Genomic DNA, 72089 nt, shown 5'->3' on the forward strand with positions numbered 1-72089 from the left:
GAAAGTGCCATGTATGTTGCCGTGGTAATTTGGAGCAGCAAAGTGCGTGCGTTGGCGTGCGTGTGATGTGGTGTGGACTATGGATGGGGACGGGTAGTCACGGCTGAGTTCTTCGGCGCACCCGATCCTTCGGTAGTGACTTGAGTTCTACACGGGACCCCGATTTGGTTTATTAAGCGAAGTCCGGCAGAGTTCTTGGCACGCACAGTTGGAATTAAGAGAGTCAGATAGGATCAGCTCCAATATATTATGATTGATATTACTGGGTGTGTGAGTGTTCCAAATTACCTTTTTGCTATTATGATGTGAATTTATTGCTGATTTTGCATTTCACTCTACAGGGTGCATTAGTTTTAGATAGTTATAGAGATTATAGTTAAAATTAATATTTTACTCTCTGAGTCGAACGCTCACTCCTGTTCAATATTTTTTCAGGCTACAGGAGGATTTTATTGTGGTTAACCTGCTTTTCTCTTTTGCAGGATGTTTATCAATATTTGTGTAATTTTATTTACTCCTAGAATTTCCGCATGTGATAGAAATATTATTTGAATTGGGTCTGTAAACTAAATTGTTATTTTGGGCCTGTAAACATAATATTCTATGCATGATTGATGGATTGGATGAGGGAGCTGAGCTCCCATTTATTTTTATGATGATGAGTATGTGGAGGGTGAGCTGAGCTCCCCAATTGATGTTATATTTTGTTTACAGGTCGGGTGAGTCAAAAACTCCCCGTTGAAAGGTCCACTTTATGGCCGGACTCTGTCCGGTTGATTTCTTGATATTGGGCCCAAATGGGCCTTAGAGTTGGGTTAAGGAACAGTTAGGCTTACTACGGGCCTCAGGGGCTTTAGGCTGGCCCAGTTCCTAGTGCCGGTCCGGCCCATAGGTTGGGTCGTGACACTAGGGGTTACGAACCAATAACTTATAAACCCAGCATCTCTCCCGTGTTTTGCCGATGTGGGATTTGCTTAGGGTGTTACAGATGTCAAAATAGCTTTTCTCAATGGATACATTGAAGAAAACATTTTCATGGAACAACCTAGGGGTTTTTGAATCCCAAGATGGTTCTAAAGTGCGCAAGCTAAAGCAATCCATTTATGGGTTAAAACAAGCTTCGAGGAGTTGGAACATCCATTTTGATGAAGCCACTAAGTCATTTGGTTTTGTCAAAAATGAGGATGACCCATGTCTATATAAGAAGGTTAGTGATAGTCTTTCCTTGTTTTATATGTGGATAATATTCTGTTGATAGGTAATGACGCAGGTATGTTGACAACTATGAAGGTATGGTTGTCAAATACATTCTCCATGAAAGACTTAGGGGAGGCAACCTATAATCTTGGGATTGGCTTCTATAGAGATAGAGCGAAAAGAATAATTGATTTATTCCAAAGTCTATACTTGGAAAAGGTGTTAAAGAGGTTTAACATGTTTGATTACAAGAGAGGATTGTTACCAGTGAGACATGGTATCCACCTTTCTAAAGAGATGTCTCCAAAGACACCTGAAGAAAGAGATAAAATGGCCAAGATTCCATATGCTTCGGCTGTTGAAAGTTTGATGTATGCAATGTTGTGTACTAGGCCGGATATCGCATTTGATGTTATCGAATCCAGGTTTGGAATACTAGATAACTGTCAAGAACATCTTTAAGTACTTGAGAAGAACTAAAGATTTATTCTTGATTTATGGAGATGGTGACTTGCAATTGGATGGCTATATTGATTCTGATTTCCAATCAGATATTGATGATAGAAAGCCTACCTCTGGGTATGTGTTCATTTGTAATGGAGGTGCAGTCAGTTGGAAGAGTTCCAAACAGAGTACGACTGCAGATTCTACTACAGAGGCTAAGTATATTACTGCATCAGATGCTGCAAAGGAAGTTGTTTGGATATAAAAAATCCCGATCTCACTAGAAATCCAAACATATAAAAAGGCACTACCACATTATCAGAGAAATAGTTGGGCAAAGCGATATAACCGTGCAGAAAATAGCATCAGCTGAAAAATCTAGCTGATCCATTCACTAAGCCTTTGTCACAAGCTCAGTTAGACTAACATCTTCAGAAGATGGGTCTAAGGTATTGTAATGAATGGCTCTAGTGCTAGTGGGAGATTGTTAGTAGTATATCCTAGAGCATATCATTTAGTATATATCTTGTATATATTTTATTAATAAAAGGCATTTTCACTTTTCCGTTTACATAATATATTTATGTGTAATAGAAAAGGTCCATTGATATTTTATTAGAAATATTATTCTTAAGTTGTTAAAAATATGAGTGACAGTATTTCTAGCACAAAGTGTCATAAATAGGTTCACAATCCAGGATACTTCAAAATAAGGACATGACTTATCTAGAAAGATTGTAATCATGTTTGTTCCCAAGTTATTTATATGAGATGTAAATAAGATGGAATGGTGAGTCTCATGCCATATAACAAACATGATAGGCACTTATACATGATAAGTAGGTCGAACCAGTGACATTTATGACAAGCACATGGAGTTTACTCTTGTTAATGCATTGTCATAAATCATATCAGTGCATATAATCTTTATACCAGAGATAACATAATTATCTTGTATACAGGTGGTTTGAGTTTGATACTGCTTTCATACTTGTACTGTGTATGGGTATATGGGCATGTGTTGGCTCCTACAAGTTATATATGGAGGTAGGTGTTGATCAAGATGAAATCTGTTCCTTTAAGTAAATAGGGATAAAATCCTATGTTCATTTAATTGTTCTTGATGTTTCAAGTTCCTAGCCAGGACAAATAAATTTAATCAGAAAAGAGTTTCTGATGAGAAAATCTTTTAATCAAAAACTGAAATTAAAAGAGAACATAATATTCATAGCAAATGGGGTTTGACATAAACCATGACTCCAGCTCGAATTGGGATTTTGTAACAGAGAGATTCTAGTGCATGGTAACATATGATTATAGGTTCATTTAAGGTAAACCTTATTACTGATTGGGTGGCCATGGCATGCTATGCTAGGTGTTAACCATGGTATATGAGGTGCATAAAATAGTTTAGAGAAATCATTTATGGTAAGAAAGAGTTCTGATGATATTAAGAGTTGATATCATGTCTCATTGCCAATTAGTGATGAGCCTAGTAAGTCACACACATACATAAGTAATCACCAAATTAAATATGATTTAATTAATTAATTAAAGAGTTTAATTGATTAATTAAATAGGTTTGGTTTGCAATTAGATTGCAAAGTCCCTAGCATGGCTTGAAACCAAATCTAGGTTATTGGATGTATAATATAAATTAAATTTATATTTAAAGTGTTTAAATATGAATTTAATTAATGAGAAATATCAATGGACCTTTTCTATCACACATAAATATATTATGTAAATGGAAAAGTGGAAATGCCTTTTATTAATAAAAACATGTACAAGATACATACTAAATGATATGCTCTAGAGCATATTACTAACAATCTCCCACTAGCACTAGAGTCATTCATTATAATATCTTAGACCCATCTTCTCAAGATGTCGATCTAGCTGAGTCTGTGACATACGCTTAGTTTGATCAGCTGGATTTTCAGTTGATGCTATTTTTTGCATGGCTACATCGCCTCGTCCAACTATTTCTCTGATAATGTGGTAGCGCCTTTCTATGTGTTTGGATTTTTGGTGAGACCGGGGTTTCTTAGCCTGTATGACTGCTCCATTGTTGTCACAGTGAAATGGAACTGCTGACTCAATGGAAGGAACTACTAAAAGTTCTGTCATGAACTACTACAAGTTCCTTTGCAGCATCTGATGCAGCAATATACTCAGCCTCAGTAGTGGAATCTACAGTCATGCTCTGTTTGGAACTCTTCCAACTGACTGCACCTCCATTACAAATGAATACATACCTAGAGGTAGACTTTCTATCATCAATATCTGATTGGAAATCAGAATCAGTATAACCATCCAATTGCAAGTTTCCACCTCCATAGATCAAGAATAAATCCTTAGTTCTTCTTAAGTACTTAAGGATATTCTTGACAGCTATCCAGTGTTCCAAACCTGGATTAGATTGATACCTGCTAGTCAAACTAACAGCATATGTGATATCCAGTCTAGTACACAAAATTGCATACATTAAACTTTCAATAGCCAAAGCATATGGAATCTTGGCCATTTTATCTCTTTCTTCAGGTGTCTTTGGAGACATCTCTTTAGAAAGGTGGATAACATGTCTCACTGGCAACAATCCTCTCTTGGAATTAAGCATGTTAAACCTCTTTAACACCTTTTCCAAGTATAGACTTTGGGATAAACCAATTATTCTTTTCGCTCTATCTCTATAGATGTGAATCCCAAGAATATAGGTTGCCTCCCCTAAGTCTTTCATGGAGAATGTATTTGACAACCATACCTTTACAATTGTCAACATACCTGTGTCATTACCCATCAACAGTATGTCATCCACATATAAGACAAGAAAAGTGATAGCATTGTCACTAACCTTCTTATATACACATGGCTCATCCTCATTTTTGATAAAACCAAATGATTTAATGGCTTCATCAAAACAGATGTTCCAACTCCTCGAAGCTTGTTTCAACCCATAAATGGATCGCTTTAGCTTGCATACCTTGGAACCATCTTGGGATTCAAAACCCTTAGGTTGTTCCATGAAAATGTTTTCTTCAATGTATCCATTGAGAAAAGCTATTTTGACATCCAACTGTCAAATCTCATAATCATAGTATATAGCTATTACTAATAGAATCCTAATTGATTTAAGTATGGCAACAAGCGAGAAAGGCTCCTCATAGTCGATTCCTTGCCTTTGGCGAAACTCTTTCGCTACTAGCCTTGCCTTATAGGTCTCTACCTTTCCATCAGAACTAATTTTCTTCTTGAAAACTCATTTGTTTCCTATAGGTACAATACCTTCAGGTGGGTCAACAAGATCCCAAACTTGATTCTTATACATGGAATCAATCTCGAATTTCATAGCATCAATCCATTTTGAAGAGTCTATATCTAATATAGCTTCTTCATCGGTAAGTGGATCATCTCCATGATCTACTTCTTTATGATTAGACAACTCTTGTTCTTCTTCATGAAAGAAACCATATCTCACTGGTGGGTGAGATACCCTGGTTGTTCTACGAGGAATAGTTGTAGATGTTTCATCAATGGGTGTACGTTGACTAGATTGATCTATATCCATCTGATCTGTTGGTTGGTCAAAATTCTCCAAATCTAACTCTATTTGCCTTCCTTTACCTCCTTCTTGATCAAATTATTATTCAAGAAATGTGGCATCTCTACTTACCACAACCATTTGTGAAGTAGGCAAATAAAAATAATATCCAAAACTATCTTTTGGATATCCAACAAATCGACCCTTTTCTGATCTGGTTTCCAATTTATTAGTGTTCAGCTTTTTTATATAAGCTAGACAACCTCAAATCTTAACATGCTTAAGACTTGATTTTCTTCCATGCCATATCTCATAAGGTGTGGAAGAAACTGATTTTGATGGAATCCTATTCAGAATATACAAAGCTGATTCTAATGCAAATCTCTAAAAGGAGATTGACATATTAGTATAGCTCATCATATTACGTACCATATCCAATAGGGTACGATTTTTCCTTTCAGATACACCATTCAGTTGTGGTGTTCCTAGAGGAGTCAGCTGGGAAACAATATCGTGCTCTTTCAAGTATTCATCAAATTCAGTACTCAAATATTCACCTCCACGATCTGATCGAAGAGCTTTAATACTCTTTCTTGTTTGATTTTCACATTCTCTATGAAAGACTTAGAGGAGGCAACCTATATTCTTGGGATTCGCATTTATAGAGATAGAGCAAAAAGAATATTTGGTTTATCCCAAAGTCTATACTTGGAAAAGGTGTTAAAGAGGTTTAACATACTTGATTCCAAGAGAGGATTGTTACCGGTGAGACATAGTATCCACCTTTCTAAAGAGATGTCTCCAAAGACACCTAAAGAAAGAGATAAAATGGCCAAGATTCCATATGCTTCGGCTTTTGAAAGTTTAATGTATGCAATGTTGTGTACTAGGCCAGATATCGCATATACTGTTAGTTTAACTAACCGGTATCAATCCAATCAAGGTTTGGAACACTGGATAGCTGTCAAGAATATCCTTAAGTACTTGAGAAGAACTAAAGATTTATTCTTGATTTATGGAGGTAAAGACTTACAATTAGATGGTTATACTGATTCTGATTTCCAATCAGATATCGATGATAGAAAGTCTACCTCTGGATATGTGTTCATTTGTAATGGAGGTGCAGTCAATTGGAAGAGTTCCAAATAGAGTACGATTGCAGATTCCACTACTGAGGCTGAGTATATTGCTGCATCAGATGCTGCAAAGGAAGTTGTTTGGATAAAGAAGTTCGTGACAGAACTTGCAGTAGTTCCTTCCATTGAGTCAGCAGTTTCACTTCACTATGACAACAATGGAGCAGTCATACAAGCTAAGGAACCCCGGTCTCACAAAAAATCCAAACACATAGAAAAGCGCTACCACATTATCAGAGAAATAGTTGGACGAGGCGATGTAGCCATGCAGAAAATTGCATCAGCTGAAAATCCAGCTGATTCATTCACTAAGCCCATGTCACAGACTCAGCTAGACCGACATCTTGAGAAGATGGGTCTAAGATATTGTAATGAATGGCTCTAGTGCAAGTGGGAGATTGTCAGTAGTATGCCCTAGAGCATATCATTTAGTACGTATCTTGTACATGTTTTATTAATAAAAGGTATTTTCACTTTTCCGTTTACATATTATATTTATGTGTAATAGAAAAAGTCCATTGATATTTTGTTAGAAATTCTATTCTTAAGTTGTTAAGAATATGAGTGACAGTATTTCTAGCACAAAGTATCATAAATAGGTTCACAATCGAGGATACTTCACAATAAGGACATGACTTATCCAAAAAGATTTTATTCATGTTTGTTCCCAAGTTATTTATATGAGATATAAATAAGATGGAATGGTGAGTCTCATGCTATATAACAAATATGATAGGCAATTATACATGATAAATAGGCCGAACCAGTGACATTTATGATAAGCACATGGAGTTTACTCTTGTCAATGCATTGTCATAAATCATATCAGTGCATATAATCATTAGACCTGAGATAGCACAGTTATCTTGTATATAAGTGGTTTGAGTTTAATACTACTTTCATACTTGTACTATGTATGGGTATATGGGCATGTGTTAGCTCCTACTAGTTATATATGGAGGTAGGTGTTGATCAAGATGGAATCTGTTCCTCTAAGTAAATAGAGATAAAATCCTATGTTCATTTAATTATTCTTGATGTTTCAAGTTCCTAGCCAGGACAGATAGATTTAATCAGAAAAGAGTTTCTGATGAGAAAAATCTTTTAATCAAGAACTGAAATTAAAAGAGAACATAATATTCATAGCAAATGGGGTTTGACATAAATCATGACTCCAGCTCAAATTGGGATTTTGTAACAGAGAGATTCTAGTGCATGGTAACATATAATTGTAGGTTCATTTAAGGTAAACCTTATTACTGATTGGGTGGCGATGGCATGCTATGCTAGGTGTTAACCATGGTCTATGAGGTGCATAAAATGATTTAGAGAAATCATTTATGGTAAGAAAGAGTTCTTATGATATTAAGAGTTGATATCATGTCTCATTGCCAATTAGTGATGAGCCTAGTAAGTCACACACATACACAAGTAATCACCAAATTAAATATTACTTAATTAATTAATTAGAGAGTTTAGTTGATTAATTAAATAGGTTTGGTTTGCAATTAGATTGCAAAATCCCTAGCATGACTTGAAACCAAATCTAGATTATTGGATGTATAGTATAAGTTAAATTTATATTTAAAGTGTTTAAATATGAATTTAATTAATGAGAAATTAATTAATAAAGATTAATTAATTAATCTATATTTGATATAAATTAATTAGAAGAAGAGAAATAATTATTTTAGATTGAGAACTCAAAATTAAGACACAGGGGCATTTTGGTCATTTCACAGGGTGACATGTGGCACCATAAGCTTGCCAAATGTCTTTTAATCATGTAAGATGATCAAAGTCAAGATTAAATATAGGTTTGACACTTGACACAATGTGATTGTGTCAATTAAACCTAGAGCCAATCAGAAGGTGACATGTGGCAAGGGTTTTAAGTGATGACCTAGCTATATAAGTTTTGTTATGAAAAGAAAAACATAACAAGCTACTGCCTTTCTCTTTGTGCCGCCACCTTAGAGACCTCTCCCTTCTCTTTCTTCATCTCTCATCAATTCAAAGAGATTAGCAAACAATCTCTTGAATTAAAAATACTAGAAATTATTTATAGTGTTTTGTTTATATCTCTAATCTCTCAAAATGCAAAAGTTAATTTTTTAATTCATAAAAAAAGCTTTAGAAGCTGGTCAAGGGCTGCCACAGGTGATCTTGGTATGGACAAGCTAGAGGGACAACATCTGGTGTCCTAAAGACGCATCCCAAAGGTGCCAAACACACTGCAGTGTATCAAGAGGTTAGTGCACTTGTTTTGATATAATCTAGGATTCTTAAAATTAATCTGATTAATTCTAAAATCTTAAATGGCAAATGTAGATCCAAAAATATATTAAAAGAGTTTTAATATGTTGTTTATCATTGAAATCAAATAGATAAAAATGAATCTTGCATGATGCATGTGACCCTAGATGAAAAATTTTGAATTTCAATGATTTAAACTTGTATTTTTCATGCTTCCGCTCCTTTCAATTGGTATCAGAGCCTGAACCTTGAACCCTGAACCCTAAACCCTAAATTCTTAAACCCTAAACCCTAAATCCTAAAATCCTAAAACCCTAAACCCTAAAATCCTAAAACCCTAAACCCTAAATCCTAAATCCTAAAACCCTAAACCCTAAATGCTAAAACCCTAAACCTAAAATCCTAAAACCCTAAAATCCTAAAACCCTAAAATCCTAAAACCCTAAACCCTAAAACCCTAAACCCTAAACCCTAAACCCTAAAACCCTAAAACCCTAAAACCCTAAACCCTAAACCCTAAAACCCTAAAACCCTAAACCCTAAAACCCTAAACCCTAAACCCTAAAACCCTAAAACCCTAAACCCTAAAACCCTAAACCCTAAAACCCTAAAACCCTAAACCCTAAAACCCTAAACCCTAAACCCTAAAACCCTAAACCCTAAAACCCTAAACCCTAAACCCTAAACCCTAAAACCCTCCTAAAACCCTAAACCCTAAACCCTAAACCCTAAAAGCGGACAATATCACTAGTGGGCCGGGCCATTACATTTGTGGTATCAGAGCTGCTCCGCGTGCAACCTTGAACGATGGTGGGGCAAACCTCAGCGAGGACGCTGAGTCCCATAAGGGGGGTGGATTGTAACACCCTAGGCATATCCCACATCGACACAACACGGGAGAGATGCTGGGTTTATAAGTTGATGGTTCGTAACCCCTAGTGACGCGTTTTAAAACCGTGAGGGCTTCGGCCTAGAGCGGACAATATCACTAGTGGGCCGGGCCATTACATTAATAGAATTAGGGACTACAGATTGCAGTACTGCCCACATGAATAATCATTGATAGACAATATATGTCTGCGATAGTTGTTCTACTGGCTTTATGCCTACCCATTGGCCAGAGTGCCTATTATCATTACTAGCTTTATGCCTGCCTGCTGGCCTAGTGCCTGACATGACCGTGGTATACTTGATAGATATACGGATATCTAACTAGTATACTTCGGTGTATTCAGTCTTTATAGTCTGTCATAGGTTACTTGGGTAATACACTTTAAATTTAAATAAGTACATAAAGAGAGTACTAATATGAGTATAATAAGATTGAATATGTAATATATGAATAAAAAGATCCCGATAAATTGTTTACTCCCAAAGTTTCATAAATATGTAATTACTTAAAAAATTTAGTAAAATTTTATATTGAATAATTATTTCAATTATTAGTTTTGTTTTCAATTATTGCACCACTAAACAGAAATATTTAGCGCGATGGAGTGTTTCCTCGTATAGGTACAGGAGACCACCACCAGCAGCAGCAATAGCAGTAGAGCGCAGATATAGAGTGATCCGACCTGCTAGAGTGTCTGTCACCTCATCAGTCATTTCAGTAGAGCTCATGTATATATATATATATGTTAGATGTTGCATTTTGATTATTGTACATAAGTAAATATTGTAAATTATTTTGGGACATGTAATTAAATTTTTAGATTGTATTTAATTTGTACATTATTGTATGTAAATATTATATCGATGAAGTGAAATTTATTTCTTGAAATTTGATGTAAGCAATGGAAAATGATATGATGAATGGATATATGAAATGGATATAAATTATTTTTAACAGGTAAATAAGGAAACCCGCCATACACCAATAAAACAGAGTAAACTCTGTCTGGGTCTCTATGAAAATGAAATGGGATAAAAAAAATTTCTACACGTAAGATAATATAATTAAATAGATATTAAATTAATATTGTACATGATAAGACATGATAGGGTACTCCGATACCGAATGTAGCACACTTTACTTGACTATATTGTAGATGGGTGAGGGATGTTATATTAACCCACTAATTAATCAATCAATTAACAATAATTAAGACAAAGAAAAACTAAACACACCAAACTTTAAGGCAAAAAGAAGCATTCAAACACCACCATCTTTATCTACTCCCTTTTCCTTCTCAACCTGACAAACCCCACTTTCAATTTTTATGTGAAAGGTGGAAAACATAGTTACGGGGGAGTTCAATCACCATGGATAGATTGGTGAAGCTAGACATGAAGGAAGTGGAAATAGCGTTCAAGAGAGGCCAAAAAGGCAAAACTTTTAGGCTAACCAACCTCATGCACACCATGTTTGTTGTAGGTTTCTTGATCACTACAAATTCATTTATTTTCTCTTTTATTCAGGCCTTCCCTATAATTCCACCCTTTTCCTCTTCACTTACACTCTTCTCCTCTCTTAATCTCCTAATCGACCGACTGTCTGTGCTCCTCCTAACATCATCATCGTTAAATCAGCCAAGCTGCCCATCGATAAGGCCATGTGGAAAATCTCTGCCGCTTGTTTTCAAGACCCACACCGCATATTTTTACAGATGCCAACATACCCATCTCAATTGTAGGTCCCCAAGTTGCTGAATATCTAATCTCTAATCACGCCCAATACAGCAATAAACAGGGAAAATGATATGAAAGAAAATAATATCAAAATATTTATAACATACACAAAAATAATTTTAATATAATTAAATGATAAAAAATAATTTATATAATTAATTTTAATTATTTTTAGAGATTTAATTATTATTGTTATTTATTATTATTATTATATATATTTTAATTAATTATATATAATTTTTATAATAAATATTTTAAAAAATTTTATTTTTTAATCGTTAAATTATACTAAAGGTGATAACATGTAAAGTATCTGATGATTTTTTTTATGGTAAGATAAAATTTATAAAAATTAAAAAACTTGATGGTTAATTGATTAGTATGATAAGATTCATGGTAAGAAATCTTGGATACTAGCCTGATACGCGGGCAGCGTATCTAGCATTTTCCTTGCCAAAAATCTGACATATTTGGCTGGAGAATTTTTATGATCCCAAACCCAATCCAAAACTTCCAACGCCAACAGCGGGTCTTCCTAAATATGCTTCTAACAAATCCTCGCGGACCCACAAGCTTTATTTCATTTTTTGCCAACAACTTTATTTCTTTTAATTATAAATTTACCACTAACAATTTCTTTTTCTTTTGTGAAAATATTAGGGAGTTTAAAAATAAATTTATTTTGTTAATAACAAATAAAAGGATAATTTTTAATTAAAAAATAATTTAGTAAATTAAAAATAAAATAATTATAAAATATACCAAAATATTTGTCCAAACTCAGCTTGAGCCAAAGGATGCTATTGTCGGTTCACGCTCCCCTGGAAAATTAAATGAAAGCAAAATGGAAAGCGAACACAATGGATCACTGCAAGATAGAAAAAGAAACGGATTGAAAGAGAGAGAGAGAGAGAGAGAGAGAGAGAGACAGACAGACAGACAGACAGCAATGGTAGAATACTCAACCTTTTAGGATTTGTCTTCGTTTCCTCTTAGAGATTGATAAAAGTATTAATCTCCGTGTACCTGTTCTTATGTTAGCTTTCTGGGTATTCTCCATTTCCCTTCAAAATCACCTAGTTTCATTGTCCATTTCAACAAATACCATTTCACTCTTTAGTTGTTGACATGTGAAAGTCTTAGTTTTGTGTGGGATTTCGAGGTACATTGAAGTTCTTTTTTCTTCTTTTTCTGGATTTTAGTTCTTCCAAGTTATGGCTATGGGGGACGACAACATCAAGCTTTGCACTATCTTCTTCTTGTTTTTTGTCAAATTGTCTTACAGTGTTACAGATCCCAATGACCTTAAGGTACTGATGGCTTTCAAGAATGGATTGGATAATCCTGAGCTTCTTAAATGGCCGGCTAACGGTAATGATCCATGTGGTCCTCCTTCATGGCCTCATGTGTTCTGTTCTAATGGTCGAATCACTCAGATTCAGGTGCAAAAATTGGATCTTAAGGGATCACTCCCTCAAAACTTCAACCAGCTTTCAAAGCTCTATAATATAGGCCTCCAAAACAACCACTTCAATGGCCATCTGCCCACCTTTAAAGGATTATCTGAATTGCAATTTGCATTTTTGGATTTCAATGAATTTGATACAATCCCATCAGATTTCTTTGATGGGCTCAGTAGTATACGTGTTTTGGCGTTGGATGAAAATCCTTTCAATCAGAGTACCGGATGGTCTCTTCCGAGTGAGTTGGCGAATTCTGTTCAATTGACAAATCTTTCTTGTTCAGGATGCAATTTAGTTGGTCCACTGCCGGATTTTCTGGGCAATTTGTTGTCTCTAAATGCTTTAAGACTTTCATATAATAGACTATCAGGTCAAATTCCAGCGAGTTTTGGGCAATCTTTGATGACGGTTTTGTGGTTGAATAATCAAGAAAGAAATGGCATGAGTGGTTCAATCGATGTGATTGCAAAAATGACATCGTTGAGGCAGCTATGGCTTCAAGGAAATTCGTTCACTGGAACAATCCCGGAGAATATTGGAGGTCTTTCATTGTTGAAAGACCTTAATCTTAATGGAAATCAACTTGTTGGTTTTGTTCCTCAGGGCTTGGCTGATATGGTGCTGGATAATTTGGACTTGAACAATAATCATCTAATGGGTCCAATACCAACGTTTAAGGCTGGTAAGATTTCCTATGATTCCAACTCTTTTTGCCACTCCAAACCTGGTGTTTTATGTGCCCCTCAAGTTAATGCACTTCTGGATTTTCTTGGTGGGTTGGATTATCCATTAAGTCTGGTTTCTCAATGGTCTGGTAATGATCCCTGTCAAGGGCCATGGTTGGGATTGAATTGTGATTTAAAGTCAAAGGTCTATGTTATAAATTTGCCTAGACATAATCTTACTGGTACTCTTAGTCCTTCCATTGCAAAATTAGATTCACTGGTTCAAATTAATCTCGGAAAAAACCATATCAATGGTACAATTCCTAGCAACTGGACCAAGTTGAACTCTTTGAAATTGTTAGATGTTAGTGGAAACAATCTTATTCCTCCTTTACCCAAATTTCAGAAAAGTGTGAAGCTCATTATCGTTGGAAATCCACTTTTAGTTAGTAATCAGAGTCAGCAAACCCCTTCCCCTACTAGTAGTCCACCCTTTGGGATTTCACTTCCTCCATCAAACAACCGATCTGGTAGCGCACAACCATCAGCATCCACTACTCCACCTCCTCCAACCAAGAGCTCAAACACTAATTCATCTGGTTTCATCCTGTCTTCATACCAATCCAACAATTCCAAAAGAACAAAACTACTAATTGCAGGTGGAATTACAGCTGGTTCATTATTGGTTCTTGTGGTGATAGCTTTGTCCATATATTACCTCTTCAAGAAGAGAAAAGAAACCTCAGAGCTTCCTAGTTCCATTGTGGTTCACCCTAGAGATCCATCTGATCCAGAAAATATAATTAAGATTGCAGTTTCAAACAACACCATTGAGAGCCTATCCACGCAAACTGCCACTAGTTCTGGAAGTAATGCTACCAGTGTGGTGGAGAATTCTCGTGTACTTGAGGCTGGAAACCTGATCATATCTGTTCAAGTTCTTCGCAAGGTGACCAAAGGCTTTGCACCAGAAAATAAGCTTGGGCATGGTGGGTTTGGCACTGTCTACAAGGGTGAATTGGAAGACGGAACAAAAATAGCTGTTAAGAGAATGGAAGCTGGGGTTATAGGCAGTAAAGCTTTGGATGAATTTCAGGCTGAAATTGCTGTTCTTTCAAAGGTCCGGCACCGACATCTGGTTTCTCTGTTGGGGTACTCTATTGAAGGCAATGAAAGGCTTCTTGTCTATGAGTATATGTCTCAGGGTGCCCTAAGCAGACATCTTTTCCAATGGAAAATCCTGAATTTGGAGCCTCTGTCTTGGACAAGAAGGCTGAGCATTGCACTTGATGTAGCCAGAGGGGTGGAGTATCTTCATAGTATGACTCGGGAAACCTTTATTCACCGAGATCTCAAATCTTCCAACATTCTTCTAGATGATGATTTTCATGCCAAGGTTTCAGATTTTGGATTGGTGAAACTTGCTCCGAATGGAGAGAAGTCAGTAGTGACTAGGCTTGCCGGAACATTTGGATACCTTGCACCTGAATATGCTGGTATGAGTTCCTCTCCCCTTTGCATCAGATATAATAATTTTTACTAAGAATTAGAAAAATGGCAATAACTGCAAGGGATATTGTTTTAGTGTTATTTTTATTATCTCTCAATTGTATCAGATTTGGCTGAGCAGATATAAATTTTTATTTAATATCTGTAACAAATTGCACAAAACTGCTTCCTTTGTTTCCCTTTTTCTTTTTCTTTATTTTTTCCCCATTTGGCTGAAAACCTTGATTTGTGAACTGCTAATTTTGGATTGCTGTCTTCAATCCAACATCTTCAAGTCAGAATCATTGTTAAAATGACACAAGGAAGAGGAATATCATTTGCAGAATAATGCTTGTTAAGAATTTGCATTTGAAGATCCTTCATGGAACACATTAATTTGTATGGCATGGTTAACCCTTTTCTCAGTTCTGCAATTGCTAAAGTATTGTTTGTTGTCTGAAAATCATTCTTATTACAATCTTTTTTCTTTTGAATAATTGAAAATTTTGATAATTATGTGTTCATTTATGATGAAGAATTGGTTATATGTTAAAAATTGGGTTGAGTGGGGGTGGTGGCGCTTGGGGTGTGGGGATTGTTGCAGGCTTCAACATGATTCCAATGTTTTAAATTGTTAACATGTGTAATCCTGTTACTTTCATGCATCTAAAATCCCTTATTTTTTGTGGTTTGCAGTAATGGGGAAGATTACAACTAAATCTGATGTGTTCAGCTACGGAGTGGTCTTGATGGAACTTCTGACTGGGTTAATGGCCCTTGATGAGGAACGCTCTGAGGAAAGTCGATACTTGGCAGAATGGTTTTGGCGAATCAAGTCAAGCCAAGAGAAGCTTATGGCTTCCATTGACCCATCAATTGAACCAAATGAAGAGACTCATGAAAGCATCTCCATTGTTGCTGAACTGGCTGGACATTGCACTGCAAGAGAACCAAGCCATCGGCCTGATATGGGACATGCGGTGAGTTTGCTGGCACCCCTCGTTGAGAAGTGGAAACCAATTAAAGATGAATCAGAGGATTTTAGTGGCATTGACTACAGTCTACCACTTCCTCAAATGCTAAAGTTTTGGCAGGATGCAGAAAGCACCGGAGTGAGCTATACTAGTTTCGGTGATAGCAAGGGAAGTATTCCAGCTAGACCGACTGGGTTTGCTGAGTCCTTCACATCTTCTGATGGTCGATAGTGAAGGTAAGATCCAAGCATCGAATGATGGCAATAAGTTTTTCAACTAGTTGGTGTCAGTAGCCCTGTTTTCCACACAGCATCAAGCATCTCCTTTATTTATTGCATCCAGTGAATACAAGGTCATCGAAATCAAGCACTCAGAAATTTTTGGGATTGTTTATTAAGCAGTGACAACTCTATTCGAGATGTACATGAACTGTTGATTTCCATTTTCCATGCATTATTCCTGGATAGCTGGTTGTCTATGTCTTTCTTTTTTTTTTTTTCATATCCTGCTGCTTGTAAAGAAATATTGTTATATTGAACTAAGTTGACTCATTTGGTGTGTTGTTATCTCTCCTGGTTATTTCTGATTATTGACAACAATAATAATATGTTTAGGGAATTATAGGACTCGTAGAAGATGTGATATGTTTGCAATTTGCAGAACCGTCTTGGGCCACCTGCATAATGACAGCATATTTGTTTATCAGGATATTGGAGGATCTCAAGTTGTGAATTACCAATTTTTGTGCAGTAATTGAGGTTGTCAGGGGCTGAGCTGAAATAAAAATATAATTTTTTTCTTCTATTAGGCGTTGAAGAGTTCGTCTGGTGGACGTGTCGTCTGGCCACAGCCTCTCCACTGTAGTACGAGTGCTTTTCTGCTTTATTTTTCAACAGGCATGTATTATCAGTAATTATTGCATCACATGGTAGGACTCCTACTGCAAAAGATGTTTAGGTGGAGCATTTGTCTTTATGCTTGTATTCAAATTTTAGATCAAAAAAGAAATGGTGAGATTACATTTTTTTAAGCGGGAGTGGAATAACTTCTTACCTTTTTTTTTTTTAACCTTTTCTAGGCTGGACGACAGAAAGGATTAAAATAATAAGTGATTGTTTTTTTGCGTACCTACTAAAGTTTAAGACACAGTGCGAAGAATAATTTGTATATAAAATAAAATATTTTTATTATTTAATTATAATATTTATTTTGTTAAGTAATAGAATTATTAAATTTTATATTAATAATATATATTTTTTCGACATTTCAATCACAATTTTAAACCAAATTTAATGTCAAAGTTAATCATATAACATATTCAATAAAATATTTCTATCCTAAAAATTAATGGAGTTTCATTTTTAAAGTAAATGAGTGATTTTACTTGAGAGTTATACCCATTATTTATTATTTTATTTTAAGTAATATAATTTAATATTTTTATATTTATATTTTTTTCAAGCTGGACGAGAGAAAAAAAAATAAAATAATAGCTAATTGTTTTTTCCATCTAAGTGCAGCATACCGACCAAAGTTTGAGAATAATAGTGCGAAAAATAATTTGTATATAAAATAAAATATTTTTATTATTTAATTATAATATATATTTATACTATACATGTATAATAATAAAATTATTAAAACCTATATTAACAATATATATTTTTTTACATTTCAATCACAATTTTAAACCAAATCCAATGTCAAAGTTAATCATATACATATTAAATAAAATATTTCGGTCCTAAAAATTAATGGAGTTTCATTTTTAAAGTAAATGGGTGATTTACTTGTGAGTTACACGAATGATTTAGTATTTTATTTTAAGTAATATAATTTATTTTTTTTATATTTATATTTTTAATATTGTATTATAAAATTCTGTTAATGATATTTTTTTTATAACAACCGTGAAAGAAATATATATGTAATGATCCGAATTAAAAAAATATATATACATATATATATATTAAAAATGTTATTAATGTTAATATAATTTTAATATTATTTTATTAGTTTACAATTTTATACTACATTTTTATTTACATATAATTTTTGTAAAGATTTATTTAAATATAGTGTTTTCTTAATTAAATTAAGGTAAAGTTATTATTATTATTATTATTACATAAAATTTAATTTAAATGAGTTAAAATAGAATTGGATCTAATTGAAAAGAAATGATTAGATTTAATTGAAGAATCTAAGAAAGTTGAGGTCTTAAAATGAAATTAAAAGAAAAAAAAATCCGAAAATTTTAAACACCCAGCTACCTTACCTCCCTCCTCCTGCCCCCCCACCCTTCATCTCTCCCCCTCCCTTGCGTTTCTTTAGTCTGGCCAGCAAACCATCCGTGTCAACAAGACTCCAGGCGATCCTAGCAATGTCTGACGTCCTCTAGCAACCCTGAGCAACGGCCAACACCGCAAAAAGAGAGGAGGGAGAGGGAAGAAAGAGCGCGCAAGCAACATTTTTCCCGACACGATTTCAACTTCATCCGGACTCCAGTCCAAACGATTCTAATGGCGTTAGAAACCTCATCCCATGGACTTTCTTTGGGGGACAAACCTCACTCAAAATGATGGCTGGACGAGGGAGAAATTTGAAAAAGAAGTTTTGGATTTTCATGGCTTTTCGACTATATTTCAGCCACGCGGCGCTAGTTTGGACGATCTTACCTAGAAATTGTGATCTACACTCCACTATTTTTCATTTGACACTAACCACGCCTTGATCAAAGGTCAAATAGAGAAGACGTTCTAAACTAAATCAGCCGATATTGGATAATCGGGAAGGATTTTGGACGAACCGTCTTTGAATCTATGGCCAATGGTCTTCAAGCATTCTGGAAGTATACTCGGATCGGCAATAGCTCACCGACGCTCGAAATCAAGTTTTCGCTCAATCTGATTATCCAACTATCTAATTTGAAACTAGTCATGATTACAGTCAATTTCAGCATTTTCAAATATGCGTTCTAAATAACATAATTTGTAAAGATAAACTCGAACTTAACTTGTATAACTTTTATCTAACTTTAGGCTAGCTAATTAATTAATTAAATATTTCTAACTTTGTAAAATTAAGTAAAAAATTTAATTAATACAATGACGATGAAAATGACCTCCAAGAATATTTTTATAATTTTTAGAGCAATGTAAATAATTAATTGGACAGTAAAAAAGTTAAGAATTTAAACTAAAAATTGAACAATTGGATATATTTTAGGGTTCTTGTAACCCTCGGATGGGCATGTGAATATGAATTGTGGACCTAAGGCCATTTGTGTTACTATTGTTTCATTATTTCTATGTTTTCTTGCAAAGGGTTAGGGCTAGTTATAAAAGAAATTCTACTGAAATTTGGGTACAACCCTAGGCTTGATTTTTATTTTTGTAATTTAAATAAATTATTTTAGTCAATCAATTAATAGAGGTCAGCGTATTTATATTGATGATCGAAGCCGACCATCTTCTCCTTTCAGTCTGACCAGCTGCAATCAGGTCATCATCTTTGTGAGTTGGATATTGATTTTTTTTAATTTCAATGTTATTTGTATTTTAAAATTGCTTATGCATTTTATAAATATATTTGCATAATTAGTTAAAAAAATAGGAATATTCATTTTTATTGTGTAATTGATTCTTATTAATTATTTTTATTTGTCACTGTGAGGATAATTTGAAGCTATATGGGAACACTCCGAATGAATCATGTCGGAATGTGTTTTGCAGTTGCGAGACAATTCACATCGAAGTGGAAAGGTGAGGAGTCGCTACTCTAATGTTTGCGGAAAAAATAAAGAAAACCTTTTATTTTATTTTCAAAATTTTAGTTTAAAGAAAATTATCCACTTTTGTTCCAAAGATTCAAGGTTCGGGGTCCTTATATATGTGGAAAATGTGTTATGCACCCCATATAGTCTCAAAATAGTAGACAGATTTAAGGATGTGCTCAAATAAATTAATATCAATGATTTGAAATGGAGATTAATTTACAATGTTTGTTCTTTATTTTGATCGAAAAGGTAGGAACTCTTGAATGTCTCACTCTTAGGGTAAGTCAAATATACAAGTAAGTGAAAATATCCTAAAAATGAATTGTGACTATATTTTTATTTTTGAAAATTTTTATTTTAAAGGAAGCTTCTAAATTTGACAGATAATTTGATTTTTTTTAAAAAAATAAAATTTATTTGAAAATTAAATTTGGCTTGAAAATAAAATTCTAATTGAAAATTAAATTGTACTTTTGAAAATTAAATTTGTTAAAATAAAATCTTGTTTGGGATGAAATTAACTTGAAAAATTAAAATTTGACTTGTAAATGTTTGAAATGGACAATGAAATTTAAAATAGATTTTTATTTTTAAGAGTTTTTTTTATTATTTTTATTTTTATTTTCATATATTTTTTAAATCACACTATTAAAAATAGAAGCTAACTGAATTTTTATTTTTATTTTAAAATGTATCAGTCATTTCATTAAATACAAATCTTGTTAAAAGGAATCAAGTATATATGTGATGTAAATGATACCTATTTAACATTTTATTAATTTCCTCCATTTCCATGATTAAAACTTTAATACCGAGAAAGGTATCATTTCCTAGGGATTCCAATATATCGTGAAAACTTTCAACTCTCCATTATTAATCACATGTGTTACGTGTGTAGCGCGCCTAATTATATATGAATGCAACTTATGAATTGAACACATATATTACTTACAAGTTGATCGAGAGATTTAGCGAGATGCTCCCAAAAGCTGGATTTTCCAAAATTTGTTGCTCTCGACCAATTAAATAATTTTCATACGAGAATAATATTACGTTTAAATTTATTATTATCTTTAGAATAGTTTAAGAGAAATTAATCTAATTAACTTGGTTTATTGGGTATAAGACGAAATCATCATTACACCCAACAAACCATTAATTATTATTTCTTTAAGTTTGAGATGCAATTATCATCGAACTCAAGATCTTAATTTTTGTCATTTTGTGAGATTTAAGATGAAATTATCATTAAATTTTCTAAATATTTTATTATTTTATTTGATGTATAGAGCTTTAAGATGGAATTATCATTAAACTCCAAAACATTGATTATTATCTGTTTTATAAGATTTAAGATAAAATTATTATTAAACCTTCAAAGATTTTATATGCTTTATTTCAAGTTTGTAGCATTTAAGATGAAATTATCATTAAATCCTAATAATACTTGAAATTTTTAAATCCTAAGGTCTAAGATGCAATTATCATTAGACCTGGAATAATTAATTTCAAATTTTGTAATTAAAAAGGTATAAGATAAGATTATCATTAGACCTCTAATTATTTTAACTTGTATTGTAGTGCATTTTATGGGGTTTATGGTTATACTTATATTTAGGTGAAGGTGATGAAACTAATCAACCCAACAAATTTTAATTAACGATTGATTTCTTTTTTCTTAAATATGTTTAAGGTGAAATTACCATCAAACACTAATTAGGGGGTCCATGATGAAATTATCAATAAACCCAAAAATTTAATTAATTTATTTCCATGGAACTTTAATAGGACTTAAGAAGAACATTCCATTAAGACAAAAAATTAGATTAATTATTTTATTTTAATAGGTTTAAGGTGACCTTACCATTAAACATTAAGCATTAATTATAAAATTTTATTTAAATAGGATTTTAGGTGAAATTACCATTAAACATCAAAACTTTAATTTAAATTTTTTATTTTAGAGTTTATAATGAAATTGTCAATAAGTGAGGTCTAAGATGCAATTATTATTAGACCCCTAAAAATATTTTATTGGTTATTGTTGTTATTATCATCATGAATATAATCCAAGGTTTAATCAACTTGAATATCCTTGTCTTCCATGCTATCAATATCATCCCATTTTAAAGGATTAAGCATATACATACACATCATACACATATTTAGACATTGAAATAAATAACGGAAAATCATTTCGTCTATTAATGCTTTCAAAATTCATGATGGGAATTAATATACTGAGATTATCATATTTTAAAGTACCCAACTAGGAATCTCCATCTCCTATGCACATCATCCCCAACATCATATATCCAAACACACTAAATGGTACCATCCATTATTTATCAATGAATTTTGGTATAAGGGTCCCATTCATACAATCATCCTCCCATGAAATCAATCTAAAACATCACCCTTCATAAAAACCGAATGAAATGCAATGTCAAAATTTAACCTCACAACTAGCATGTATTGATCCATGTTATTATCAAACAATATAACAGGGAGAAGTGAAGAACAGAGTTATATAGTTTAAATCACTACACAATGACAGATTAACTATGTCAAAAACCAAATAGATATAAATCAATTTGCAAATCGAATGGAGAATAATAAATTAATTAGCGTTCAATTATTAACAGAAAGCAAAACGAAATCATTTCCCACAATACAATTTTACATGGAATAGATTGAATTTTCACCTCAGACTCTAACAAATGAAAATGCTGAAAGAGGATAATGAAATGAGAAGAAGACACAAGGTGAATCTTCATAGATGGCTTCAACGTGATTGGTTGATGATGGATGAACTGCTGAAGATGTGGAGGGCACTGCTGGCGTGAAAGAAACTGCCTAAAGGAGAAACAAACAATGCGAAAATGAATCTGATGAGGAAAAGAGATGATGGTGTAGAGTAAAATTAAAACTAAAAATTTAAAATAAATTGACGGTTCTTTTTACTTTCCTATTTTATTTTATTTTTATTTTTATTTTTTTAAAAAATTTTATTTTAAGTCTGGGCAAAATATAGTGTCTAAAACCACATGTGTGCTCCACAAAATGTGCAACTACCTAAAATAGAGATAATGAGAATGAGAGTCACTGCCAGAGAAATAAACAACTCGTTTAATGAGAGAATAATGGATGAAAACATTAATTATGAGTGTACAAGTAAGGGACAAGTGACTGAGAAATGAAGGATTAGACGAATGACCAAGAAGGAGAGAGGTATAAAAATTAGGGATATGGAAAGAGAACGTGAGAGCAAGAGAAAGGGGTGATAGGTAGCGAGAGTGAGAGAGGGAGAGTGAATTAGGGGTGAAAGAGGGTGAAGAAATTAGGAATTTAGAGCAGAGAAAGGGGGAGAAGAAATTCAATTTCGCGATATTTAAACGAATTTAGAACGGACATTTAAATCTTTTTAAACTCAGGCGAGCTTCCAAAGAACTTAGGAACTGATAACATATCCATTTCAAATACAGAAATGAGCAGTGCATCCATTTTTATAGCTGCATGCATGCGTAAGGAACAACAGAAATAAACAGGTAATTCGTTTCTATATATCGAAAAGGAAACAACTTCCGTTTCTATACCTTTCTGAATTTAAAGCCCAAATCACTTATTTATAGAAACAGAAGCACATCCATTTCAAAAATAGAAACGGGTTAAGCCTTCGTTTCAAAAATATAAAACAACTATAATAAACATTTTATGAAACTTTCTTAGACTTGGAACAGACAGCTTTCTATTTTTAATTTAGAGAAGGAATACTTGTCAGTTTCTAAAGTGAGTTTCTAAACCATTGCAACACTTAGCACCATTAATATGCGCCATATTTGGAAATTAATATATGTCTGTTTTAGAATTCCATTACTAATCCATTTCCATTCCGCTTCTAAAGTCTTTGACCAAACTATATGCCAATCCGTTTGAAGATAGAAATGGTTCTATATTTCATTTTCTATTCGGTAGGTTCTTGTAGTGTCTCTAATTAATTATAGAATTATATATATTATTATATAATATTTATTTTATTTTATTTTATTTTTTATTTTCTTATTATATACTATCATAAGAGTAATTTTGTTAGGAAGCAAACACTTTATGCTCTACCAATTTCCATGAAGAATGTTTCATAAATAACTACCTCGAATTCTATTAGATAAGTAGATAACTCATGTAAATTTGCTCAATTCAACCTAAAAATAAATTCTTTTAAAATTAAAATGCTTATTTAACATGGTTATCTTTCTCAATACCTAAACCTAAGTTTCAATTAAAACATTTTAAAATTATCTTCTGTTTGTTTTATATTATATATCATGTAAATATATCCAACTTCTGAGCAACACCGGCAACTTGAATTGGATTGACTTGACCCTGTTTTTAATTCTATTTCTGATGACTTGGTTATTTCTACAACAGAAACATGCTAGTCAACTTCTTCTAAGACTAATCCAGCACCCTACTTCTTAGGCTTTTTTTTTTAACAGGGTACCTCTTTTGCTTCAATTTGCAATGTGATTGTGTAAAATAGGTTGCTAAATGTATATTAATAACAACATGTCAAAGTTTTGACACATAGCAAGTTTTTAGCTTTTCTTTAAGTGATTTATTAAATTTTTAAAAATGATTATATGATTCTGATTTAACATGAATTATATACATTAACTGATTAGGTAACATATGAACTGCCTGGTTTTATTTTGGACATATGAAGCTATTTGGAGTGAAAGGAGGGATATGTGGCAGGCAATATCGTCATCACTGTCACATCTCTACTGGATATATCATTAGATATAGATTTGGTTAAGAAGCTGGAGGCTTGTTGTTCCAGCACCCATTTATAAATACCATCCCTTGATTCTATTCCAATCACCAAAATATGCTGTGACCCACAAATAGTCATACTTGACTTGACACTGCGCTTTCAAATTTCAACTCAACCATCTCCTCGCCTGAAACACAGCTATTTTCCTATATTTTTCACCATTATATATATATATATATATATATATATATATATCACCAATCAATACAAAGTTAATTTGTTATAAAAATGGGAGATAGCAGGAAATATATACATACATGACACTTCATTTATAATACCATAACCATACAAAGATAGATTAGTTTCCCTCCCAGAAGAAACAAGGGAAATTAAAACAAAAGGTCTTTCCTGAGGGCTAAACAAACTGCATTTCTCTAGGTACATATAATAGATCTCCATGCATGGTTAGCTAAACTATATATATTTGGAGGTAGGTTTTGCTTGGGACAGTATTCATGGAGTTCTTGGCTTCTTGGGGGTACCACCATTATGGTGCAAAGGGTCTGGTCCAGAGGGAACCGTCCTTAACTCTCCAATCACCAACTTCTTGCCACTTACAGTGTTTGGTTCATGCATGCCTCCCTTGGAGACAAATAATATCTGCATGCGTGAAATTGAAAAGCTAATGAGACACAGGAAATACCCCATAACAAATAAGACAGCGCGCAAATTAACCTTTCTGCTTTGAATATGCAGAGGAGATGTTGGTCTTGGATAAAAGCTCCTCTGGCCTGCATGGCAACCTGTCAAAACAAATAAGAAGCTCGTGCATTAATAAACACATCCCATTTTGTCCTCTTGCTATGTGGATGGTGCGCTCGTGATGAGTGCATGAGCTAGTGAGTGAGAGGGAGAATTAGAGTACAGACCAGAAGCTTGTTCCATGGCCACCACCAAGAGTGTAAACATGAGAGCATAGAACTTGGTTTTGAATGCCATATCAATTGAGAAGCAGCAACACAACATGAAAAGGACAGAGGAGAGACCCCATTTATTGAGCTCCCAAGCACAAGCTTTTCAAATTGAAAAGTCATCCAAATGATTGCTCAAGCAGCCAATTTTGGAGAAATCATTAGAGGTTCTCTCTTCCTGAGATCCGCTAAATCCATGATGGCCCACTCACCTGACGGCGCCGTCTTACTCTTGGTGACTGACCTGACAGTCACTGTGCCAACCCAATCAGCATATCTTAAGTATGGCGTCATGCCGATGCCTAACGTCAAATGCTAGCCGTACGATCATAAGTTCTCACACATGCAGTTTCCGTTATCCTTATGACGTCACCTTCTATACTGGGATGCTTTCGTCCGGCGAGCAGACCATGTTGAAGAAATATATCCCTAACAACGTAGTTTAATAATCCGTCTATGTTTACTAAAGTGCTGCAATTCTTTTCACTATGAGAAAATTTACATTATTAATGTTACTTTTATATATATTCTTAAAATATATTCAATAATGTCATTATCCCATAATATAAAATATGGCCTTTTTATGTCAAAAAAATACTATATTGTACTGTCGCGGCTCGCACCTGGTACAAGTTTAACTCAATAGACCAGACCACGTACAAGTTTCTAGTGTAAAGTCGATGATGGAGGAGGAGAAATTATGTGAAAGATTTTGGTCACAGCACATAAGAGGCAGGGAGGAGGATAATAATATACGTATGTATAATTATTTCCGTCAAAAATCAATGGACTGATTGATTTTGATGGGGTCTTGCCTCTGGAATCCTTTCCTTGAGAATTTTACTGGGATTAAGAAAGCAGAAGAAGATGCCGTCTGCAGTAACCTGCCTTTTCTTACATTGGCCAAGAATTTCTTTAATGGCTGGCTTGGTTGCTGCATCATCGAATCGCAAACAACGATCACTTTGAGTTTGAGTTATATATACTAAAGATAAAGAGAAGAATATTTACTCTTATAAGGGCTTTTTTTTATTCCTTTGAATTAAATTCGCAACTTATCAATCATTGAACGATTTTATCACCAAATTGAATTAAATTTGTTAGTAATTTTTTCTAAATTTTTATTATTATAAATAGCATTCTACGAAGAAATGAATTTAATAGAAAATTCAAATTCAAGTGGCTGGCTAGCTATGCCCAATTTCTACATTCTTGATCAGTTCAGTCATCCAATTCATGCAACTTTAGGTTCCAGCCTTCTAAGCCCCTTTGCTTCCTTGTTTTCCCCACAAACAAGTCTCTAGATTTTATCATGCCAGGAACAAGGCCAATGATGGTAGTGAACGGAAATTGAGCAAGAGCATCTCTTCTCCCCAGTGAAACAATTGCTGTTACTTTACCACCTGGCTTGTACGCGGCCATTTTGCTTTCTTTTCCTCCAGCCATCAATAACCTCAAGTTCTTAGCAGCCACTACAGCATGTTTCTGTGCCAAATACCCTTGTTTGATTTCCTGTTATATCATATGGTATCTCATTAAAACCCGCACATAAATGATTAGTTTGATTATCAACTACTTTTAGATTCTTGATGAGACAAGATTTTTTTACCCTGTTAATGAACTTTAATTTAAACATATAAAACATTAAACATTTACCATATGCAGAAAGCTAATTTGTTTTTATAGAAGAGTTACAAGCACCCTTTAGCTTGAGGAACTGAGACAGCTTTCTTTAGTATGTGCACCTGTTTTGTTTATGATGATTAATCTTAATACTATCATCAAACAGATTACAGTAAATATTATGGGCCTTGGCTCGAGCAAATCATATCCAAATTTGATCAAATAAATGGGTAAGGAAAATTTATCTAATACTCTGTTTTTAACTTGAACATAATTAGCCACCTTCTTTAATTGAGCCCCTATCAATAACAGCAGAAATCATGAATCATGGAAAAGTAAGGATCCTGGCAAAATCAATCCAAAATTAAAAAATGATTTTAAAATTGAGTCTAGAACTTACTGGAATATTAGTAATATCTCCAATTGCAAAAATATTTTTTCGACCCTTGACTCGTAAGTACTCATCAACCACCAAGCTTCCACGAACATCCAAGTGGTTCTTCAAGACAGTATCCTTAAGCCATGCTGAGGCAAGTGGCTTCCCTGTACATAGGAAATGGCAATCTGCTTTGATAGTTTCTCCAGCTGAAGAATGATATGTTTTGCTACCATTTTCATCCAATTCTGGAATAGAATTTAAATCAACCCTTCGCTCCAATTTCACATCAACATTCTTTGATCTCAACCATTTTAGAGTCTTATCAGCAGCTTTTGGTCCAATAAATTCCATCAACCTCGATCCGTTATGCACTAGAGTAACCTTCTTTTCTGGGAAATCAGCAGCAATTTCTCCTGCAAGTTCAACACCAGTGGGACCTCCTCCAACAATCAAAATGGAATGAGCAGACTTAATCTTTTCATTTTCTGACAGTGCAAATATAACAGAATTAACTTTAGCAGAAATTAATAAACACACACAGACACACACACACAGCTGGAACAAATTCTTCAAGCATAACATGACCAAATTCTACTTGAAAGAATCCATACAAATATTATTTCATTGAAAACTCAATTAATCACAAAAATATGAGAATTTTTCTACTAAAAACATGATTCTTCTTTTCTTTTTCTTGTTCCCCCAAACTAAAATCCAATAGAGGCTTGTATAGTAAGACAGAGATGTGCAATTAAACCTGTGCCAATTATGCACTAATAGCAGCTTTAAGGAATCCTGTTTCTTGCCATCAATGTACTATACCCAAGCAAATGACAGGGGCCATGAATAATAATTAGATTTGCAATTGGAGATGGAATTACTAGAGTTCCTGCATGCTTTTACCTGCTTGGTATTGAGCAAGTCTCGCTGTCCTAGTTTCTGGGACAGAATCTGCATGGCCAGTAGCAATGACAAGATAGTCATAGGGAATTATAAAACCCTCAGCAGTCAATACATTTGTGTCAGTTATGTCAATTGCATTAGATGTAAAAATACGGCCATTTGTGAAGTAATCTCTATGATTTATCACTGATCTCTCCCCAAATATTGGTTCCACCATTGCTCTCAAACTCGCCCATGTGATCTCAAAGTATTCCTTCCTGGATTCAATTTTAAATTCATTTAGAGCAACTGACGATAACAACTTGATGAAAAGAAAATTCTCCAAGGGCCTCTTTAGAAATAAATAAATATATCCCATAACATTTTATAGAATTCATTAGCAAATCTTAACATCTATACTTTTTAATTCTATAAAAATAAGTTTTACTTGAGCCAAATTCTATCAAAAATTTGTAAAATATGGAAATGAATTCAGAGCATAGAGTTTTGAAATTTGCAAAATAGTTCTGTTATTTAAATACAGTCTGTATTAAAATATAAGATACCCAGAATGAATCCTAATCCCCTAGTTTGGAATGTAGATTTTACAAGAATTCATTGATTTCTTTTTAGTTAATTCTCATGTTTGGAATTAAAGAATTCAATTATTTTTAACTTAACAAAATATTTCATTTTAAAAGAAATAGAAATCAAGCATGATTTTGTGAGAATTCAATTCTTGCAAATGAATTACTCCAAAGGAAGCCAATATGAAACTCATTTGCCAATGAAATGGTCAATATTTATTTGGTTCCAATTTCCAAACACAATGTAAGGTGCCCTTTCTGGTTTATTTATCTACCCCTATTGTATTCTCCACCATCTCAGTACACAGGAAAAACAGGAGAGAGGAAGATTACTACTTGAACCCAATGTTACTAGATTTGTTATACCTCTACAGTAATGACCCTTAAAACCATTCTTGCAATTCGCTGAACTAGTGAGTTCCACTTGTACTCTCTTTTTTTCTTTTTCTTTTTATTATTATTATTATTATTATTATTATTATTATTATTATTATTATTATTATTTTAACTTTTTTTAGCTTTGGCTTTTTGGTCAACAACAAGACGATGAAGCTATCAAATTAGAATCGAGTAACAAGTTTGCTCCAAGACAATACTTTTAAGAGTAATGAATTAAAACAGCATTTCCCAGAAATTATTTAACAGATTTCCATCGTTGATTAGGTAAGTTTAAAAATCTTTTAGCAGCTCTGATTGACATAAAGCATTATATATGCACATAAAAAAAAATGTAACCCTCTGATTTGCCAACAATAAAAACATAAGATGATGGTTCAAATTTGCATATACAACAACACGAGAGCATGATATAGCAAAGATCAAGGAGAAAATCAAGAAATGCGTACGGATCAATGAGGGTGACATCAGCATCGAATTGAAGGGATTTGGCAAGCAAGGAACCTGCAATACCCCCTCCTATCACCACCAATCTCCTGCTCTCTCCTCCCGATTCGTTCTGCCAGTTCATTTTGTGATTAAATTCTGCAAGGAAGAATGAATTTTCGTGCTTTGTTGTTTTAGATAGAGACGGGGTTGACGAAGAAAAGCAGAAAGATCAACTGCAATGTCGAGTGTCCAATTTGCCTGTTTGCCAGTGGGAGAATGGAAAGACCTAGAATATTTGACCAAGGCCTTTTCCGCTCCAGCTATGACTATAACTGCTGTATTTGTTATAGTTAAAAAATGGAAAAATTATTATTTAATTTATATATTTTAAAAAATATATTATTTAACTTTTTATTTTTAATTAATTAAATTATTTATTCTATGTAATTTATTTTATTAATTAATAAATTTTAATATCAATTAAATTAATATTTAATCATTTTATTCTAATAAAATAAATTAATTAATCTCTATAATTTAAAAAATACATTAGTTAGTCTTAAATTAATAATTATTTATTTATTTATATAATATTTAATATAATAAAAACAAAATATATGGTATATATATTTTAAAACTCTATTTAGATAGGGGAAAGAAAATAAGAAAAAAAAATAATTTTAATAAGACTTTTTTTTTTCTGTTTGGATAAAGGTGAGAAAATAATAGAGAAAAGAAAATTTTGATTTATTTTCACTTGTACGAGAGAAAATAAGAATTCAAAAAAGGCAAATGGAATGTTACATATGAAATAATTGCCCTCTTGTTTCTAGTCACCCTTTTTCTATTTAAAGAAGGCAAATGAAACCTTTTATCAAACATTCGTTCTCATCTACCACTAAAAACGATTCAAGATCTTTCCTTGGGTGTTGATTTGCCTTCGCTATAAATTGTTACTTTAATAGAAAAGAGAAGATTCCAAAGATAATCGGAGAACAACTAGTGCCTACCAAAGCTTTTTACTTCCGTTGCTGGTCATTAGCACTCCATTGTTTCCAAACCCGTACTTTCCGTCCCTTGTGGTCACTTGAGAAGCCTCTAGTTGTTTTCACTACAAAAGAGCACTACATTCCCTTTAAAAATCGAGTAATGACCTAACACAACCACTCACTCTCTTAGTTGCTGTAATTGAGTAAAACTCACACCGAATTTTGACATTGAGTAGTTCTTATTTCATGCATGTGTGCTATTTTGTCTTTCTCATTTGCTTAATGACTATGAAGCATCTCGCTACATGAATTCTCAATAAATCCATTGCTAATTCGAGTATTAGATTTTGAATTCACAGAAAGCAGGACCCTTTTGGCTTGGATTTTTATACTTCCATTTTGAATTTTGTCTTTAGTTATTTATATCTGTTAATTTAACAACCAATGTTGATATAAATGCTCTTGATTTTCTCACTTGTTTGCGTTTTTACTTTATGTTAGATACATGTCCTTTTCTTTCTTTCTTTTTTCCTTCACATTGAATTTTTTTTATTGTTTGACATCTGTTTAGTTATGAGAAAATGAGTTGGAAAGATTGATAAATAGTGCACTTAGATTTTTCATATAAAAAATTCTCAACTTTTATTAAATTTGACATTAATTTATTAAAAATGTAAGAGTTAAACCACTCCCACTCAGGTAATTATTATGATACGTGTTTCAAAAGTTGCTTGCTTGCTTGAATTTCTTCTGTTTTGATTCTCATATTTAGTAAGGATCAGATGGAGATAATGTATTTTAGCTTAGTTTTCAAATTATAGGTGATTTATAGTGCAAGTTTTTCCATTAAAAAGTAGAAGAATGTTTAAACTTCTAGCAATGTTTTCTAAATACAGATCAGAAAATGGTGCTTAGTTTCAAGGGGTTTTTACCTTGTTGGCATTAACTACATTTTCTAATTTTTCTTATGAAATGGATGTAGTTCTTACCAATTGCCTAGCTAACTTCTATTATTATCATTATTATTATTGTTATTATTATTATTATTTATGCTATTGGTTGAGATTGCTAATGTAAATTATATTTGCTTCTCTGTTTCTTTAGAGGTCACGTTCTCATATAAATGTTGACAACATTAACATTTTCACGACTCCAAGAAAACTCATTCACTCTCTTCAGGACTCCAATGATGTGGATTCAAACTTATCTAGGAAACTATAAGTAAAATATTTAGAAGTCTATGTTCCAACAAATTTGATTATAGTTCAAATATGAAGTTCAATAGAAATGGCTTTCAGCATAATGTGGGATATGAGGTTGAAGATAATAGAAATTCATATGCTGGTGAAGAGCGATTCCAAGGCACTTCTGAGTTATGAGTTAGTGTCTTCAATAGTTGATGTTCTAGTTGATAGCCATATGTGTCTCCCAAAGTGGTTAATGCAAATGTGGGTGTTGTTGAATGTTGAGTCTTGGAAATGATTGTCAAAATTGTTGAACGGAAGACCCAGAGAGAGAGGGAGGGAAATGGGAAAGCAAAGACAAAATTTTGGTTCATTTAAATGCTTTCCTTTATTATCACGTATCTGCTATATTACTATTATTTACTAGTCAATATAATCATTTGTAGTACATCTTCATTTCTTCTTTCTTGGTTTGGCTTTCCACTTCCTCTCTCTCTTTATTTATCTTTACTAGCGAGAATTTAAAGCAGACAAAATGCCCACTTAATTTAACATTAAAGAAACAGATATGATCATATTTAGTAGATGAAAAGGCCAAGTTACTATAGTTGCCCTTTAAAAGGGTTCAGGTTATGTTGTTCTTCAAATTCAACCGGTGGTTCAGGTACTTGAAACTATTTATATCCCGCTATCTTGCTACTTGTCTCTGTTTTTAGGATGGTTTGTCATTCTAAAGGCTATCGGAGGAATTCTTATAGGTTGATGCTCTTATTGCAAGTTAGAAAGTTCAATATCTTGTTGCATGTTGTATCAAAATCTTTTCGTAGTGTGTTAGATCATCGTTTCCTACCTTTTTTGTACAATATTAAGACAGTTGTTCCCACAAGTAGTTGGACATTCAATATGCTTTATATAGAAAATTTATATCTGATCAATGAAACATCAACAAAATGGATGGTTCTTTATAATGAAATTTGGTAAAGCCTATTGATAAATAAGGATAAAATGATAATTTCAATTACTTTATTTCTTCTCCTCTTTAACGAAACAAGGGAAAATAAGTTTATTTTTCTTCCATTGTTTTTTATTTTTCACTTATTCAAACATAAGAAAGGAAAATAAAGAATATTTTCCTTCCCTCGCATAAATTATCCAAACAGAGCATAAGAGAAGCAAAATGTCAAACATCAAGAGTGGTCTAAGAGTTTTTTGGGTGCCAGAATATACCAGGGAACGAGTTTCAGACTATCTCGTCAATTTATATATATATATAGTAAATAATCAGACCAATTGATTTTATAAGTAATCCCATGGCAAGTTTAAATTCGACTAGGTTGACCAGTTCATTGATTATTTAAATAGTTCATTCCAATTCAGGGTGAGTAAATAAAATTAGGATTTTAAGAGTAAATCGGACTGAATCAAACTCTAGTTTTCAATAATTCGTTTTGATTGGCTAGTCAAGATCGGTTTTTAAAATTATTATTGTAATTTTTGAATTGTTTATTATATTTTTTAATTAATAAAAACAATTTTTTAGTATAAAATTTTAATTAAAAATAAATATATTTTATATTTTATATAATAAGTAAAAATATTTAAATGTAAATTTTAAATTAAAGGACTATTTTATTAATTAAATAAAATTTCAGGGACTATATTATAATTTATCATTAATTTTCTCAAATTTAATTTAGTCTATTTGGCTACAGTTTAGATACATAAAATTAAAAATATTAGCTATAATTGTAATTATACCTAAAGTTTTGGAATTTTTATTCAATTGACTAAAAAAATATAAATTCAAATTCTTTTCTCTGCGAAACAAAATTTTCATTTTCATCATGCATTTCAAAATATTAATTTTTTTTAAATACATAAGTCAACTAATGAATTTTATTAAAATAAAAAAACTAACTAGTAATACTTTTATAATACAATAAGCAATTAATTAGTTTTATTAAAATAAAAATATTAAATAATTCTTTATCAATATTAAGTTTCATTGGTTAATATAAAATCTAAAAGACTAAAAAATTTAATGAAAATAAAATATGCAATGATTCTAAAAATAACTAATCTAACATTTAATATTTTTTGAAATAATTTAATATTTAATATTATACCTTGAATTTATCTTAATTGCATTAATAAAAATTAGAAAGAAAAATATATAAAATAAAAAAGTTCAAAAATCTATAAAAATAAAAAATTACTTATAGGTAGAGACTCTTATAAACATGCAAAATTTTCTTATAAAAAATTCGAAATTAAAAAAAAAAAAAGGAAAAAGAAAAGTTAGCTTACGTAGATACAAAGTAATTGAATTGATTTTGAATGACATGTACGAGTACACAAAACTTGTACTAACTATTATGATATTAATTTAATTATATCCATATTAATTTTTGTGGACTTTTTACTCTCACTATTACATTAGTTCTATTAAAAAAAATTTTACATTAGTTCTTAAATAATGTATATTTTATTTTATTGTAGTAGATTTTATTAATAATATAAAATCTAATATTTCATTAATTATTTTTTAAAATTTTTATTAATTTTTCTAAATATTTATAAAAAAATATTAAATAAATATAATAGATTATATATGATATCGTAACTTTACTGTTTTATTAATATTTAATTGTTAAAGCTTATTTAATTTTAATAGTTATTTTTTTAATATCATATTATTATGCCATATAATTGAGATTCTCAAATACACATAATATAGATACATAGGCAAAGTCAAAAAATTATTTTTAAGAGAGTCAATATTATTAATTTAATACATTATTTAATTATACTTATTCTCTATATTGTTTTTATTCCTTATATATTTTGAAAGTTTAATATTATTTATTTAAAAATATAATAATAGAATATAATTAAATTAAAATAAATTAATTTTTTTCTATTTAACTCCCTCCACCCCTATATATATATATATATATAAAAGGACTTAATAATTAATGCAATACTTTTACGTCTACTATTTTTATCTTTCAATAAAATATATTTTTATTATAAAATTATATAATAATTAAAATTATAATTTTATAACTTATTTTAATTGAATTAATCAAATCAAGTATAATCAAAACTTTTTAAATTAATAATTTAAATTGAATTTAAAAAATTCAATTAAATCGATTCAGCTCAAAATTTTTTATTAAAACTAAAAACTGCCGCCACAGTGTTCACATGTAAGCTTCAATCTCACGGGGAAATAATAATAAGATAGAGCAAACTTCAATGGCAAAGGCGCGTCATTGCGCGATAATAATTATGAATTATTATTAAGAAAAAAATTAGTCTTCATATGAAAAAAAGAATAAGTTAAATAATAATTAAATATTAAATTAAATATTTTTATTTAAATTTATATATTCTTTTTAATTATATTTAAATTTATATATTTATTATATATTTTTTAATTAATTTTCTAAAAAATTTAATATTAATATCTAATCTCCTTTACGAGATTCAGCTCGCCAAGATTTGACACACCACTGCAAAGTCCCAACACGAAGAAAGGCCCAAAAAATGAGCTCTCAACCTTCAGAGAGCTTATAAGGCTTATTTGATGTTGTTGTTAAAATTATTATTAAAAAGGTTATTTTTAAAATATATTTATTAGAATGTTTTAAAAAATAATTATAAATTAAATTATAAATTTTAATTATAAAAATATTAAAATAATAAAATAATTATTTTTAAATTATTTTTTTAATAATATTTAAAATAATATTTTTATTAAAAAAATAATTTAAACTTTTTAAACTTAATGTGAAATAAGCACATAGTCTGTTGAAGCCAGCTGGTTGTGTCGGCGTAGAACCAAATCCCCCAATATGTCCTCTGGGTTGTACTCGAGAAGAGAGAGAGAGTTGGCTGCTTCACTTTATTGAATATTTGGCGCCTGGGTTTACTAGTAGAGTAACCAAATCCTGTGGTCACCTAAAAACATGACCTATACATGAATGTAGTTGAACAAAAAGACACTTTCTTTTTTAATTGAAACGCAAACGTCCTACTCCAAAAGAAGCGAATCAAAGATTGTTCTGGTGCTTTATTAACTGCTGAAAAACACAACAAAGCCAGGAACCAAATGATTCCATTTCAGGAAAGAAAAAAAAATCTCTAACTTGACTCCGTTGCTGGCGAAATAAGTCCATTTTAATAATCCAATTACTGGATCTATGAGGAGGAGGAGGATTTGTTGGACATTCAGAATGTTTACCAAGGTTGTGATGTGAGAAATTGTTTATGATTCCAATTTTAATTTAGAGCAATAATTTTCAGGATTATTTGTTAAGGGCATTGACATTTTTTATTGGTCAGAGAGAGTAAGTGATGGAATCTCGAATGGATCAGTATGAGATCATGGAGCAGATCGGTCGCGGTGCCTTCGGCGCCGCCATTCTTGTCCACCATAAGTCCAAGAAGAAGAAGCACCTCTCTCTTTCCGTCTCCATTCGTAAACAAAGGCATACATAAATATATAAAATTTTTGAATGAATTGTTTTGGTTTTGTATGATTTCATTTTTCTTTTTCAACTGTTAGGTATGTGTTGAAGAAGATCCGGCTTGCACGGCAAACTGAGCGATGCGGGAGATCTGCTCATCAAGAAGTAGGTCACTGTCTCACTGCTGATTTCACGTCTAATCTTCCATGTGCTTTTTCTTATGATTATTTAGCATTCGCCTTAATGTTGCTTTATTTAATGGAAACATTGCGAATTTATGTAATGTAGATGGTCTTTATTGCGCGAATTCAACAGCCTTGCATTGTAGAATTCAAAGAAGCATGGGTTGAGAAGGTACTGTTGGGAAAGATTGTAGTACTCCGCAGTTTTATCAAATTGGAGTTTTTCGTCGAGTTCTTATGTGTATTTGCAATTTTTTAGAAACTGAATGACCGTTTTCTATCTGTAATGTACGGTTGCTATGTTTGCATTGTCACTGGATACTGTGAAGGTGGAGATATGTGAGTTTCCAACAATTAGTGGAAATTTGGTTTGTAGGAGTTTAATGATTAACATAATGAATTCACATGGTTCTTTTATGAAATTGCTGACAGGGCTGAATTGATGAAAAAAATCAAAACCCCCCCCCCCCACCCCCCCCGCGGCGCCGCCAACCCTTTTTTTATTGTTATTTTTCTTCTCCATGTCCATATATTTGAATTTATTTTGGGTTTTGACTTACTGTAATGTTTATGATTCTTAAAAATGTATCAGAAACTTTGCATGTGGTTCACACAACTACTGCTAGCTGTTGAATATCTGCATGCCAATTTCGTTCTGCATCGTGACCTGAAAGTATGTGAATAAGTATCTAAACAAGTCCTTTGAATTTTAACGGTTATATTTGAAGATGTTAGACTGAATAAGTGCTCTCTTGGCAGTGTTCCAACATCTTTCTTACCAGAGATCAGGATGTTCGCCTTGGTGAGTTTCTTTTACTGACATTTAGTTATCATTTCCTTGGACTTTATTGCTCTATTAATTTTTTTTTTCTTGATCATATTTCGGGGATTTTGGACTTGCTAAAACTTTGAAAGCAGATGACTTGGCCTCCTTGGTATATGCTCTTTTATTGGATTGATTTTGTTTCAAATTTTTGTTATTGCCATTTGCCTGTTTTATGGAATGTAAGTTCTTGAGCTAGATTTCCTATTTTCTCCTTTGAGATATTTTTTCCCCTTGCATTTCTTTTTTGTCCACAACTGTGTAGAACTATAAGAAGCAGGATAATGCAGAAATATCTATTTTTGCATTTGAGACTCATTGCATGAAGATGAAATCCTTACATTATAGACTACGTAGATTTATAAGAAATGTAATATATTAAATGTGTATGTAACAATTCATCTTTATGGGAAGAGGTGGCCGTGCTTTATTTTTCTTGCTAATTGCATTTGAAGTTCATGTGGCCAAAGCTGAGTTCTTTGAATTTTTACTATAGCTATTCATGTCTAATCACTTCACTAAAAAGAAATGAGTGCATGACATATTTTTTCTGAAAATTTATTTCATTTTTTTTTTAGTGATAGAAATCTGATCAAGGGAATAAGCTCATTTCAAATGATTAATTGTTGACGAAGAAATAAAATTTTCAGATTATCTAGAAGACATATATGCCCAAAGACCAAATGTCTGATTTGAAACCATAAGGAATATCTGCAAGGAGTTCAGGACACATATAATTGGGAGTTCCAACCACCTGCGCATATGGTTACAAAACAACTTTTAGTCTCAAGATGGTGAAGCAATTAACAATCATCTCTTACGATAGGGAATTACTATATCATCGATTCCTTTGCAAAAATTGTGTTTAACTGCTGCTTCTTGTCTAAACAATTTGTTTATGTGTAGATCACCATATCTTTCCTGATGTTGCATAGAACACATTGTATTAAGTATTACTGGAGTCACTCATCAATTCTAGTTAGTATTAACATATAAATTGATACAGTAAATGGAATGTGACATTTTCTTTATTTTTAATGCTGTGCAACAGAATGACATTAGATTAAAATATGTAAGGGGTTCTTGGAGTTCAATCATTGCTTGAAATTTCCATGCATTCTCAACCATCATGATAACCTAATGGGATTTGCTTGCCTTTCATTTACAGAGTTTTTATGCACTGAAATAGTTTGCAAAGCCAGCTGAGTTTCTGTATATTTTAACAACACATGCAGGCATGTTCTATTGTCACTGCATAAAGTATTACTAAAAAAATTAGTGACTGCTATAGGTTCTGAACTCTTTTGCCTTTACAATGCACTCCAGAATTTAAAGTTCTTTAGAAATTAGAAGCATGCATGATCAGGGATTTAGTGTTAAGTATCTGTTTAAGGGTTTCTGTAACTTATTTTATATTTGATTTCATGAGTTGAGTTTTTCAACTTTCTCTCATTTACAAAATGCCTCTATATGTCTTTCAGGACATGGCAGGACTGATAAGCAAGATAAATCGTTCCTCAATTGGCCCTCTTCCTTCTTGCTACTCTCCACCCTTGTATGTATTTATGCACTGTTACAAAATTTACTGTTCTTATGTATTTGATAATATACAGTATCATGGATTATATCACCTTTCTTAATACTTTACCTGGAAGGTCATTGGGCATAATTGCTACTTGTAGCAATAGCGAAACCCTTGTGATGGTTGCAACAGAAATTAACAGGTTATAACTTATGATAAGGGCATATAACCTCCTATGTTTGATAGAAAAGCTTCTATAACTTTTATTGATGCAACTACAAAATCTTCAAATTGATTTCTATTTTTAATCATTTCGTGACTTACACTCATGTTTTTCATATTTCTTCGTTAGTGCAAGTGAAAAAAGATGGATTGCAGGCATTCTACAATATAAGACATTGATTAGCTTTAATTCTTAGTTTCTTGAATTAACCATCTGGATATGCAGTTTGATCCATGTGGATTGCTTAGACATCCACTAGGTTCTTTGTTGCTTCTATTGCTGGGTCTTATCCCTAATATTCATTATGATTATCATTGAATCACTGCATATAGTTATAGCTAATCTTTCTATGTGCAGAAAAACATTGATCAAAGGCATGTTGAGGAAGAACCCTGAGCATCGGCCTAGTTTAAGCATCCTTCTTAAATATCTATCTCAACTTCAGGAATTTGCTGGCAGGACTTTATCTTAAAAATCTGGATTTACTTTGTTCAGGCATCCGAGATTTTGAAGCATCGTTACTTGCAGCCTTATGTTGATCCCCCAACTACCTGTTCCCCTGAGAAGCCCATTTCTACCCATCATGATTCTCGGAAAACTATGGCTGAAAGCCAGAACAGTAATGGTTCTAGTAGCAATAAAGAGAGTTTGCTTTCAAGTGATAGAAATGTCCCAGTAATAGTCCCAAATTGTGAACATAAAGCTACTGATACAGATTTAGCTTCTATTGATGATGAAGATGGTGATGAGCAGCACATGCCAAGTGAAGAAGGAAATAGCCCCACCGAGTCTACTGTTAAAATGGATGAAAATAGGATGGTGAAACCTTATCATGATGAACATGGATCCAACATTGAATCAAAGCAACCAAAGACAATTAAAAGTATTATGATGGCCTTAAAAGAAGGAAAAACTAGAGAAAATGGTTCCCCAATGAGAGGCAACTGTATAAAGGTCAGAAGTTCTCAAAGAAGTAACACTGAAGCATCTCCCAAAGTTCTCAAACCCACCCAATGTGCTTGCTCCTGGTTTGAAGTCTAATGCAGATGCACTAATTGTTTCCCCATCAAAGGTTGCTTTTGATTCCATGAAACAGAGTCAGGGATCACATTTTTTGAAGCACCAGGTATGATCAGAATCCATTATTGTTCTCTCTTTGTTTGATACTCATATGAAATTGGTCACTTACATTGCCAGTGTAACTTTACAGTTACCAATAATTGACTCTATACCAAAGACTAAATGTAGACATGATGGTATTCCTCCATCTGGTGTGTTAAAGCATGTTGATGATGAACTCCCTGTAAAGCAAAGACAAGAAACTCCTCCTTCCAATCTCGTTAGGCATTGTCCATTTCCTGGGCGGATGAGGCAAGTGGGAACCGGTGTTCCAAATGGCATCACCAACATCATGAAGTTAAGTCCAACCGAGATGACCCAAGAACCTGAAAATACTCATTATCAAGTGCCTGATGGTCCTCTGTTACATTATTCAAAGGAGGTTAGAGAAGAGTCTCAAAATGCTGTTGTTGGAGCTTCCAGAGGAATGCAAACAAATAGCAGTAATTTTGTCTCATCTTCAGTGTCAGTTCAAGCATTTGAGCTTTGTGATGATGCAACAACTCCATTTGTTGACTTGACAGAACAGACACTTCCTAATTGTCAGCTAGTTACTTGTACTAAACACTTAGAATTACATCCACCCAATTGCTCACTTTCTTCCCTTTTGCATTTCAAGTCATCTGAAAATTTGTATGGGGGAAACTATGGACGTGATCATTAATCTGTAGCTCACTCATCCAAAGCCTCCGATTCTGAGGTGGTCCTTGATCCTCAGAAGAATACTGTTGCTGGTGATGTAAAAGTGAGTTCAAGTGCCGCTCTGGATCCATCAGTACCAAGTTCTGAAGAAATTTCAATTTGTGAAAATAATACCCTTACAACTTGGCCTACTAGTAGGCCTCATACGGTGCCCCAATCAAATGTTACATCTACTTCTAGTGGTAATGACAAGTTCACTGTAAGAGAACTTCTATCATCAGCTCCCGAAACTGATCCTTCGGTAGTCTCAGCGATATCTACTAGCCAAAAGAATTTTCAGCCGGAGAAAGGAACCAATTTGCAAAACCCTATGACCGGGAAGCCTGGTGCTGGCCATCTTCCTCCTGCTTTTGATGACATTATACACGTTATACGGCACGGTAGTTTTCGTGTTCAAAATGTGGATGTTGGAAAGCTATTAAATTTTGTAAGAGATGAATTTGTAATAGATGAATTGGAGGCGATAAACATGACTACACCTGTGACTGGTAAATCATCAAGTTGCTCCGAAACTATGAGTATGAAATCAAATATCTCAGGTCATTCTGGCACTAAGGAAATGGATAATAAAAATGTGGTTCCTTCAGTTCCAAAATCAGGTACTTCTTAGCCAACAAAAACCAACTATCTCATTACAGAAGAGGAAGCACCAGCAAAGGAAACTTCAGATGATAAGTCTTTTCGGCAGAAGGCAGAAGCACTTGAAGGGCTTCTAGTATTGTCCGCTGAGTTGCTGTAGCAAAACAGATTGGAAGAGCTTCTTGTAGTTTTGAAACCTTTTGGGAAAGACAAGGTTTCCCAAAGGGAGACAGCTATCTGGTTAGCAAAGAGTCTTAAAGGAATGATGATTGAAGACATTGGACGGAGCTCATGAATCATGATATCCATGGTAAGCAAGCTCTTGTTATATGTGTATCGATATGTCGAATAATTTTAGCTTTTTAATAATTTTTCCACCTCTAAGTTCCATTGAATATTAAAAAGAACAAAGAGGCCTTGAATTCTTCTTCTTCCTTTTTGTTTTTTTGTAATTCTTTCTTGTGCACTTCGTTTTCGTACATAGTGACCATACGCATTATTTGTTTCCTGGCAAAATGCATGAATAGGCTGTGTTAATCGATGAATATGGGGTTTAGGTGCAATCACTATATAGGCATCATTATAGTTAATCTTGGTCTTGGCGGATCAAATTAAATGGAATTGGCTTCCTAATAAAATGGCAAATGCTTAGATAATTTGTGGAAACAAATAGATAACTAATAATATGGAATTCATCTTATTTTTATAAACATATTGAAACAAATTACCTTGTTGGCCCTCTACCGGGCTGTGATCAGCATGGAACCAGGCAAAAGTTACACCTTTTTAAATTTGGTGTGGGATCATACCAGATCTCACGAGTAAAGGATTTTGTTTTGATGTGTTCGTGTTAATATGTTTAATCTTTTAGGATTTTATTATTTATGTGACGACAACTCTTAGCAGCAAAGGAAAATTGCACAGTTTCGACACTAGAGTGACATGGCTGCATGCCAGAACTAGGAAGCCTGACAGTAAGGACGTCGGGATGCTTGCTAGGAATTTTCATCGTCTCTTTGGGAGAAAAATGCGCGTCTCCTAGGATTAAGGGTCATCTCTCCCCGCAACTTTGTGTACCCTGACAACCTTCCAATTTCTAGTTCTTATACTTACGGACTACAGACTCCATCCGAAACACTACAAATAAATTCCACAGCCTCTCGGCCTAATCAATCATGGAGTTTCCATGGTTGTGTTCCCCGTTTGATGCCGTTACTGGTTATGTCATTTCTTACGTTGAGCTTTGTTAGCGTTATCGCACGGCTTGTCATTGATCCCGCATGATCCCACTTTCAGACAACTACCTCAGTCCCTCTCCATATCCAATAATGCGCTCTGATACATAATTTATTGCAAATTATTGTTATAAATAACTTCTATGTTAGATAATATAGAGAGAAAGAATTCCTATATTGTTAAAATATAAAGGAACGCAAATTATTGTTATAAATAACTTGTATGTTAGACAATATAGAGAGAAAGAATTCCTATATTGTTAAAATATAAGGGAATGACAAGAGTGAAATATGTATAGAATTATATATATATAATTCAATATATATTGTTTTATTATGGCACTTAGCGCGTATATATGTGAAATAAAATAATTATCATGTTGTAATTTTCATAAATAAATTACAAACATGTATGTTTATTAATAAGTAGATGTGTCTGTTAATAGACAGACATGTCAATTCCATACAAACAGTCACAACTATTTGTATAGATATCTGTTAATAAACAGACATGTCTATTCTATACAAAAAGTCATAACTATTTGTATAGGTATTTATTAATAAATAGATATGTCTATACAAATAGTCACAACTATTTATATAGGTGTCTTTTAATAAACAGACATGTCTATTACACAAACAGTTGTATCTGTTAGAGATAAACAGATGTGTCTATATAAAAAATGTGCCATGACTTTTCATTTTTTATAAATATGGATGAGTTTTTCAATCCAAAAATATACTACTTCTACTTCTACTTCTACTTCTTCTTCTTTTCTTCTAGTCTCTCTAAATTTGGTTCGTATAAAGAGTTTTTAAGGGAAATCTTCAGGAGTTGCTATCTGCAGATTTCAGGCTTTGTTGTATCCTGGAGTTATATTGTCATAACCTTTCAGCAATCTAGTGAGATCAATTAATACCTTAAAGATAGTGATTCATTGCGCCTCAAAGCCTATTCTGCCCCCACTGCCTTAACAATTTTAAGGTATTAATCACAATGGAGTCTAAGGTTGTTTTCGTGATGAATCAAGAGTTCTTGAAACTTAATCATTTTAAGGAACAAATTATGTTCACTGAGAATGTGAAAGCAGATCAGGAAAAAAAGATAAATTGTCATGCAAAGTTCATATTCTCAACAACTCATCAGATAGGCTATAAAATTTATTTACCTCTATGAAGTCTCCAAAGGAAATCTGCAATTTGTTAAAATTCAAATACAATACAAAAAAAAAGGGTATGGATAAATTTCTCATTATGAAATATTTTGAATTCTAAATACTTGATAATATACCTGTTATGGATAAGTCCATGAGTTATGTATCTTTGTTTCAAAGTTTAAGGATTTGAAAGTGGTAGTTCCTAAATCACTACAATTAGAGGAATAATAGCACATGATACTTATAGTTGGAATAATTATAGGAAGAAATTACTATATGCCTCATACGACTTTTCTCTTAAATAGATTCAGAAACACTTACACATTAAAAAGTTTTTATGTAATAATTTATCTTTATGTTGATGACATGCTTATAATTAGAAGAAATATAAGGTTATATCATGATGCTAAAGCTCATGGTGAATGTGTTAAAGAAGGTAATAAGATTTATGTGCATAAGTTGAAAAACACTTTTTGTATGCATAAATCCTAATTCATATTGATTGTGTCTATCATTAACTAGGCAGGGATATTGTTCAAAATATTAGTGATAGAAAATTTTGTCTCATTTCGAAAGAGTTATGTCTATTCGTTAAAAGGCATCAAAATGAACTATTTATTACCAATAGTTATATCTATTTTAAAAGGTGTAAATAAACAAATATAATTGTTCAAAGAGATACAAACTGAATGGTTATATCTGTTCTAAGAGGTATAAGTGAATGGTTTTATCTGTTCTAAGAGGCATAAGTGAACGGTTGTATATGTTTTAAGAGGCATAAGTGAACAGATGTAATTGTTCTAAGAGATACAAAGTGAATGGTTGTATCTGTTGTAAAAGGTATAAGTGAAAAGATGTAATAGTTCTAAGAGATACAAAGTGAATGGTTGTATCTGTTGTAAAAGAGATACAAAGTGAACGGTTGTATATATTGTAAAAGGTATAAGTGAATGGTTGTATATGTTCTAAGAGGTATAAGTGAACGGTTGTATCTGTTCTAAGAGATACAAAGTGAACGGTTGTATCTGTTCTAAAAGGTATAAGTGAACAGATGTAATTATTCTAAGAGATATAAAGTGAACGATTGTATTTATTCTAAAAGGTATAATTGAACAAATGTAATTATTATAATAGATACAAAGTGAACTGTTGTATATGTTCGAAGAGATGAAAATACTTTAAAAATAGCAGTTTGGAACAAAAATCTATTAACTTTTCTTTTTTGTCTCTTCTCTTCATTTTTACCTACAATCAATATTATTATTCTTTAATTTATTCTTGGTAGAATTTTAAAATTATTGTCTAGATTTATATTTTAGTTATTATCTTTGAGGGATCTGCCTAAAACTACCTAGCTCTAACATAGTAGGGGGTTTTACTCTTAGTCAATTTCATTATATTGAGGGAAGCAAATACTCCATATGATATTTATTGCAAATTGACTGGAAATTTTGGTTGAATAATTGCTCAAATTGAGTGTGCTATTGCTATTGGTAGCTTAATGTATGCTATGCGTTGCATTACTCCTAATATTGCTTTTGCAGTATATAAATTGTCAAGATATACTAACAATCCTAGTGTGAAATATTAGAAAGAAATTTCAAGGGTTTTTTGATATTTAAAAAAAAGAATTATAAACTATAGATTATTCTGCGATAAATTTCCAATCATGCTAAAACCATATAAAGAGTTGTATCCATGCAAAGAGTTATGTCCCTTGGCCAAAAGATTTCTTAATAGTTACATGTATAAAGAGATGAATTTATTGACCAAAAGGTTGATACATTTTGAGTAGTAAATATAAGAGCCTTACAAGTCATTTGTAAGAAGTGACAAAAGAACAAATAAGTATGCATTTGTGTGTGTGTGCAAGTTTAGTTTTTTATTATTGGATACTCTCATTTTAAACAAGTTATGGAGCAATTTATTTCTACAAATAAGGTACATATCTTGACTATGAATTATTTATGTAGTTCATGTTATAAACATGTGATTATATGATTGACTAATGAAACAAATATGGTGGAGATCCTAGGGTTATACAAATGCCAATTGGATAAGTAGTACTAACGATAATAAGTCAACCTTTGATTGGGTGTCCACTTTAGGTAGAGGTTTTGTTTCTTGGGCATCAAAGAAACAAACTTATATAACTCATTCTACGGTAGAATCCGAATTTATAACTTTGGCGAATGTTGGTAAAGAAGTAGAATGGCTGAGAAACTTGTTATCGGATATTAAGTTTTGGCCACAACCTGTGCCATCTATTTCTTTATATTGTGATAGTCAAATCATGATGGCTAAAGCTTATAGTAAAATATACAATTGAAAGTATATACATATAAGCTTAAGACATGAAAATATAAGACAATTAGTATCTAATGGTGTTATTACCATGTTTATATTAAATCCTATAATAATCTAGCAAATCCTTTAATAAAAGGGCTCTCGAGAGTTATGATCATAAGTACATGTGCTGATTAGGATTTAGAATATTCTATTAAATTTACTACTGATGGGAACCCTACTTTATAATATTATTATTAAATAGAGTTTAAAGGGTAACAACAAGTCATTAGTAAATGTTATAATTTAGTACTTAGTGTACTAAGTTAATGGAATGAGGATGAGTATTTATATTCTTAATGAAGTTTAAAATTATTACAAAGGAAACTTCACCTATATGAACATAAGAAGCGATGCTGCTTCAACAAAAGTGAGAATAACTTTTGTAAATGTTCATGAAAACAAGAGGTAGCACAAGGCCATATTCGTGCTAAAATTTTGGTGAACTTTTTAAGTCGAACTAATTGATTCGTGTGTGTAGTATTTCCGGTTTTATTTAATAGGAATTTAGGTTTAAGTTAAAACCACCATGATTTCTTTAGAACTTTGAAATACTTACACTAAGGAACAGTTTAAATCGAAAAATACTTTTCATTATGCATGAAACAATGGGATCTAACAATACAAGCTAAGTGGGGGATTGTTATAAATAGCTTGTATGTTAGATAGTATAGAGAGAAAGAATTCCTATATTGTTAAAATATAAGGCAATGACAAGAGTGATATATGTATAGAATTATATATATATAATTGAATATATATTATTCTATTATAGTACTTGGCACGTATATATGTAAAATAAAATAATTATCATATTATAATTTTCGTAAATAAATTATGAACAAATGTGTTTATTAACAAGTAGATGTGTCTATTAATAGACAAACATGTCAATTATATACAAACAGTCATAACTATTTGTATAGGTGTTCGTTAATAAACAGACATGTCTATTCTATATAAAAAATCACAACTGTTTGTATAGGTGTCAGTTAATAAACAGATATGTCTATACAAATAGTCAACTATTTGTATAGGTATCTTTTAATAAACAGACATGTCTATTACACAAATAGCCGTATCTATTAGAGATAAACAGATGTGTTTATCTAGAAAATGTGCAATGACTTTTCATTGTTTATAAATATGGATGAGTTTTTCAATCCAGAAATATACTACTTCTACTTCTTCTTTTCTTCTAGTCTCTCTAAATTTGGTTCGTATAAAGAGTTCTTAAGAGAAATCTTCAGGAGTTGCTGTCTGCAGATATCAGGCTTTGTTGTATCGTGGAGGTATATTGCCATAACCTTGCAGCAATCTAGCGAGAGCAATTAATACCTTAAAAATAGTGATTCATCACGTCTCAAAGCCTATTCTACACCCACTGTCTCAACAATTATGACATGGAATTCCTTGTAAATAATACAAAGAAGAAGGTAAATCTTGTCATTGACCATAAAAGTTGTCGTGTCTTGCGAAAAATCCATCATCTCAGAGAGTTTTGGAAGAAATTAGAGTTTCTATTCCAGAAATGAGTCAGGCTCGGTTATAGGCCAGCTCACGTGTGCAGGAAGCTCACTTCATTTGAACAGTGAAAATATAATGAGGAAACAAAACAACAAATAAGGATGGATAATAAAAAATTGTCACATTTAATAAAATATATCATATAACATTTAATAATACAAAATGTCACATGACATATCACATTAATAAGAACACATTTTTTTTAAATTTAATTTTAAAATTAAATAAATTTTTTTTAATCTTTAAAAATTTAATATTTTTATTCCAAAATTAAAAGGTTTGATTAAATTGTAAAACATAAAAAAAAAATTAATTTTTTAGTGTGATTAGCCCTTTTGTTTTTTCATAAACTTTCTCCTATCTACAAGGATGTAAACATGAAAATCGTTAATAAGAGGGTAATAACATTCAGAGCAGAAAAATATTAGTGCCATAGCAAAGATTTTCTTTAATATTATGTTTAACAAAATTATCTTTCATTTAATCAATTAAATATTTAATTTTCTTTTTCTTCTTATTTCCATAAAGTTTTATAATATGAGAATATTATAATTTTCAATCACTTTATAAAAAGTAATTTGGATAATTAAATGCAAACATAAAACTAAAATACCACTAGCCTCTCCGATTCTCTCTCTCTCTCTCTCTCTCTCTCTCTAAACTCTCTTTATCTCTCATAAACTCTCTTACAATAAAAATGTTCTTGGGATTGTTCTCTTGGAATAAACCCTCCCTCCCTTTCTCCTCCTCCCTTTTCACTTCTTTTTTTTTTCCTTTTACTTGTCTGACATTCTTTTTTTTTTTCTTCTTCTTCTCTCTATTACTTCATCTTTCCTCCTTCCTTCTATTTCTTTAGATTTTATTTGAGTTTTGCGAATTTTAGTGAGAGTTTTGCACTTTCTTTAGAAAGTTCCACTCTAGCCTCCCTAGTGAGGTATTTATGCTTGAGAAAAGAAGAAAGATCAAATCATGGAGTGTTTTGGACTCATCTACTCAACAACCAATCTAGCTTCATGACGGCTAGCATTTCTTTGACATCTAAGTGGCTTAGTCCATTAGTCTACAGATAATTTCAGAAGCTTGATCTAGCCTACTCAGAGATCAATAAAGCTTTTGTTTGCTCCACCTCCCTTTGGGCCACATGTGGTTTTTTTTCTAGTGTCCAAAAGAAAGTGGGCAAGAGGGAGTAAATTAGACATTTTAGGCAAATTTTCAGCCCTTGCTCAAAACTCAATGAAAAATTGCATCTAGGCACTTTATTTGTGAAAATCTTTAATCAAAGTGTAGACTAAATGTATAAATAGTAACTTCAATATATCATACTTTTTTTTTTCAAGAACAGCTCATGATATGCAAAATAAATAGTTCAAGTTCAATATCAACTCAATAAGACAAATTCTCAACACATTCAAGATATATCAAAATAGTAAAGTGCTAGAATTTTAAAAATTAAGGAAAGACCAAGATCAAACATAATATTTATAGTGGTACAGCTTTCCTAGCCTACATCCACTTTCTTCAAAATCCCACTTTCAAAGTCTCACCACTATGTGATCTTTTCAATAGGCAAGATGCAAAGCCTTTACAAATTCAGCAAACTTCCCAGGTGCTTGAAACTTTTACAATGGATGCTTAGAAACTACTCACAAGTGTGTCCTTACGCTTAAACAACCTTAAATAGGATTTGGTTTGGTTGAAATCACTCTCAATAACTCACAAATACATAAATAAATGCTATAAAATTGAGTGAATGATTTGTCACTTAAGCACAAAAGAGTAAAAGGCTTATTTTGGCCCTTAAAGTTATGCCAAATAGTCACATAAGTTTTTAAAATATTTCAGGGTCCAATTAAACCCTTCAACTTTTAAATTTTTAAAAATAAATCATATAAGCCCTTAAAGACAAATAAGCCCTTTAACTTTTAAAAATAGATAAAAAAAATTAAAGTATAATTTGCCTCTAATATTAATCTAACCAAGGCTGTGCATAAAAGTCTTCTAATGCATAGGGTCTTCATCATCAATCATGCGTATCTGATTTATATCATCCAATGGATATCAGCTATATTATGGAGCAAGTTGATAAGTTATGTTTTACCGAACGGTTCAAAAAACTTCTTTACATAAACTATAACGAAATTGATAAACCGATAGATAGGCTTTTTGAATGATTTAGTAAAGAATAGTTTATCAATCTACTTAAGCAAATACTTATTAGGATGTTACAAGTCAAATACACATAATTGTTAATGAGTGTCCCGTGCATAGAAGATTTTTATGCACGACTTTAGCTAGATTTATATTAGAGGCAAGTCATGATTCATTAATTTTTTATCTATTTGTAAAGTTAAAGGGCTTATTTATTTTCAAAATAGTAAAATAGTTTTAAAATTTAAATGACTTATTTGATCTTTTTCAAATTTTGAAGGATTATTTAGATCTGAAATATTTTAATGACTTATATGACTATTTACATATACTTTAAGGGTCAAAATAGGCCTTTTGCCAAGTCAAAAAATTAACACAATAAGTTTTCAGTGAATATAAGCACTTTTCATTAACTAAAATGATAGTAAATGAGGTATATTTCACTGTTCTAGTGACCGGTGTCGGTTCGGACAATTAAGGGGATTAAAACCATATCTAAGACAACTAGATAACCTATAAACACAAATAATTAGTAATTGCCAATTAGTTAAGTATAAATAAGAAAAACAAAACATAAGAAGTTAAACGAGTCGAGAGTCACAGCGATGGGTGACCTTCTCGGGAACGACTGCGAAGTCAATTTAAACTCAAATTTCGAACCGTAAAATGTGCTGACGCGGTCCTTAGGACCATTACGAACACAGTGAAAAAGAGAAAATCACGAAAAAGAACTGTTAAGCCAGTCAAATAATTAGGTCAGAGAGCCAGAAGAAATATTAAATTATTTGCAAACCGGGTTGAACCGGCGAGGGGCAATTTGGTCAATTGACCCTAAGAGCTGACTCCTGACCTAACTGTCAAATAAAATCGGAGAAAAGAAAATTTTGGAATCGAGAATTAAATTAAAGAAAAATATATGAAAAAGAAAAAGAAAATTTAAAAAGTTATTACATTATGCTTATCTCACCTTTATGACATCATAATTGAATTTTTTTTATTTCCCACTAATATTGACCAAGTCAAAATTTGTTTAAAGAAGACAAATACATAAAAATTAAAAGAAAAAAAGTCATTCTCCTTCCTTCATGAAATCGGCAGCCCCTCTCTCTCTTAAAGATCTCCATAGCCAACCTCCATTAACAAGCTTTTAAAGCTTGAATTTCTTGATTGTGTCCCATAAATTCCAACCCTAAATCTTAAAAAGCTTTTAACCTACACTAGAGAAGGTGATTGAGCAAGAAAGAAGAAAAGAGGAGTAGAATTGAAGATTGAACTACAAAGTGCAAGGTTAGTGATTTAAGATACAAAAATTAGTTTATTTGTTGTGTTTTTAGCTTGATTCACTTGTAAATAAACTTAAAATGAAAAGAAAAATTTGTTGAGGGACTGAACTGAATTTCGGCCAGCTAGAGTTACTATGCATATGTTTGAGTTTTGATTGAAATTAAATGGTAGGCAAGCTTGTATGGATGTGCTAATGAGATTGGTATGCTTAAATGTGGTTAAATGCAATAAGTTAGTAAGTTAGGGTTTTGGGATACTTAGGGTTAGAGACAAAAATGTGAGGAAGTGGTAAATGGTATCTTTGACCTAATGTGAAGTGAAAAATGGTCATTTGTGACCTAATGAAGAGTGTTAGAGGTGTTGGAATCAAAACCAAATTTGGATTAAGTATGGTCATGCTGCTGGCAGCATGACCAAATTACTTTTGAGGAACCAAAAATGAAATTTTACAAGTCTAATTGGTATGAGACCAATTGGGAATGAAAATAGACACTAAATGACACAATTTTCATTTAGGAAGCATGCCCAAAAAGTGACCAAAACCTAGTGAACAAATTGATCAAAGTTGAGAAATCACAGTCTGTCCTGTACAAACTGACCAAATGAACAGTGTTTATTCATTTGGTCATAACTTGAGCTAGGAAGGTCTAAATGACCTGAAATTTTACCAATGGTTAGATGAGATATAGACCTAAAACTTTCATGAAGAACACAAACCCAAATTATGCCATTAACCAAGTTATTGGGCCACCCCAAATTGGTGACCCAAAATTGCCAGCACCAAAAATTGCCCAGAATTTTAGGTTGAATCCAATCCGGCAGCCATGGTTCAAATAGCTATAACTTGAGATACAAAACTTCAATTGGAGTGATTCAAAAAGGAGAATAAACTTAAGACATTAGGGAACATTTTCCATGAAGAAAGTTTTGCCAAATTCCAACAGTAAAATGACTAATGGAATAGTGCAACTTAAGACACCAAAACTGAAAATTTACAATTTTGCCTAAAGGACTTAAGTTTTGAGAAAATGGCCAAAACCAACAAGTTTGGTGACCAAAATGTGGTATGTGGGTGAAGTTGGAGTTCCCATACCTATTAAGCCTTAGAAATTCAATAAATTGACTTGAATAGTATAGTGAATAGTAACCCCGAAACACAAATTTTAAAGAACGTCGAGTTTAGCAGATATAAGCCAGATAAAAGTGAAATTGAATTTATTTTTGGATTTATGCTAAGTTATGGTACTGAAACACTGTGAAACTGTGTGTTTCAGCTGAAAAAGACTTGGAAGGTCTGAGAGACTGAGTCAAGGCCTAGAGGCGACTCACGTCAGGTCTGTGCACAATAATTCTTGTTTAAATATTTTATCCTTGAAAATTTGACTTCTGTGATTAATTATGTATTGTGTTGCCATTTTATGATCGCAAATATGACTTTAGAAATTGATCAGATTTCTCACAAATTATTTGATTAAATTATTTTGAATTAATTTTGTGTTCACACTTAGCATGACAGTGCCTTATTATTCCTCCTCCATTTATGGGGTGAGATCGATTATTTTTCCTCTCTCTCTGGTTTACCAATTGAGGTTGTAGATCAGATGAATACTCATTAGCTAGCTAGCCATCTCCCTCATTGATTTCGATTAGTGGGGTTATAAATTGCTTTGTCGTGGCGTACAACACGGGATTGATCGGAAATTTTGTGTCATGACTTAAGTTGTGTATGACTTGACAACACTGTATTTATTAAATTATTTGACTAAATTGTGTTATTATGAGTTTTGATAATTTGTGAAATGTGATTGAGAAATATTTAAATTGTGTTTTGTTAATGAATGATTTATGTATTGTATTTAAAATTTTTATTATGCACCACTGAGTATTTTTATACTTAGCGATAGCTTATTTTGCTGTCGCAGTTAAGAGCAAGGAGAAAGCAGCAGAGTGAGCTGCTATTGAATTGAGGACCACACTGATTTTTTTGTACGGGTATTATTTTATACCCTTGTAGTTAATTTTGATGTAAAATATTGTAATATTTTATGTATCAATGTAAAGTTGAGCAGTTGTATAATAAATTGTAATAATATTAGTTTTGGATTTTCTTCTGTAAATTAAGATTTATGTTTGTGAATTTTATACTATATGCACTGTGGATGGAATTATGAAATATCTTAAGTTGATAAATTGTTGGTTGAACTATGGAATGATTTGAATTGTGTTGATTTGAGATTATTTGGAGGTTGGGAGTTGAGAAAATTATTGGAAGTGCTTTTTTTTAGGTATTTGAAGAACTGTTTTCTCCAAATAAAAACGGAACTCTGTCAAAATTTTTATAAAATTTGCGAAAAAATAAAAAATGGACAAAAATTTTTACTAGTTTTTAAGCTTTGAATAAATGATTTTAATTCATACTAAAATGCTCACCACTTCTAAAATGTAAGAAAATAATTTTAAAATCCCTTGTAGTGTACTTAATAAATTATCTGTAGGTGAAGTTTGGTAGTTCATTAGGTATTCTACAGGAATATGTCATGCCTTACAGAGGGGTAAAGTGTGACAATTTATAGGTGCATTTCATAGCCAAAACCATGCTAAAGAGTGTGTCTAACAACTATTTGAAATTCAAAAAATTAGCTATTATTGTATAAAAAGTCGAGCAATAGAGTTACGTTAGAATAAGCTAAAAATTAGTTAACTAAAATTTTCACGGGCTAACTAAAATGAAAAGTAGTTAACTCAGAATAAAAAAGTAGTTAACTAGTTTCGTATGATAGAAAATTTAGTCAACAAAATTAGCCTACTAATTTTGCTATTATCTGACTTAAAATTTGAAATTTTAATTTTTTGAAGAAGAGTAGTAAAAATTATTTTGACCATTGAAAACCTTAAGAATGATGTAAAAATACTTTCTAAACATTTGAATTTAAAAACTAAATTGTTTGTAGTTATCAATTAACATAAATTCTCTTTAACATTGTACAAAAGACCTATGAACATAAATTCTATCCTATGAACTTTGATTTATCATGTGTTGTACACGAAGATAATCTTCTTTTAAATCAACTGCTTCAATAAAATACTTTTTCCTTCAATATATTTACAAATTATGTCTTATAAAATCACTTTAAATACTATGCACAAAAAGCTAAAATATTTTTCGTTAAATTTTTATCTCATAAAAAACAAGCTCCTTAGGGATTATGGGGCTTATTAAAGCTAAAGCATAAAAATGGCCTCATAAAATTAAGATATTTGGCTTATTAATGCATTTAAAAATTTACCATATGTCACATTTTGTAATCTACTTGACTTAATAATTTTTCAAATAATATCTACTTAGCATAAATATAAATTACTTAAAATTCAATTTATCATCTTTAATTTTAAAATTTAAATCTTCATTTTTTTTATTTATTTTACTTCTTTCAAATTCATAATATTTTTATTTTTTTTATCCTTCGATTGATGTACATGAACTAATTTAAAATATAATAAAACCCTTTTATCAAAATTTAAAATTCAAAATTAAATAGTATTTAAATCGGTTACTATTAAATAATCAATCAATATATATATATCATTAATATCGGTTAAATATACGCCACTTAGCAAAAAACGCCACCTATTTAAAGTAATTTTATTTAAAAATATAAAATATTTAAAATTTAATTAGTATAAAATATTTAAAATTTCATTTTAATTAAACTCTTATCTTCTTTTAGTAATTTTATTTTAGTAATTATTGGTATCAGATTAAAAATACACATTCGCCTTCACAAGAATACCCATTTTCAGTATGTCCCTTTTTTTCAATGACAAACCAATGATAGTATTGTTCAAAATTTTAATAAAATTTAATTTGTATTTAACATAATTCATTGAAAATATAAAAAAAACCCCTTTATCAAAATTTGAAATTCAAAATTAAATAATATTTAAATTAGTTATTATTAAATAATCAATCAATGTTTATATATCATTAACATATGTTAAATATACGCCACTTAGCAAAAAAGCCACCTATTTAAATTAATTTTATTTAAAATATAAAATATTTAAAATTTAATTAGTATAAAATATTGAAATTTTCATTTTAACTAAATTCTTATCTTCTTTTAATAATTTTATTTCAGTAATTATTGATATCAGATTAAAAAAACACAATCACCTTTACGAGAATATCCATTTTCAGTATGTCCCTTATTTTTCAGTGACGAATCAATGATAGTATTGTTCAAAATTTTAATAAAATTTAATTTATATTTAACATAATCAATTGAAAATTTTAATATTAACAAAATTTTAATATGATTTAAAAATATAAAATATATTATTAAAATAAAATTAAAAGTAATTCGTGCAATTCGAGAACAATACGAATTTTAAGTTCGACACCTTATATTAGGTGGCTTACATTTTTTTTTTTTTTTACTTTTTAAACATTAAGTGCATTTGAAGTTTTAATGTCACGATCTAACTTATGGGCCGGACCAACATTAAGACTTAGACCAGCCTAAAACCTCCTGAGGCCTGTAGTAAGCCTAACTATTCCTCACTTCAATTCTAAGGCCCATTTGGGCCTAATTTCAAGAATTCAACCGGACAGAGTACGATCATAAAATGGACCATTCAACAGGGAGTTTTTGACTCGCATGACCTGTAAATAAAATTTATAATAAATTGAGGAGCCCAGCTCACCCTTCACATAATCAAAATGCCATAACTCAAATGGGAGAATGCATACAGTTAATAATTTTACAGGTTCATTAATAGTATTTAATATATTTTGTTCAATTGAGTTAAATTTTAGACTCCACATGTGTTAGAAGTACTTATTTTTATTTTAAACATGTATTATAAAAATGTAATAACCTGAATTTTTAAATTCATAAATAAATAAATAAAATGAAAAAAAAATAAAATAAAAAAATTATATAAAGATAATTATATTATAGTATATTGTGAGTTATAGTATTTTAATATTAAATATTTTGAAAGTTTAATATTATAATAAAAAAACAGCTTTAAAAAGCCGTGATTACCATGCCTTCCCCCCCCCCCTCCCAACACACTCTCTCTCTCTCCTTTTTATTTTTTTTTTCTCTTTATTTTCGTTTTCTAGCCATAACTTCTTCCTCCGATCACCTTTTTTAGCATTCTTGCTATCAAAATGTTCCTCTCTTCATGGGCATTGTATAAATACCAAGTTTGCGTGGTATTGTTTCCTGGTTTGTGCGAATCAAGCTTCAGAAATTTTAGCCCATTTTAACTTATGGGCTAGATCTCTTTCAAACTGTAAATCCTATAAAAAATCTGAGACCACCAGCATGCTCCACTCATCGAGGGCTTCGCAACGACACCAATTTAAAATTTTTCTGACACCATTTTTCAGTGGATTTCACAGAATTTCGTAGTATTTTTCCGGGTATTAAATGAGCTTAGAAAATTTCGTAAAAATTTTTGTACTAACCCCCGTGTTATGGGCTTCATGTAGGTACATTCAATTTGCGGAAATTCGACTGTCGATCAGGTCTATATTTTCAGGCCGGGCAGACAGGGGACCGAGGCTACTTTAGAACCGAGTCAAGATTATAGGCTATCCCACCATTTTCAAACGTCCCAGATACGTTTTTGATATCAGAATTGGCGTAAGTAAGCCTGAACCCTAAGATTTCTTAATTATTTAGTTTCGGATTTAGATTAAAAATCCATAAAATAATTATGGCTAGCTAGAAAATTATAATTTCTTTTGCAATAGGCTTATAATATTGTTAAGGACCACATGGCAAAGTTTTATAATTTTTAGAGCTCGTTTAAGTGGTTTTTGCAAAAAGGTTAATTTCAGGGATTAAAATATAATTTTTAAGATTGTGATGGTTGACTGTTTGGATTGCCCAGAGGGGCCATGTGATGTGATTGAGTTGTGGTTGGGAGACTTGTGAATATAGAAGTGTCTTTTGAACCCTTTTACAGGTTGGGTAGGTTTTAGGTACAAGGGAGACTCTGCCGAATTTTAGACATATATTAGGATGTGTTTGCCTCTTTAAATTTATTTTTTATTTGAATTAGCACTAATAAATTCACAATAAAATTATGTAGATGATCAGGGTCAACCATCTTCCTTCACCCAACCTCTACAGTAGTAACTGGTGTACTGTGAGTAAAATATTACTTTTAATTATAATTTCGATATTATTATATGTTCAAGCAAGCCTATGCATCACTTATAAATATGTATCTATGTAGTTAAACTCTAGGCACATTTTATATTGCATTCATAATTGATAAAGTGCCATGGATGTTATCTGTGGTAATTTGGAGCAGTGTGCGTGCGTTGGCGTGCGTGTGGCATGGTACTAGATATGGACAAGACGGGTGACACGGCTTGAGAGACACTCGCTAGGACCCGGTCCTTTATGAATAAGTTGGGGTAGACACAGCGTGAGAGACACTCGCTGGAACCCCGCATTTGGTTTATTAAGCGAAGTTCGACTTGAGAGACACTCACTGGTAGAAGTTGAATTATAGGGGATCAGCTCCTATATATGTACTGTTTGAATAGTGTTGGGTGGGTGAGTGCTCCAAATTGCCTTTTCACTGTTATGATGTGATTTGTATGAAATTTATGATGATGTTGCATTCTAATCCTTATGATGCATTAGTTTTAGATAGCTATACAAATTGTGGTTAAAATTGGTATTTTATTGTTTGAGTCGAACGCTTACTCCTGTTCACCTTATTTTTCCAGGCTACAAGAAGAGACGTTTTTCAGAATAACCTACTTCTTTTCTCACAGGTTATCAATAATTACTTAATTGTATTATTATTCTCTAAATTTATAATTTAGAACTCTGCATGTATTAGCAGTAGTATAAACCCTGTTTTGAAATTGTGTTAATTTACCTTCTTGAGGTTAATAAATAAAGATTTGTATGATACTTAAACAATTTGTAAATAATATAACTGGATTGAGCTGGGCTCCCTTAATATGAGTTTCTGATAATTATTGGGTTAAGTTGATTCGAAATAAAATTATAATATTTTAATTTGAAATTATTTTTTTATGCATATTGGGCTTAAATTATGGGCCTGGTCATAAATTTGAGAAGAGTAAGGCTTACTACGGGTCTTGGGAGCTTTATATCGACCCAGGTCCTAGTGTCGATCTGCCCATAGGTTGGGTCGTGACATTTAAAAATCAGTTTACTTAGAATATACTTAATTATATTTATAGTTTTGTGTGATAAAAATATCAAATAAATAAATAAATAAGGGGTCACATAAATAAGATATAAGAAAAATAGAAAAAGTTAAAGGCAGGGACTCTTTCAAGTTTTTGAGAAATTGGACAATAGTCCTTAAGTTCTAATTAAATCAAATGGGCTGCTTAAATTCTTGAATTTTTTAAAATAGCCATTTAAATTCTTAAATTTTTTAAAAACTCTAAAAAATTCAAAATCTTAATACTGTTAAGTTTCTTTTTCTTAACTTAAAAAAACGGATATTTAAGCCCTTAAAATATCTATGATCATTTAAGTCCCACTGAATAAATATATTTAATTATAAAACTTTAATACTTAAATTTATAAATAAATTATGTTGATTTATATTGTTAATAAATAAATAAAGAATTTTATAAAATTATAAAATAAATAAAATACTATTAAAAATCTATTAAAAAAATCTTTTACTTCGATAAAACACTGAATTTAAATTTTCATTTCTTTTCTCATCAATCAGCACTAAAATTTAATTTTAAAATATCCTTAAAAAAATTTAAATTAATTAAAAAAAACATATGAACATTATTCATAAAAATATAATGAAAATTTAAATGTAAGAAATAATTTTAGATTTTTTTCTTAATAAAGTTAATAAAAGCCATAAAATATAAGAATTATAAATAATAAAATTATAAAAATAAAATTTCTAATAAAGCTAATAAAGAATTATGAAAAATAGTTATAGCTTTTTTCTTAATTATAATATAGTTTGAATCTCATATTTATATAAGAAAATTAAATTTAAATTTTAAATATATTTTTATATCTTTTTATTATTTACCTTATTATAGAATCTTTAAAAATTTTTTAAAGAGATTTTGAGGTTAAAATTTAATATTTGGTTGAAGAGAAAAAAAAAAGGAAAATCTAAAATTTTTTTGTGTTTGGTTGAAGTAAAGAAATTTTTATACATTTTTAATAAATTTAAATTTACATATTTATAAATTTTAATAATATTTTATTTATTTTATAGATTTTTAAATTATTTTTTGTTTACAAACTTAATTATTAACAATTTTAAAATTAAATTTATATATTTAGTGAGATTTAAATGACTATTGAGTTGTTTTTTAAGGATTAAACGTTCTTTTTTTTTTAATTCGGAAACAGAAATCTCACTGTGTTGGAGTTTTTGAACTATTTTTCAAAATTTTAAAAGTTTGTGTAATTATTTTAAAAAAGTTTAAAGGTTTAAATGGCTATTTAGGTTGATCAAGGTTTAAGTAGCTATTTATCTATTTTTTGTCAATAATTTTATAAATTTTTAAATATATCAAATTTAAATAAATTTTTTAAAATTAAAAAAATTAAATAACACCTTTAAATTTTAAAAATATATTAAATAAATTATTTTATTTTTTAAAAAATATATAAATTTTTTAATTTTTTAAAAATAAAAAAATTAAACTATAATTTAATCCAATCAATCTTTTAATATAAAAATTTTCATAAATTATTTTTTACAATAAAGTAAATTATAATTTTATTTTTTTATTTATTTTTAAAAATTAAAAAAATTATATATAAAAATTTATTTGATCATTTTTGAAAAATTTAAAAGATTTATTTATTTAAAAAAAATTAAAAATAGGGAAATATCAAGAAGATTCCAAAATTCGTTCACACTCTTCCCTTTCTCTTTCAGAGTTGGAGTCCACCGAGAAACTTGCTACGACAAAAACTCAAATCCAAGGTCTCTCTTAGCAAGAAACCCATAAGCACTCTCTCTCTCTCTCTCTCTCTCTCTCTCTCATTAATTGAACGGTCTTCCTTTTCACTCTTAGCATCCATCATGGCGGACCCTTCTAGACCCGCTACTGGCTACCCTGTTCACCCGGCCCAACATCCCAACGGCTACCCTCCGCCGCAATCTGCCACAGCCTATGCACCGCCGCCGCCCAATAACCCATACTATTACAATCAACCGCCAGCATATCCCAACCCACGCGCCGCCCTAATCCGCCGCTTAATTGCAGCTCTTATTGCCGTCACCGTCCTATTCTTAACCATTCTCTTCATATGCTGGCTCGTCATCCAGCCCCACCGCCCCGAATTTCATGTAACGTCTTTTTCTGTCACCAACTTGAACGTATCCACATCCTCGCAGAGACTGACAGGCAACTGGAACGCCCGCTTCCAGGTTTATAACCCGAACAAGAAACTGAAAATCTCCTACGATGAAATTATGTCCTCGATTCTTTACAAATCGGAGATTTTATCCCAGACACGAATCCCACCCTTCAAACAGGACACCAAGAATCATACTACCATGGATGCAGAGTTCTCGGTGGTGGATTCTTACGTGGACGAGCGGGTGGTGAATGGTATCAACGGGGACAGGGCAAACGGTGCTGTGGGTTTCGAGGTGCGGGTGGTGGCTGATGTTGGATTTAAGGTAGGTGGGTTCAGAGCGCGGCGGCGTTTGCTAAGAGTTTGGTGCGACAATGTGTCCATTGGACTTTCGGCTAATGGTAGATCGGGGAACTTGACTGGGGGAGCAAGGAAATGCAAGGTTTTTGCGTGAGTAAAATTTGGAGCCGTTAGTTTGATCCTGTTATCTTGCTGACTAACTTGAAGTATAATTTCATTTCGAGAAAAGGATAAAATAATATCTTCTGATGCTGGTAACCGATGAGTGTAGCTGTACATGAATTTAGGCTTTTGAAGCTAGTGAACTCTACTTTTATTGTTGTATAGTGTTTTTAATTGATGGTAATTTGATTTATGCAGTTTAATTGCATATGCTGTTTCTAAAATTGATCTTAATTCCCAATGGTATCTTTTTCTGTTTCAATGAAAAATGGAGTTTAAGCAGCCCAAGCAAAGAATTTTTGGAATCAATATGGTTGCTTTTTTTTTTTTTTTTTCTTCTTCCTTTCGTTTCTGAATAAGCACACAAGATCCTACTTTGCTTTCATCTAAAGGATGTTATTGTCTTATAGACAAATATTTTGCAAAATAAACAAGGCAACGTGTTTAAACTTGATTTTAGGTGATCGATTCCAGCTTGAAGGGTTTCGTTCATTTCTACTAGGAGGTTGAACTTCATGCATGCCTAGGATGACATAATAGTTTCAGTTTGAGAAAGTGCAAAGTTGTTAATAATTCATGCGGTTGGGATTTCATTGTAGTCCATTCTCAGAGAATGGGATTTTCGAATGGGCCTTCTTCATTGCATGATACAGGTTGACGGTTATTGCTCCTTATTCTCTTAATTCCTTGTTCTAACCCTTTCGCACATGTTTGGTATTATTTTTTTATTCCCATGATTGATTATCTCGTCACTGGATCACAGAAATTTTGGATCTCCTGAATAGTCTCACATTCCAACACTTTATATTGTGGAAAGTCCTAGCAGAACCACAGTATTTTTCATTTTTCAAAGCCGTAGCCAATATTTTGATAGAACGAGGTTTTTTGTTCATCGGGAAGGTTAATTTTCAATGTCACATACTGGCTGTCAGCTTTGTGTTTGTTTGATCATCTTTGCCTGTGTCGAGTTTCTCCAAAAGGAAGGTTGTGAGTTGAAGTAGTTCCAACCGAGAAGAACTTGTAGGGGTAAAGTATTTCCTTTGCCTTTTTTGTGATGCAGTACCAGAAGAAAATTCAATTTAGGATGCTTTGGGATTATATTCATTGTAATTTATGTTTAAAATTCTATTAGACTCAGAATTCAGTATTTAATAATTCCATTAGGTTTATTATTATTTTCCTGGTTTAAGTTTGTTTATGATTCTTAATTAGTATTTGATATTAGACTCAGGATTTAGTATTTAATAATTCCATTAGGTTTATTATTATTTTTCTAGTTTAAGTTTGTTTAGGATTCTTAATTAGTATTTGATATTAGACTCAGAATTTAGTATTTAATAATTCTATTAGGTTTATTATTATTTTCCTAGTTTAAGTTTGTTTATAATTCTTAATTATTATTTGATTAGGGTTTCTTAATCTTAATTTTAGGATCAGTAGTCTGGGAAAACCTATGTAATTTGGTTATTTTACTTAGAACTTATTGTTATGATTATTGTTGACAATAAATAAAGTTTTGAGAATTTGTTTCTTGAGAACTTATTGTTATCATTATTGTTTTCATAGTTGTATGGGGATCAGTATGGTCAGGTATGCTTGCTTGTACAGGATTGTTGAATGTTTGCTTGTAATGGTCCCTTGTATCTTTTGGCATGCAGATTGTTTGATACGAGGGAGTTTCTTCTCAATTGGTTGAGGCATAATTGCTCAACTGATAGTTTTTTGATGTGAGAGTGGGATGATTAAGTTTACATAGATGTGAATGGCTTGAAAGTTTTCATCTAGCCTAGGCGAATTTTCATTGTTCATTTTAACAATTTGATTTATTGGCAATTGAATGTGGTGGGAATAATTACAGGCATGCATCAGATCAACTTGCTGGCATTGTTCGCTTTTTGGTAGTTCATGCAACTGTTACATTTAGAAAAGTTTCTTTTTTGCATCAAGTTACTTCATGATGCTTCTATTTTCTCCTTACATAAGTATTTTCCTCCTAAAACTATTCAAATACAGAAGAGTACGACTAATTAGTGTGTGTTTTGGCCCCTAAATTAGCTGTTGAAGCCGAAAAGGTCGGCATTTCTAGCTATTTTCGTATATGGATTAGCTTGTCAATGGGTTCCACTCTTTTTACTTGATGCAGAGGATTATGAGTGTGGAGAAGAAGCAAACATTGAGCTAAGGCATTGGCTGAACTCTGCTTTCTGAATTCTGACTTGTGAGGGCAACTGAGTGAAGATGTGAAATAGAAGTTCATTTCCTTTGTCATGGGCTTGTTAATACGGCCAACGCTTGTGAACTATTATGTGGGAATTGAATTTTTATTTCTGGGCTCAATTAAAGCTTCTTAGGACTTCTCTCCACGTTTAATTAATTACGCCCATTAAAGAGGCAGCAAGGTTTTAAATTTTCAATGACATTTATAATTAAAAAGTGAAAAATAAGATTTAGAAAGTAGTGACTCTTATAATAAATGACCAAAAAACCAAAGAATTTATCTGGTGTCATGAGGGAAGAGTTTTGCAAAACAACATTTAGGATCTGTTTGGCGGTGCAATATAAGAGCAAAAAAGCTGGTTTTTTTGAAAAAACAAAACAGGCGGAGGCTAACAATATGTTAGGTTAATTTCAGAACCGGAGGCTTAGGGTTTTTTTCTTTTTTTTTTTTCCCTCTAAAGGTTTAGAGTTTATTTGGCATTAATATTAAAACTGTTTAAAAAAATTATTTTTTTAAATATACTAAATAGAGAGTATTAAAAAATAATTTAAAATTAAATTTAATAAATTTTAATTATAAAATACTAAACTAACAAAATAAATTTTTTTAAATTATTTTTTTCAATAACATAATTTCGCCTAAGTAGTTTGCGCTTAGCAGATCTCAAGCCCGGATAAAGGAGGAGGGTTGCGGTAGGTGGCAACCAGCGTAAAAATTTCGTCACACCCTATGATATGGATTCAAATGATATAAACGTTGGGGCGTCCTCTACTAACGACGCGCTACATCAGAGCCCGGGTGTAGTGAGAAATATGCAAGGGTGTAGGGCGTTCACCGAAAGCGACGCGCCATACCGGCGCCTGGGTGTGGTGTTAAGTGAGCAAGGGTTCCCACATCATGGACGGGTGTGGGTAAAGAAGTTAGTCCATACGATAGATAGTAGAATAAATAGTGGAACAGAACACAAGATAGACATAGAAAACAATAGAAGATATCATAGAAGGAGACCAATTAGAAAGGAGCAGGATAGGAGGAGGATCAGGGTTGGTACTTGGAATGTTGGATCACTTACAGGAAAATTAATGGAGCTTGTGGATACCTTGGAAAGGAAAAGAGTGAATATTGTTTGTATTCAGGACACTAAATGGGTAGGAGAGAAAAGTAAGGAAGTGGGTAATTCAAGGTACAAACTGTGGTTTACAAGAAAGGAGAGAAACAAGAACGGAGTGGGCATAATCATAGACAGGACATTGAAAGACGCAGTAATAGCTGTGAAAAGAGTAGGAGATAGAATTATACTAGTAAAGCTAGTACTAGAAGGAGAAACAATAAATATAGTTAGTGCTTATGCCCCACAAATAGGACTAGACAGTGAGAGTAAACAAAGATTTTGGGAAGATATGGATGATTTAATGCAAAGCATACCGAATGAAGAGAATGTTTTCATTGGTGGAGATTTGAATGGGCATGTAGGAAGTGATAAACAAGGTTATGAGAATGTTCATGGAGGTTTTGGTTTTGGCAGTCAAAATGAGGAGGGAAAAAGCATCTTGTATTTTGCTATGGCATACGACCTAATACTAGTAAATACCTACTTTATAAAAAGAGAGTCACATTTAGTGACTTTCAAAAGTGGGCAATATAGAAGCCAAATCGACTTCCTTTTAACTAGGAAGACAAATAGAGCTCTATGCAAGGATTGCAAGGTCATTCCAGGAGAAGCTTTAACAAGTCAACATCGGTTGATGGTCTTGGATGTCAAGTTTAGGAACAATTCAAGTAAGGTCAAAAGAAATAGTGTAGCTCGAACAAAGTGGTGGGAGTTCAAAGGAGTAAAGCAAGTGAAGTTCAAAAATGAGCTTCTCGAGTCCAAAGTATGGAAGCTGGATATGGAGGCCAATGATATGTGGATACAGATGGCATCAAAGATTAGAGAAGTAGCTAAAAAAGTACTTGGAGAGTCTAAAGGACATGTACCACCTTCAAAAGAGAGATGGTGGTGGAATGAGGAAGTACAAAAGGCAGTGAAGAGAAAAAGGGAATGGTATAAGAAATTACCTAGATGTGATAATAATGAGGCATATGAACAGTATAAGATAGCAAAGAAAGAGGCAAAAAAGGCAGTTAGTCAAGCAAGAGCACAGGCCTTTGAAAAGTTATATGAGAAACTTGGAACTAAAGAAGGGGATAAAGATATTTATAGATTAGCAAGGAGGAGAGAAAGGAAATGTCAAGATCTCAATCAAGTTAGGTGCATTAAGGATAAAGAAGGAAAAGTGTTAGTGAAAGATGAGGACATTAAAGAAAGATGGAGAAATTATTTTAATGATCTCTTTAATAATAGTCAAAATGGTAATAGCGTAAATATAGATTATAGAACAATAGAAAAGAATGTGAATTATACTAGAAGGATTAGATCTTTAGAAGTAAAGGAAGCACTTAAGAGAATGAAAGTGGGTAAAGCCTGTGGACCCGATGAAATACCAATTGAAGTGTGAAAGTATTTGGGAGATATGGGAGTGGCATGATTAACTAAATTATTTAATAAGATTCTAAACTCAAAGAAAATGCCTGATGAATGGAGGAAGAGTATTTTAGTACCTATTTTTAAAAATAAGGGAGACATACAGAGTTGCTCAAACTATAGGGGAATTAAACTCATGAGTTATGAAGTTATGGGAGAGAGTTGTGGAGCATCGACTACGTCATGATACTTCTATCTCTCTCAATCAATTTGGTTTTATGCCCGGTCGTTCAACTATGGAAGCGATCTTTCTCATTAGAAGCTTGATGGAGAAATATAGAGATGTGAAGAAAGATCTACACATGGTTTTTATTGATTTGGAGAAGGCTTATGATAGGGTTCCAAGAGAGGTCTTATGGAATGTGTTAGAACAAAAGAAGATATCTATTAGGTACATACAAGTATTGAAAGATATGTATGAAGGAGCAACTACTATTGTGCGCACAGTGGGAGGGGACACAAGAGATTTTTCGATCTCAATTGGATTATACCAAGGATCAGCCATAAGCCCTTACCTTTTTACATTAGTTTTAGATGAACTGACGAAACATATACAAGAGAGTATTCCTTGGTGTATGATGTTTGCGGATAATATTGTTCTGATAGATGAGACACGAGAAGGAGTCAATAAAAAGCTAGAACTTTGGAGAAATACTCTAGAGTCAAAGGGTTTTAAGTTAAGTAGAACGAAGACAGAATACATGCATTGCAAGTTCAGTGAAGGCCAAACTGGTGATAGGGAAGGAGTTAGTTTGAATGGAGTGATACTGCCCCAAAGTAATCACTTTAAATATCTAGGCTCAGTCCTTCAAGTAGATGGGGGATGTGAGGAGGATGTTAGTCATAGGATTAAAGCTGGATGGTTGAAGTGGAGACGTGCCATGGGAGTTTTATGTAATCGTAAGATTCCCAATAAATTGAAAGGAAAATTTTATCGTACAGCCATACGACCGGCTATGTTATATGGTAGTGAGTGTTGGGCATTGAAAGAGTCGTATGCATCTAAGATAAGAGTTGCAGAGATGAGAATATTAAGGTGGATGAATAGCCATACTAGACTAAATAAAGTCCATAATGAGAGTATTAGAGAAAAGGTAGGAGTGGTGCCAATTGAAGATAAGTTGAGAGAATGGAGATTGAGGTGGTTTGGTCATGTGAAGCGTAGACATACGGAGGCTCCAGTTAGACAAGTAGAGCACATTAGGTTAGAGGATAGAAAGAAAAAAAAGGGTAGACCTAAATTGACTTGAAGGAGAGTAGTACAACATGACCTAGAAGCAGTACACATTTATGAGGATTTAACCCAAAATCGTTCAGAGTGGAGAAAGCGAATCCATATAGCCGACTCCAAATTTTTGGGATAAAGGCTTAGTTGAATTGACTTGAGTTGAGTATTTTTTTTCAATAACATCTAAAATAATACTTTTATTTAGAAAAATAGTTTAAACCCTCTAAACTGTACAACACTTAAAAGTTGAAAACCAAAGTTTTAATAAAGAAGCAAGAATCATGCTTTTCAAGACAAGTAAGTGCACTCTTTTTAAATACATTTAATCTCACATCATTAAAATTAAGAAAAATTTAATTTTTTATATTTAAGAAAATACTATTTTATAGCGATTCATTGTATACAATAGTTACTCTTTCAAGCATACGGGAGCAGAAGTACAAAAGTACCCTTCATACTAGCGTACAAACCATTTTTTTTTTCTACCAATAAATCTAAATAAAAGAAAAAAAATCTCAATTTGCACCAAATCTCAATTAACTTTTTCGATTAATCATAATTTTTTATTTTATTAACAATCAGATAAATAGTTTATAATCAACAATTTTAAAACAGTAACCTTATAATGTAGTAGTAATGTCAAATAAACCTTTAGTGAGTAGACTCTTACAAACACATGTTAGTTGAGGTTGGATGAAACCATGCTCAAACTTGCAATTTCCTATTGTAAAATCTTAGGAACCACTAATTACATATGTAACATTTATTTTATATTATTTTAATTGATTATATTGATGTCCCAAAACATATTCAAGAGGGGAGTGAATTGGACTTAAAACAATTTTTCGGTTCTTGCTCAAAACCTTTGAAAATTTGCAATTTAGTTCAATTTAATTTTTCTATTATGAAATGTGTGTGATACCACTCAAATGATTAATTTATACAGAGTTGGCTCACAAGCATTCAGTATACTGATTTAACAGAATATATTGGCAGTCAGTAAAAATTTTAGTAATCTGAATAAAATCACAGCACAGTAAATGGAGCAGTAAACATAATATATCAAATATCAGTAGATTCAACAGTAAACAAATTTTCTCAGTTTGCAGCAGAGTTAACAATAAACAGTATCAATTTTCAACTTAGCAAAAAAACACTTCAACCAGAAAATAAAGTACATAAATTTAAAGAGCAAGGGTTGAGAAACTTGAACACTAAATTTTTATAGTGGTTCGACCTAACAAGCCTACATCCACTCTCTCAAAGATCTCACTTTGAGTCTTCACTCTACTAATATTCTCTTTTAAAGGCAAGAGACAAAAGCTCTTTACAAATCTTCAAACCAAAACTTTTACAAGTTGCTTCACACTTCTACCAAGTGTTATCCCAAACACTTTTCACAACCAAGCTTTAATAGGTGCTTGTATGACCTCTCATAAATGCTAAGAGGGTGTTTAAAAAACTCAATCTGACTCAATACAACAAAATCTATAAAGAAGAGATGAGTAGGTAAGCCAATGATGAGCAATAAAAATAATTTGAGCACTTTGAATGAAAGCTTTAATAATCTTAAAAGGTTGGGAACAGTAGAGAGACTTTTATTAAGTGCAAAATGGCCAATGATAGGTGTATTTATAGCTTTGGAACATTTCTGACCATTTGAGAACTCATTTAAATGTTACAATTTCAAATTTCAAGAAAATAGCCGTTATTTTATCGTTTCTGCGATGTTGTGCAGAGTTGAGATAGTTAGCATATCAGAACAAGTAGCAAACCAGTTAGCATACCAGAACCAGTAGCAAATCAGTTAGCATATCAGGAAAACTTTTCTGCATAACTTTGAAAACTTTAAAACTTTACACCAAATTATAATAAAATACTTTTAGGCCATTGATAATTCAAAAATAAGTTTTGAAAACTTAGGATAAGAATTTGAGAGATTAAAAATAAGAACCATTGACTTCTATTCCTCAATTCTTTTCACAAGCAATCCTAAAAGTGCAAACTTACTTCTATACTACATGTACCTTCAAATTTGATCTTCAATGCAGCTTGGAAGGTAACCTTTTCTTTCTTCTTTGTCTTTGATTCATCTTGTGTTATTCTTAGGATGTCATCCTTTCTTTAAAACACAAGTTCATCATCAACTCCATGAATCTTTTTCTCTATCCTTAAAGAAGCACAACACTTAAAACAAGGTTAGTTTGATTCTAGTTGAGTTTTGTTATCATCAAAATCTATACTCCTTTGAGCTCATGGGGTCAACAATCTCCCCTTTTTTTATGATGACAAAACTCAATTGAATCACCAAGTAGGAATTGACAAGTGTGAGTATGTGTATGAGAGTATATGTGAGAACAACTCCCCCTAAGTATATACCTATATCAACACATATTAACAAATAACTCTCCTTTAATAATTCCAATGAAATATTCATAAGCACTTTTAGTCACAAGGGGTTTTAGGCAAGTATGATTAGAATATTAATTAAATATGCACAAGATATTTTCGCAAACAACCAAACAACATATTAATCACATGATATATCAATAATGTCAATCATTCACTTCTCCCCCTTTTTGTCAACATTAAAAGAACATGGGAGAAAATATGTGCATATGTATAGACCAAATCTGTTTAAGTGCAGTGATCTAAAATAGACAAAATAGTAGATAATGTAGCAAAATAATTAATTTCCAAAAAACAAAAAATAGCAAATAGAGTAGCAAACTAAGGTACAAACTATCAGAAAAAATAAAATCAGTAAACATTCAGTATGGGAATCTATCCTTTCAGCCTAGAGCTTCTTCTGATTTGTCTCGAAGCAGCCATCTTTACCCTTTTTGGCTTGACAGGTTTATCACTCAAGGTTTAAAGGATTTTAGCAACCATTGTAGTTCCAGGTGTTAAAGGAATAATAGGGCCAGGAGCTAACTCAGATGCAGCAGCAGTACCGAATTCTGCAGTAGGCTTTTTGCCAATTTTAGCCTTTTTTCCAGATGGTTTACCAGTTTCTTCTTTCTGTTTACTTTTTTGTTCCTCTTTAGCTATTTTTGCCTTTTCTTTAGCAGGTGCAGCAGGAGCAGGAGTCTGTGGTTCCAGCTCAGAAGCAAAGTCACGCATGTCATCTCCATTTCCTTCTTTGTTGCCTCTTTTTCTATTACTATCATCGAATTCTTCTTCCTCTTTTTTAGTTTCTTCTTCTTCCTCTTCTTCCTCTTTTTCCTCTTCTTCCTTTTCTTCTTGTTCTGTTTCCTTTTCTTCTTCCTCTTTTTCTTCTCTTTCTTCTTCTTCTTTTTCTTCCTCTTCTTCTTTTTCTTCTTCCTCTTCTTCCTCCTCTTCTTCTTCTTCTTCTATTTCCTTTTCTTTTTCTGTTTGGGGAACAGAACCAGTAGCAGTAGCCTTACTGGTTTCTCCAGCTTCAGTTTTTGAAAGACCTAAATGAACTTTGATTTTGGATAGCTTATCCACAATTTTATACATCATCATTAAAATTCCATCAATCTTGGAATCAAGTGCATTCATAAGAATATCTTGAAAAGATCTAAATTTTTGTATTTCTCCAAATTCAATCTCAACAAACTGCCTTAAATTATTCACTTCTTCCAAAATTCCTTCAACATTAAAAGCACCACCTGCACTACCCTTAGAAATAACGCCTTATTCAAGCCTTAGTTTTCTGTCATCATCATCTTTCTGTAGACTTGTAATTGGGATCATATTTGTCTAAGTTTCTCATTTTCTAGGGATATCACAAAGACTCTAAATAGGCCATTAAGAAGATGGGCATAGGGTAGTTTGTAAGGTGATTTCCATTTCATGATTTGTTTCAGCATAAAGTAGGCGAGATTAAACTCAATTTCATTCACAATATGCCAAATTATGCAAAGATCAAGTGTGGTTAAATAGTTTGGACTACCAGTTCTAGGATTCAACACATAAATGATGAAGCTATGAAGGATTTTGATGTGTTGGTGAGCATGGGTTATACTGGTTTTATCTTTCACTTCTCCTTTAAATACTTCTGCTTCAAAATCTCTTTTATTGAACCCTCCAACAACAAAGACTTCTTTGTGAGAATAGATTCTATTCCCATTGTTTGGGATGCCTAGGGCTCTAGCTAACCTTTCTGCTATTACCTCATAAACTTTTTCTTTCATTTTTACCTTAAAAGATTCATCACTTTCAGCATCATTAACTCTCAAATTTTTGTAGAATTCTTAAACTAAATCCACATATATTTCCTCAATATTCGAGCATAATTTGTCCCATTTTTGGTATTCAAATAAAGACTCTAAAGGAACAGAGACTTCATTAAAAGCAGGCCAGTGAATGTACCTTGGTTCATGAATGGCCCTTTCCATAAGCACAATTGGAGCTTTTGAAGTCTTTTTCTTCTTAGAACCTTTCTCTTGGACAGGTTCACTGGTCCTCTTTTTGGACTTTTCTTTTGTTTTTCCAATGACCAGAGGAGCTTCTTTCTGTGAAGGAGGTGATGAAGGGACACTGGCATTTGTAGAATTTGAAGATGATGAGGGTGTGGTGACCTTTTCTTTGCCTTTTCCTTCCTTTCCAGTCTCTTTTTCAATTGAAACATGCAATTTACAGTGTTTCAATACCATATCTTATAATTAATCCAACAATTTATTTCATGCATACTTAATTGTAGCCTTAAATTTGCTTAAAATTGTATCCTTTGAATTTTGCATTTTGGGTCACTGTTTTCTACTGTGCCATTGGTCTGGTTATTGTGGGAATTTAGCTAAATATCCTTCGTCAAAGTTGTTCCTTATTATCTTAGCTTTAATTCCCTTTTTGAATCACTCTATTTGGAGTTATATAACTTAAGTTATGGTCATTTAACCATAACTAGGTCAAAGTTAAATTTTGACTTCCTTATTAGGCATTTTCGGTTCTGATTTTACTAATTTATTTGAACTGTTAGTAATCACATATAGGTCTAACATTCTCCATAAGTATTGTTGCCCTATGTCTTAGAGTCAATCGAAAATTTTGCTTACCATTTTTCAAGTCTTATAGAATTCTTTATAGATAAATTGTTAACTTGGACTCAAAGGTCCTATATTGGCATGGTCCTTAATTAGGTCAATGGCTTTGACCTTAAATTCTGACCTTATACATTTATAATTTGAGGAAGTTTTCTAAAACAAAGTTTAGGTCTCTTTCTTAGCTTT

At 32.0% G+C, this 72089-nt stretch overlaps 4 protein-coding genes and 1 pseudogene across 10 annotated transcripts; 4 read left to right on the forward strand and 1 right to left on the reverse strand.

Annotated features, from left to right (window-relative positions):
* The first annotated feature begins 11984 nt into the window (after window positions 1-11984).
* Window positions 11985-16358, forward strand: LOC110660587 (receptor protein kinase TMK1). The gene is made up of 2 exons (XM_021818932.2): window positions 11985-14826; window positions 15515-16358. The coding sequence occupies exons 1-2, from the start codon at window positions 12417-12419 to the stop codon at window positions 16021-16023; spliced, it is 2919 nt and encodes a 972-aa protein (XP_021674624.2). The 5' UTR covers window positions 11985-12416; the 3' UTR covers window positions 16024-16358.
* Window positions 16359-26411: 10053 nt separating this feature from the next.
* Window positions 26412-29929, reverse strand: LOC110660585 (uncharacterized). Its single transcript, XM_021818931.2, has 4 exons — window positions 29632-29929; window positions 28221-28477; window positions 27339-27802; window positions 26412-26827 (listed from the first exon to the last, which is right to left on the reverse strand). The coding sequence occupies exons 1-4, from the start codon at window positions 29751-29753 to the stop codon at window positions 26537-26539; spliced, it is 1134 nt and encodes a 377-aa protein (XP_021674623.2). The 5' UTR covers window positions 29754-29929; the 3' UTR covers window positions 26412-26536.
* A 5747-nt stretch (window positions 29930-35676) lies between these two features.
* On the forward strand, window positions 35677-39389 carry LOC110660584 (serine/threonine-protein kinase Nek5). Of its 7 annotated transcripts, none has more exons than XR_009149324.1 (8): window positions 35677-36034; window positions 36132-36267; window positions 36355-36421; window positions 36545-36610; window positions 37031-37111; window positions 37198-37443; window positions 38743-38816; window positions 39364-39389. XR_009149324.1 is itself a non-coding variant. In XM_021818928.2 (8 exons), exons 4-8 carry the CDS (start codon window positions 36545-36547, stop codon window positions 38899-38901), a joined length of 366 nt encoding a protein of 121 aa, XP_021674620.2. In that variant the 5' UTR covers window positions 35677-36034; window positions 36132-36267; window positions 36355-36421; the 3' UTR covers window positions 38902-39357. The 7 variants fall into 7 exon arrangements, 1 of the variants encoding a protein (XP_021674620.2); XR_009149323.1 differs by lacking the exon at window positions 39364-39389 and having other exon boundaries at window positions 37198-37240; window positions 37357-37443; XM_021818928.2 differs by lacking the exon at window positions 39364-39389 and having other exon boundaries at window positions 37198-37240; window positions 37357-37373; window positions 38743-39357.
* Window positions 39390-39444: 55 nt separating this feature from the next.
* On the forward strand, window positions 39445-41830 carry LOC110660575 (serine/threonine-protein kinase Nek5-like; annotated as a pseudogene).
* An 18238-nt stretch (window positions 41831-60068) lies between these two features.
* Window positions 60069-61148, forward strand: LOC110660583 (uncharacterized protein At1g08160). Its single transcript, XM_021818927.2, has one exon. The coding sequence runs from the start codon at window positions 60185-60187 to the stop codon at window positions 60914-60916; it is 732 nt and encodes a 243-aa protein (XP_021674619.2). The 5' UTR covers window positions 60069-60184; the 3' UTR covers window positions 60917-61148.
* Window positions 61149-72089: the final 10941 nt, after the last annotated feature.

The sequence above is a fragment of the Hevea brasiliensis genome, chromosome 6, assembly GCF_030052815.1.
Source record: "Hevea brasiliensis isolate MT/VB/25A 57/8 chromosome 6, ASM3005281v1, whole genome shotgun sequence".
Lineage (NCBI taxonomy): Eukaryota > Viridiplantae > Streptophyta > Magnoliopsida > Malpighiales > Euphorbiaceae > Hevea > Hevea brasiliensis.

Excerpts from the sequence above, each read along its gene's own strand:
- LOC110660587 (XM_021818932.2), top strand. The coding sequence starts at position 12,417 with ATGGCTATGGGGGACGACAACATCAAGCTTTGCACTATCTTCTTCTTG. Across the intron at positions 14,827-15,514 it reads CCTTGCACCTGAATATGCTG|TAATGGGGAAGATTACAACT; the intron begins GTATGAGTTCCT and ends TGTGGTTTGCAG.
- LOC110660585 (XM_021818931.2), bottom strand. The coding sequence starts at position 29,753 with ATGAACTGGCAGAACGAATCGGGAGGAGAGAGCAGGAGATTGGTGGTG. Across the intron at positions 28,478-29,631 it reads GATGTCACCCTCATTGATCC|GAAGGAATACTTTGAGATCA; the intron begins GTACGCATTTCT and ends AATTGAATCCAG. Across the intron at positions 26,828-27,338 it reads GAGATATTACTAATATTCCA|GAAATCAAACAAGGGTATTT; the intron begins GTAAGTTCTAGA and ends ATGATATAACAG.
- LOC110660584 (XM_021818928.2), top strand. The coding sequence starts at position 36,545 with ATGGTCTTTATTGCGCGAATTCAACAGCCTTGCATTGTAGAATTCAAA. Across the intron at positions 36,611-37,030 it reads AAGAAGCATGGGTTGAGAAG|AAACTTTGCATGTGGTTCAC; the intron begins GTACTGTTGGGA and ends AAAATGTATCAG. Across the intron at positions 37,112-37,197 it reads TTCTGCATCGTGACCTGAAA|TGTTCCAACATCTTTCTTAC; the intron begins GTATGTGAATAA and ends CTCTCTTGGCAG.
- LOC110660583 (XM_021818927.2), top strand. The coding sequence starts at position 60,185 with ATGGCGGACCCTTCTAGACCCGCTACTGGCTACCCTGTTCACCCGGCC.